General features: G+C 37.0%; 3 protein-coding genes across 6 annotated transcripts; 1 reads left to right on the top strand and 2 right to left on the bottom strand.

Annotated features, from left to right (window-relative positions):
- Positions 1-8,016: 8,016 nt before the first annotated feature.
- Positions 8,017-34,703, top strand: LOC121431668 (protein bicaudal C homolog 1-B-like). 2 transcript variants are annotated; one of them, XM_041629314.1, is made up of 17 exons: positions 8,020-8,793; positions 16,565-16,644; positions 17,374-17,586; positions 18,096-18,329; positions 19,603-19,809; positions 20,423-20,554; positions 23,201-23,363; positions 24,328-24,498; positions 24,891-25,838; positions 26,631-26,872; positions 27,850-27,980; positions 28,694-28,896; positions 29,899-30,065; positions 31,047-31,212; positions 32,404-32,585; positions 33,329-33,428; positions 33,857-34,703. In XM_041629314.1, the coding sequence occupies exons 1-17, from the start codon at positions 8,775-8,777 to the stop codon at positions 33,985-33,987; spliced, it is 3,489 nt and encodes a 1,162-aa protein (XP_041485248.1). In that variant the 5' UTR covers positions 8,020-8,774; the 3' UTR covers positions 33,988-34,703. The 2 variants fall into 2 exon arrangements, with proteins under 2 accessions (XP_041485249.1, XP_041485248.1); XM_041629315.1 differs by lacking the exon at positions 24,328-24,498 and having other exon boundaries at positions 8,017-8,793.
- A 7,381-nt stretch (positions 34,704-42,084) lies between these two features.
- Positions 42,085-52,419, bottom strand: LOC121431819 (peptide methionine sulfoxide reductase MsrA-like). The gene is made up of 5 exons (XM_041629566.1): positions 52,251-52,419; positions 48,004-48,163; positions 46,996-47,168; positions 44,065-44,319; positions 42,085-42,806 (listed from the first exon to the last, which is right to left on the bottom strand). Exons 2-5 carry the CDS (start codon positions 48,139-48,141, stop codon positions 42,572-42,574), a joined length of 801 nt encoding a protein of 266 aa, XP_041485500.1. The 5' UTR covers positions 48,142-48,163; positions 52,251-52,419; the 3' UTR covers positions 42,085-42,571.
- A 2,874-nt stretch (positions 52,420-55,293) lies between these two features.
- LOC121431576 (heterogeneous nuclear ribonucleoprotein H-like) lies at positions 55,294-71,714 on the bottom strand. Of its 3 annotated transcripts, XR_005972139.1 has the most exons (12): positions 71,604-71,714; positions 69,962-70,095; positions 69,247-69,402; positions 67,368-67,508; positions 65,988-66,126; positions 64,992-65,167; positions 64,250-64,414; positions 61,556-61,800; positions 59,635-59,875; positions 58,018-58,125; positions 56,889-57,071; positions 55,294-56,776 (listed from the first exon to the last, which is right to left on the bottom strand). XR_005972139.1 is itself a non-coding variant. In XM_041629119.1 (11 exons), exons 2-11 carry the CDS (start codon positions 70,044-70,046, stop codon positions 56,956-56,958), a joined length of 1,527 nt encoding a protein of 508 aa, XP_041485053.1. In that variant the 5' UTR covers positions 70,047-70,095; positions 71,604-71,714; the 3' UTR covers positions 56,795-56,955. The 3 variants fall into 3 exon arrangements, 2 of the variants coding, with proteins under 2 accessions (XP_041485053.1, XP_041485052.1); XM_041629119.1 differs by lacking the exon at positions 55,294-56,776 and having other exon boundaries at positions 56,795-57,071; positions 64,295-64,414; XM_041629118.1 differs by lacking the exon at positions 55,294-56,776 and having other exon boundaries at positions 56,799-57,071.
- Between the last annotated feature and the right edge of the window lie 375 nt (positions 71,715-72,089).

Here is a 72,089-nt window from a genome sequence, read left to right as displayed (position 1 = left end):
AATGTATCAGGGTTGAATCCATGTTTTATTGGGGGGGGGGGCACCATAAAAACGGCAAGCAAAAATTAAAATTTTGGTGGAGGGGTAGGGGCATCAGGTCTCCCCCCCTTAATACTTGCATGGTCTCTACTCGCAAATACCCCGAGAATTTTTCTTTATTTCTTTTAGTAAAAAAAAATCTTTAAATTTTAAAGGAAATGGTCAATAATTGTAGCAAGTGGACATTGACTTACAGTATGGAAAATGTTAAAGATATATTCAGTTATATTCAGTTAAAGATATATTCAGTTATATCATGCAAATAACTTGAAGCTTATTCCGTATATCCCTGCTTCTAACAACAGTTACAGATACATTCTTTGACGTTAGAGCTGCTAATGTCTTTGGGATCAAATACAATTATAAAGCAATAGGTTATAGTTTTTAGGGAATAATATGGCTTTTGGCTTCTTTTGATATGGGTTGAATAGTAGGATAGTAGTCAGTGATAAGTGGGCATCAAAATAAGAGTTGTCATGGTTACAAATATAAACAAACATCACCAAACATGAAAGACAAAGCATTTGAAGGCTATGATTGATAAAAAAATGAGTCATTACTTGGCGTAAATCCCCTTCCTTTTTCTCCTTTGTCCACCTACATTGGTCACTATGATCATGTGGTTTTTAATACCAAAGAATTCTTTTTTAGAGGTCTGTATCAATCGCTTCATTGGTGTTATATAGAAGATGGTTTGTGTTGACATCAGTGAGAATGGCTTGTGAACTATCATGACAGTTCAGTAACAGAGTTTTATTTGTTTTGTTTAGATATTAACTTGATATATATGTGAAACCTTACAAAAAAAAACCAAAATGTTTTGAATAGTACATTAAATAATTTGTAACAAATAAAATATTGTTTTAGTAAAGAACAATGGCGATAATAGTCAAATAAATACATTTGGAGACTTATGTGATTCTATCTGATATCAAAAGTCTGGAGTTGTTGTTCGAAGGGAGTGGGAATAGAAGAATAAAAGAAAGAAGGAAAGAAGGAAGGAAGGAAGGAAAAGAAGGAAGGAAGGGGAAAAAAGTTCAAAAGATCACAACTATCCTCAGAACTTTCATTGTATTTATGCCCATTGTAATTCCACACCACTTCAGTGGGTATGGCACGCTCATAGGGAAACAATTAAATATATATTTCACTTGAAAAAAATATGTTTCTCTTCCACTAAACCATTTCACTTTTAAAAATTGTATTCCACTTTTAATATTAAACAAAAATATATTTCACTTTTCAAAAAAAGTATATTTCGCTTTTCAAAAAAATATATTTCACTTTTCAAAAAATATATTTCACTTTTCCAAAAAAATATATTTCACTTTTCAAAAAAAATATATTTCACTTTTCAAAAAATATATTTCACTTTTCAAAAAAATATATTTCACTTTTCCAAAAAAATATGTTTCACTTTTCCAAAAAATTCATTTCACTTTTCAAAAAAAAAAATATTTTTTTCGACGAAGAATCATTCCAATTGTTACATTTTAATTTTGAGAGAAAACAAATCCTTTCACTTTTTATATACAAATCTATATATCTGTCTCTTTATCTATCTATCTCTATCTATCTATCTATATCTATCTACATCTAACTATCTATTATTCAGGGGCCGCGGAACGGTTTTCAGAGTGGGGGGGGGACCATGCAAAAAATCACAATCATATGGTCATTTTTACGTTTTTGTACACGGTTTCGGAAAAAAGTGGGGGGGGGGGAGGGCTGAAGCCCCCCTCCCCCAGTTTTCGCGCCCCCTGTTAATATATCTATCTATCTTCTATTAATCTATCCACCTATCATTTATCTCTCCAGCCATCTATCTATTTATCTATTTTTGTTATATGTATCTGTTTGAATATGTATGTCTGTTTGTCTATTTATCTTTCATACTTATATCCACTCATTTGTTTAAATAATTATGTATGTTTATCTCTGTATCTACGACAGACCATCTCATTCGTCCGCACGACGAATTAAAATCTAATTTCACTTGTCACATTTTAAATCTGAGATAAAACAAATCCTTTCACTTTTGTTGGATAACACTGACACATACGGCTGCAGTATTAGACCGTAAGTAAATTTCGTTCTTCACGTAAATATCCATTCCTCTCGTTACGAAAAACATTTCACTCATGTTGCAAATTCATTTCACTCAATTGCAAAAAAATACGTTCCTCTTTTTTCTCGGCCTGTAGGCGGCGCACACCATTGTTGGTGGGACGAGGACAATGCACCACGAGGTGGGCCAATAAACACAAATCGTGAAGTTTGAATTTATCGCTGATTATACACAATAGCCAGGGCAATCTAGTCTGCTATGCAGACTCTGAATGGCTCATGAGATGGGATCTGCTACTGGTTTGCGAAGCAAACCAGCCTGAAAGGAGGGCGAGCGTAGCGAGCCACTTCTGCAGCCTCTGTAGACCTAGTCTGCTATGCAGACTCGTTGAATCAGCTAAGGTACACATACTGCAGATGTGGGTCTACATTTGTAGACTAGGGCAATCAGCTGTTGCATTCGGCCCTACGATCAATCACTAACCTTAGCACGGTCTGGCTATACGTTTTGTAGGCATGAGGCGTGAATACTTTATACATACACTATCTACGGAGCTGAATGGTCAAGGTAGAAGTGTTGAAATTTCCCTTTTCTCCCTTCCGTCTGTCTTTTACTTCATTGACATACGATGGTCATAATGATTGATGAAATGAAGCTTACAAAAAGCTACATTTCACTGGTCAACTCGCTTGTACCTGCACTGCAAAACCAAATTCTCTCCATTTTGTATGAGACATGAATGGGGGTCACCATTCTTAGAACAGACATAAAAAGTGAGTATACGGGACTGAAGTAGGGTAATGACATCATGGACATTCTCGGCTAACACCACAGAGATGTATACTAATTACGCGTTATAAGTATCTCTATGGCCAACACCAACCTTTTCGGGCTGAGCGAGACGTCATTATCCAACTTCAGTCCCGAATACTCACTTTTTATGTCTGTTCTAAAGATGGTGACCCCCCCCCCCCTTATCATGTCTCGGACAAAATGGAGAGAATTTGGTGTCGCAGTGCAGGTACAAGTGAGTTATCCAGTGAAATGTAGCTTTTTGTAAGCTTCATTTCATCAATCATTATGACCATCGTATGTCAATGAAGTAAAAGACAGACGGAAGGGAGAAAAGGGAAATTTCAACACTTCTACCTTGACCATTCAGCTCCGTAGATAGTGTATGTATAAAGTATTCATGCCTCATGCCTACAAAACGCATTGCCAGACCGTGCTAATACCCCCATCTCACTAGATGGCGATTCCGCTGCGATCGTCAAAAATCGACAAAGCGTGGTATATCGTAGCTTGAACGTGGCTTGATCTTTTCAATCTTCTCCGTCGTACCTTGATCTTTTCTGAAGCGGCAATGATCGCCACCATCTTCCTGGTCGCCACAAAATTTTGAACATGTTCAAAACTTACGTAGCGAGATCGCGGAGGTGCTAAAGCGCATCACAATCGAGTCAAGAGCGTATTACAAACGACATATTCGTAGCTGTAACGGAGCTCCAACGCATAAAGCGTAGTAGAAGCGCTTAAAAAACGGCACCGATCGCCCGTGTTTTCAGGCCCGTTCCCAATGACGATTCTGCTACGCTGCTTCCGGTCACAAGGCGACTGCCTTGCGCTCGACACGCTTCACACCGTTTCCACCGTGACGCTTTCCCATTGGGTGGCATGTGGCACATGTTCTCAGCCCGCTGCAGGCATTCGCGTTGCGCTTTTGCTGCGCCGCTGATGACTGAGCAGCGACCGTCCGCGCTGCTATAAAACACCGTGCCGACGGTGGCGGATTATCATATTTTCCACAGATTACGAGGCGACACCACGACGTTTTCAAATATACCTCCCAGAAAAAGGACCAAAAAGGGGAAGCTGCCCAGGCTGTTATGATGGCGGTCCAAGAGAAGAACAAGAGGTTATGGTGGTGGTGGAGGAGGAAGAGGGGTTACAGGAGGAGGATGAAAATCTTACTGCTGAGCCTTGATGACGAAATAGGTTACCTCCGCAAAAATATATGAATTGACTATGTTTTAAAAATAGAATGAATTCTAACTACAGTGACAGACAATATTAAAATTTTGTTAATGATTCGATCACTGATGTATTGATTAGGAAAGCACACTTTATGGGGATTCTTGCATTGTGCCCCCCCCCCCTTCCTTTATGAGTGCTCTCACATCAGTGGACTACTTCTTGTAAGAACATTTGAAAGGAATTTACCTAACAATTTTGAGTGACAAACTTTTGTGGAAAAAATAAACAGAATATCAAAGATTTTTATGCTCTTTTATGAACCCTCATATTAACTATATTAGGCTCATCGACATCCTTCCGGAATGAAATTTACTAGATATTGTATATTATGACTTAAGTGAGAGCCAGGATCGGACCCAGTATCTTTTTGGCCTCCTCCTTCTCCTGTCCTCGTATCAGGTCCTTGTATTCCACTTCTAACTGATGTTGTTGTATAATGCTAAGATGTATAAGTCCAACCAAATTTTGGACATCCATATCTTGGCCGGAGGTTGGCAATCGACTGAAAAATGTGTCATGTGCCGCGATTGATATGCCGATTGCTCGAAATCGTTTCAAGAGCCCATCATGAACGTAACACAATCGCTCCATTCGTAGCACCATCGTACCGAGGTCCTAATTAGCGTATGAGCCTCGTTGTAAGGTCGCTTTGATCGCAGTAGCAGCGCATCATATCTGCCTCAAATCGTAGCAAGAGAGTGGCAGTGTCGTACTATCAGTGTATTACCATCCCCTTCAGCGCAGGTCCGTCGCAGTGAAGTTGCAGTGCAATCGCCTCGCGGGCTAAAAATAGAATTCGAGGACGATTCTGCTACGCTTTGCGGGATTTAGACAGATCGCCATGGTCGCCATGATCGCCATCCTAGTGAGATGGGGGCCTTAGGTTAGTGATTGATCGTAGGGCCGAATGCAACAGCTGATTGCCCTGGCAGCTGTGTATAATCAGCGATAAATTCAAACTTTACGATTTGTGTTTATGGGCCCACCTCGTGGTGCATTGTCCTCGTCCCACCAACAATGGTGTGCGCCGCCTACAGGCCGAGAAAAAAGAGGAACGTATTTTGAATTTGCAACATGAGTGAAATGTTTTTCGTAGCGAGAGGAATGGATATTTACGTGAAGAACGAAATTTACTTACGGTCTAAGTACTGCAGCCGTACGTGTTATCCAACAAAAGTGAAAGGATTTGTTTTATCTCAGATTTAATATGTAACAAGTGAAATTAGATTTTAATTCGTCGTGCGGACGAATGAGATGGTCTGTCGTAGATACAGAGATAAACATACATAATTATTTAAACAAATGAGTGGATATACTAGTATGAAAGATAAATAGACAAACAGACATACATATTCAAACAGATATAGATAGATGGCTGGAGAGATAAATGATATAGGTGGATAGATTAATAGAAGATAGATAGATATATTAACAGGGGGCGCGAAAACTGGCGGAGGGGGGCTTCAGCCCTCCCCCCCCCCACTTTTTTCCGAAACCGTGTACAAAAACGTAAAAATGACCATATGATTGTGATTTTTTGTATGGTCCCCCCCCCACTCTGAAAACCGTTCCGCGGCCCCTGAATAATAGATAGTTAGATGTAGATAGATATAGATAGATAGATAGAGATAGATAGATAAAGAGACAGATATATAGATTTGTATATAAAAAGTGAAAGGATTTGTTTTCTCTCAAAATTAAAATGTAACAATTGGAATGATTCTTCGTCGAAAAAAATATTTTTTTTTTTGAAAAGTGAAATGAATTTTTTGGAAAAGTGAAACATATTTTTTTGGAAAAGTGAAATATATTTTTTTGGAAAAGTGAAATATATTTTTTTGAAAAGTGAAATATATTTTTTGGAAAAGTGAAATATATTTTTTTGAAAAGTGAAATATATTTTTTGAAAAGTGAAATATATTTTTTTGAAAAGTGAAATATATTTTTTTTGAAAAGTGAAATATATTTTTTTTGATAAGTGAAATATATTTTTTTTGAAAAGTGAAATATATTTTTTGAAAAGTGAAATATATTTTTTTGAAAAGTGAAATATACTTTTTTTGAAAAGTGAAATATATATTTTTTTTAATATCAAAAGTGGAATACAATTTTTAAAAGTGAAATGGTTTAGTGGAAGAGAAACATATTTTTTTCAAGTGAAATATATATTTAATTGTTTCCCTATGAGCGTGCCATAAGTGGGGTAAAGCAAAAGAATTCCCTCAAGATCGACTGAAGTGGGTACGCCAAGAATGAATTCAAATTTGCTTCATTGCATCAATAGGTAGTTGTACTCATGAGTCATATACCTACTGGTTACCGCCCTCACTGAATAAAATAAAAACAAAACAAGTGCCCCCAAAGTACATCTTTTTTTTTATTTATGTTTTTATTGATAAATCATCAACATACAAATCATTTACATCAAATTCCACTATAAAAATTACATTAAAAAAATCAAAGATGAATCAAAATGTATTCAAAAGATTGGAGTGATCTGGAAAATATTAAAAAAAAAAGAGGAACAAAGAAAAAGCGGAGCCCCCAAAGTAAATTTTATAAAAGAGAGAAGAGAAATCAACATTATTCTGTTTTTGTGTTATTATTTGTTTGTACAATGTTTTTTTTCCAAGTTGTAGTCTGTATCTTGTGTTGGTATGATTATAATCAGTTGTCAGCTTATTCTGTATCATCATCATCACCATCATCGTTGTCGTCATCGTCTTCATCATCGTCATCTCCTTTACACACATCTGTTAGGGTGCTGTTTAGTATGAAAGATTACTCTCTTCCATGAAGATGGTGTGATGTTTACATTAGAATAAATAACGAAGATTTATTTCTTCTTCATGATGTTGACGTATCCATTCATGATATAATCGTAATCCGAATTGATGAGACCGTTAGACCTTGGAGCTTTTAGGATATACATACTACGTAATGTTCTAATCTGTATATCTTCCATTATGTGCGCCATACTAGGTTAGCACTGCAAATCTGTATTAATAATTACCAAAGATTTCCTCTTACATTTATCACTATTTTTTTCTTCCATCTGTATATATTCTTTTATTTGTTATTAATTCATTTGATCATTTATTTATTTATCTCTGCACACACACATACACACACACACACACATAAACACATTCATTCATTAATTATTTAGCTATTCAAATAATTTCTTGCACAAATAGAGGAATATAGAAAAATGCCACTTACCATTATTCCGATAGCCAAAGAAAACTTGTTTTAACTTATATTAACATAAGTTAACTTGAAACATTATTTAACAAGGAAGTTTCTGTAAAGAATTAAACCAATTTTAAGAAGCTTATTATAGTCACAGGTCATTTATGTTAGGTGTCATTAACTGCCTACACTTAAGTAAATGAAACGAAGGGTCACTACCTTTATTGGTGACTGTCATTTTAACTCTTCACCTCATAGGCAATGGGGGTTCATTACTTAATTTTGTAAGAATGGATGAGTTTGGGACTAGATGGGTTAAGTGACCAAATATCTTCAGTGTACAGCTTTTCACTGCGTGAAGTGGATTACCAATAAGGGGGAAGCATTTCCAATGTCTTTTTCACCATCACCTTTATCCACTGATGGACTTTCTGTGCAAATACAAGCCCTTACCAAGAAGAGGAGTGAGGGAGAGAGAAAGAGAGAAAGTGAAAGAGGGAGAGGGAGGAAGAGAAGGGTCTCTCTTCGTGATCACCGATGCATCCAATCGCTTTTCGTGGTGGAGCACCGGGGTATAGTGGCACGACAGAGGGGTATTGTGTGGGTTTTTGTTGGCAGAGACTTAAAGCAGAAGCTTAACATTTGGTATGAAAGGACAAGAAGTGTAAAGAAGAAAAGCTTGGTGAAGCAAGAGAGAGAGAGGAAGAGAAAGAGGTTGGGAAGGCAGTGATTGCAAAAAGTCGATCTTGTCAGTTCACATGCATACAAGGCATCGAGCCTGTGATGTTTGCGTTTCCTCTCAGCTAGCAGGAAGACACTGGAATAGCATTGAGAGTAGTTCAACTGTCTGACTCCCTTTCATAGTTTGTTCATTATAAGACTAGAACGAGATAGAACTTTCAGAGAAGACCAACCTCTGCATGAAGCAACTCTTCTTCGTTAGCCCTGCACGGAAGCCCTGCACGTATTATTGATATCATTTTGTTGGAAGGAGGTTGTATTTCCCTGAACTGTGCGGAGGTGGAGGGGGGTTCGTCAGAGGCACTTGTTGGCTTCACGTTCTGACAGCGTATCGTGTTTTCCTTCAGAGATATAAGGAGACGAGGGGAAAAATGTTTTGTGGTCACTTCACAGCTTGAGTCCTGAGCCAGGAAACTAGGTTGGAGGGGACAGCCCACCCTAGCCTTGCGAAGTGTCTCCCAAATAGTGTGTCTTCAGTGATGATCGCAGTGATGGCACCAACAGATACATAATATTTGTTTATGGTGGTATAGGATCTAAATAGGAATTCTACATTAGGTTTTAGAAGAGTTGCATAAACCATGGACTGTTAAACAAGTAGAAAAAGGAGATCACTTTGGATTATTGTCTGGTGTTATTATCTGGTGTTGACTAACTGGGAAAGTTTACTTTTGGAACTTAATCACTACCTCAAGTTTTGATGAACTCCTTTTGTTATGGTAAGTGTAACTGATACTGATTGCTATATTTACATCAGCTGTATTTCTTTTTCTATCCAAAATATTGCAGGTTTCATGAAAAATAATGTTTCCTATTTATTACTTGTGAACCACATAAGCTGTGTGTTTTCCCTGGAATATTTCAATGGAATTTATACTACTAAACCACAAATTGAATGTAGCCTACATCATTGAATTGCCATAAGATATAGTGTAGCAGTAATAGAAGATTAAGGATAATGCTGGATTCATTGAACTTTCAATTGTTAATGATTATGAACTTGTGTGATTATAAGCATTGCTGGAAAGAAAGGAAAGACATCAAAATATATAATACAGCATTTTCAGCCATGGCCCTGGCCCAGTTGATTTTTATAGGCCATTATATTGAAATAATTATAAACTGATGGAAAATGAATTAGTCTATGTAGTTCAAATAAGATATTTCTGAATTTTTGAAATATTTTTGAAGTAAATATATTAAACATGCTGCTTTAATAATAGAAATGAAAAGGAAATAAAAGGTCGCGGGACATTGTAAAAACTGTCTTTCTCGAAAGAACCAAGTAGGATTCCCTTTTTATTACCTACCTTGAATTGAATTTGAATCTTCAGAAATTGAATTTTCAGAGCATTATGCAAGGGATCTCCTTTTTTTCTTCTGACTCAGATACCCTTTTCATGACTTTTGCCTTTTTTTAGTTTTTTTTAATTCTAAGAGTGCGTGGTGCAGAAAAATTTACCCATTTTTTTGTCATGAAGATTTGACTATGTTGAGGAGTACAGCCCTCAATAACAGACCACTTTCAATTTCCCTATTATACATGCCTGCATTTAGCCTTTCCTTTTCTTTCCCTTCCGAATGTTATAAGAAAATTGTTAGCTTTCAAATAGAAAAGAAGTCTCACAAATACTTTTTAAATTATCCCATGTACCAGGGTGTCCCAAGTGGTGGACTGGTGGTAATGTTGGATATATGGAAAAACAACATTGTCACCACCAGTTATGTGGCTTTCCATAAATGGAAGAAAAAAATGGTGCCCGAGTCGCCGAATGTTGAATAGGGCCTTAGTTCTTTTACTGTATCCATTTTCATTCAGTTGTATTAAATGTCTGCTTGGACCTCAGTGTCTGCTTGTGCTTTTTGTGCAAGATCTGTAATGTTGGATTGATAAAGCACTCTTGTGGTTTCTTGGCCGAATGAATCCTGATAATATCTTGAGTCATTCCCATATCTAGGATTAGAGCGACATTGGTTCTTTGTCATGCAAAACGGCAAAGACATGGGTTCTATGATAGAATGAGGAGACTCTTTTTCCACGTGGCTATATATGCTGATTTTAATTTATTTTTATTTGTTGTGGAAGTCTTAAACCTATTCTGCAAACTTTCTTCTGTGTTTTTTAAATGTTTATTTAATCCATTGTGTACTGGAAGTGGGTGGTCCCTATACAAAGCCAAGATTGGAGTTAGGCCGTGTTTATGCTTCCATTTTTTCAGGCCAGAATCAGCGTTTCCAAACGTGATTAGTGCAAAACACGGTTGCGTCCATGCTTACTTTCATATAAACGCTGTTTCAAAACGCCGTTCGTAAACTCACAAAAAGGTGCGTTTGTGAACGTCGTTTGACCAGAATCAGGCTTTCTGGGGAAGCATAAACACAACCGCGATCGTAAACGTGTTTAAATGACGTCATTTGGTACCTGCTTCCGGTGAGATGAAAATCCGCGGGCAAATACAGTCGTATTGCTCCATGTTATCTCTACGTAATAACAACAATGGGAAAAAAACTTTCGAAAAAAGACGCGCCCAATTTGACCTCGCTTTACGATGCGAAGCCAGCTGGAGATCATGATTTGCTCTGAAAAGTTAAGCATAAACAGCACTCCCAGAACCACGTTTACGATCGGCGTTTTGAATCGACGTTTGAAATCGCTGATTCTGTCCTCGCAATGGAAGCATAAACACACCCTTAGAGACACTGTTCTCACTACCTTCTTAAAACTAGTTTAGTAGAAACTAGTAGAAACTTTCATGTGTAATGAGAACGGTCAAAACGATCTTGGAAGCGATCTTCCAAACCGGTTCATAAAGCCACCTCCCAATGTAGTTTTCAAGATCGCTTTGCCTCGTTAAACTGGTTTTAGCATAAGTGAGGACACAACTGTTTTGGGGAAGTGATCTTTGCACACCGTATGTAGAATGCCTACGATGCGGTTTTGAATTTCGCGCGAAGAGTGTCACCCCACTGAGAGTGTTCCCATAGCAACAAGATCACTTTACGTGAAGTGATTTTGAAAACTACTTTCGGGTGATCAAATGGGGAACGCTAGCAAAGCAATCTTCCAAACTGGTTAGTTTCCAGTAAACTAGTTTTAAAAAGCATAATGAGAACAGGTTCAGAGATTCTATTTTCAACACGTAAAGTATAACAAGGCTCCCGTATCTTCTGTAGATGAAAACATGTTCATGAACTTTAGGTAGAACATTGCTAGGCCCTGTATTAGCTGATTTTATTATAAAGCTTGTTTATCTCCAGGGTAGTAGAAAACTCACATCTAATCTTTCAAGTTCAAGTTAATCTATTCAAAATGCAATTTGAAATAATTCTGACTATATGATGTGAATGGGGGAAAAAACTTAGTAGTTGTTGCATCATGTTATTTTGGTGCTTGATCGTTTAATTTGAAATATATGTTTCATCTTTATTAATCAAAAGAAGTTATACATTCAACTTAGGTCCATGGCACAGGACTATAACAATATAATCATTGTGCCATTGGCAGGGTGTAATACATTCATAGATTCATTTTATCTTTAAGAAAGTGTTGTTTTTTTTTATTTAGTCATTTGTATTTGGTGATAGGCAATGATAAAAACCATAATGTTCATATGAAGATGAGAAAATGGCAACATTTTTGAAACAGTTTATGTGAGCCGGGATCTAAAGTATCCCCAATATTGTGTGTGATGAAACTATCATTTTATTGTCTTAAAAAAAGGGGGGAAATAACCATGGTTTTTATTTCCTTGCCGCTTCTTATTTAGGGGGTATATTTGAAAGAACTTATCTTAGGAAGAGGAAAAACTGACAGCAAGACATTCCATAGACAAAAGAGCATACAAGGAAGAGACTTCATTAGTTTGTTAATATGTCTGAAGATTCAATTTGTATTATCCTAAAGGACTTTACTTAAAGCGTAAGGCTGATTACTTCGACATCTTATTGGCAGGGTTGAGCCCATATTTAAAAAAAAAGGGAACCGGAAAAACAGGTGCAAAGAAACCTATTTTTCATCCCTTTATTTCCTGGTCATTATGATCATGAAGTGAAATGGAAAGGAAAGAAGATGTGGATTTGTGGGAGATTTGTTTTTACTTTAAAGGTCAAGTCCACCCAGGAAAATGCTGACTTGATTAAATAGAGAAAAAATCATACTAGCATACATGTAGTGATGAAAATTTCATCAAAATCGGATGTAAAATAAGAAAATTATGACATTTTAAATTTTCACGTAATTTCACAAAACCGTTATGTGCACATCTTAGTCGGTATGCAAATGAGGGGACTGACTCACTATTTCTTTTGTATTTCATTATATGAAAATATGAAATATTTCAATTTCTTCCTCATTGTCATATGAAGAAAAGATTTATTCCTCCCTGAACATGTGAATTACTATTTTCTTAACATTATGGTTTAGTAAATTTGGTCATTATTGCCAAATATGTAAAAAGTGAAATATTGTATAATTCAAATAATAAAAAACAAAAGAAATAGTGAGTGAGGGACATCATCGACTCTCTCATTTGCATATCACTTAGTTGTACATATAACTGTTTTGTGAAAAATAAGCGAAATTTAAAAATGTCTTAACTTTCTTACATATTTTATTCGATTTTGATGAAAATTTCAATATTGTGCTTGTTTGATTTTTCTCTATTTATTCAAATAAACATTTTTCTGGTGTTGACTTGACTGTTAAGAAAGTGTCTTTTTTGTTATTTAGTCATTTGTATTTGGTGATATGCAGTGATAAAAACCACGGTTTGTCTTTTATTCATTATCATTGTAATTCCTGGTAATCACAACTGGAAAGAATTACATTAGCCTTGTCCTTTATTTTCAACGTTAAAAAAGCAGTATAGTTTGTCTCATCCAATGAAACCAGGACCGGTTGCATAAAAGTTATTATATGACACCTAGATAGATCCTTGTGATTTGATTGGTTGTTTGATATCGTTCATTCAGCCCATTTTGCAATGACGTCATCAACCGTGCAATTTTGGATCCATATGATTTTGTCCATTGCACATGCACACCGAGACTGCAGCTGCAGGCGCAGCACCCGCATTTCATTTCATCTTTCACCTCATGAAGTATTCTGTCCATTGCACTTATAAACATTCATTATTAGTATATTATTAATGGTAGTTTCCATCCAATGGTAACAGAGCTAATCAGCCAATCAAAATCAAGGATTCCATGGAAGTTACCATAATAGTAACTTTTATGCAATGGGGCCCTTAAGTCATCCTTTGCTTAAAGGTAAATGCTAGTTTTGGTAACGATATCAAAATCCAATGAAATGACCACCAAAGTGTCTGTTTGTATAAATAAAACGCATGTGCCAAAGGATTCTGGAAGAAATCGTGTAATTGCTGAGTAATCAGCAAATAAGCATGGGATTCGGGTAGAGCGTCGGGCCCGACGCCCTAAGCAATAATTATACATTGTCCCACGTGCGCTTATCTGTGTTGGGGATCTTCGGTGTGAACATTTTTCAGCGTAGATTTCAAGATTTCACAAAGTCCAGTTAATGTAACTGTACCAGATCTAGATCCTTGATGAAATACTGACAATTAAGCCTTGTTTTACAGACTTTCTCATGACATCAGTGTTAACTGCAACTACTACTGGAATTTCTCTTTAATGAGTGTATTTCCAAACAAAAATTGATCTGAACCTGAAATGGCAAAGTCAAGCAAAACTGAAGTTTGATTTTACTGGATTCAGGCCTCTGTTTACTTTATAATGGGCAATTCCCACTTGTTAGTGCTCATTGTATGGATAAGATACTACACCAATCTTTCATTCGCACATATCCATTGTGACTCAGTAGATTAGAGTCACAAAATTATAGGGTAACAAAATGCAGAATATCACCTTGGTTATACGGGTAAAACTTCAATTCATTTCATGATGTTTACATTGATCAGACAAGAACAATCTCAGTATGTGGAATATAAACAAACATAAGTAATATTTCTTAATTTTTTTAATCAACAAATTGTACGAACAATGTAATTTACATCAATTTATATTTATATGTAGACCATTAGCAACAAAGGAAATACCTGACATTCCATGAGGGTAACTAAATTATCTGCAAACACACAAAAAACAAGCAGATTATGAGATGAAAGGCACACGCTTGTAGGATAGACCTTTATGGAATTAATAATCCTTGCCTTATATAGAGATGTTGAAGATCTAAGAAGCTTATCCAGTCTTGCTCATTCTGACCAAGTAAGCTAATTCCAAGATTAAATGAGAGGGAGAAGAAGTTATTAGAAATACAGATTGGAAACTATTTCCTTGTTTACAATAATGATACATGTGTTGATTTCCCGGGGGGGGGGGGGGCAGTCAAATATATTGCTATACTCATACGTGACCCAAAAATGTGTTTAAAGGGGTGTTTTTTTTCAGTTTTGGATGCAAACCACACTTTTCGGGTATCAAAAACACAGATTTACAAAAAAGAGGGTTGTTTTAAAAGACTGGTCAATTAGGGTATGTTTGTTTTTTAAGACTAGCCAAACGTGTTTAGGGTATGTTTTTTTCCCTTTAGAAGCTTTTTCCTCCTCGTTTCTGAAAAGTGTTCAGGTTTTTCCCAATTGTACAAAACTTGTTAAGGGGCCAAAATGTGTAAATGAAGCTCGCGAAAAACTTGTTTAGGGGTTATTTTGCACACAGAGAAAAACTTGTTTAGGGGGGTGTTTGGAAATAATTGGTCACACATTTGATTGCCTACCCCCCCCCCCCCGGGTTGATTTAGTTTTCAGACCAATCTCAAAGAGTTGATTGCGTTAAAAGGCAATAACTTTTTAAAATGTTGTGACAAGAGATACCCTTCAAATAAAAAGAGATCTTTTCTTACCTTAATTTAAGAGCGAATATACATTAAACCTTTGTATTTTTTCTCTATATTTTATTCATATCAACACTAAACCACTTACATCTATTAACTTAGGCATCTTGACTTTATTTTGGGGAATTCTTTATAAAATTAAAAATCTAAAAATCAATTTCGAAAAGAAATAGGAGGCGCTGCCGGGGGGGGGGGGCTTGGGTACTTGCCACTCCACTTTTCAACTTCTTGTGCTCAAAGCTCAAAGTTATTGTTTCAGGAAAGGTATTGGGATATAACTTTGAATTTGTGTAGATATTTTCATCCATTTAAATGACCCTTTTCTCAGTTAATACCTAGGGTATCAGTGGGTACTTTCAAATAAGTATAATAACCCCTGAAAATGACGATAAGGTCAGGTGATGTCAGTTGCATACCCCCCCCCCCCTATTTGATCCAAATCTGGGTATCCATATCCCCCCTTATGGTCAAACCACTGTAAGTCTTTACCAATGTTATGACAGTATAGGACATCCTTACAGCTAAATGGGGATGTTCGAAGAGGGGGGGGGTTATGGTCATGGGGATAGTTTGCTTTTGTAGGCCTTGCGGAAAACAAAACATTCACATCATGTTCAAACACACCCCCCCCCAGGGTCAGGCCCGTAGTCCCAAAACTCACTTCAACAGGGGAAGCAACCCACTTCGAGAAATCGAGGCAAACCAAAGTGTTTGATCAACTCTCTTCAAATCACTTTATTAGTTCACCGCTGGACAATACGTGATTGTACAAGACATGATCCTAGGAGCCAGGCTGGGTGTAATTATTGAGTATCTGTGAATGTCCTTGGTGGCAGATTTACTGAAGATGTCACAGAAAATGCATTGTGTGCTGTGACGGAGGTCTATTGTATGTTGAGATGAATTGAATGTTTAAAATCAGGCAGGCAAGATCACCGGAGCTGACATGCCAAGCTTGATAGCAGGAAATAGATTAATTGTCATGATAATTGGCCGTGATCTGTGTTAACTTTATCATTACTGCTGGAGGTTTATATTGATGGCAATCATGCCTTACTTATACCCCTGTATAGTGCCCAATAACAAGACACCTCCCTATAAGAAAATAAACATGGCGTGCATTACTTCTTGAATATGATAATAGGGAATTATAGTGTTAACATTGTTTTGAACTTCCACTTTAACTCCAATATCAATTATCATAATATTGAAACTTGAAAGATATTTTATTCTGATTAATTCATGTTTCCTTTAAAAATATATTTTATGGTTTTTATGATTGGAAAAAGGAATCAAACTTCTTTTATCATTCACCTGACTTAATGGTGAGAACACTATAAAAAATAATTTTTGTGTTTGATATTAAAAATGATAAAATGATATGTAGATACATTTTCAAGAAAATACTATACATGTAAACTGTATATATATTTATATTGCAGTGAGTTGAATGAAGCATGAATTTTGAAAGTTCTGACACATGCTGATGCTGAATGATCTGCTCAACTTGACACAAAGTATTAAATTTTCAATGTTCAAAAACCCGATTGTTTTATTCTGATTAATTATCACTCGACTTTAATCCAAGTGTATTTCTTTTTGTGTTTTATTTTCAGACCCTCACATAAAGGTGGCGGGGAAATTATTTCACGTAGCAGCTGCCAAAGAAAAAATCATGTCAGTCTTAGACACGAAGGTAAGAGGAAATAAATGTAAATCAGGAAGGGTGGGGGGGGGGACATACAGTTGTTCATGAAGTTATGTAGGGATTTATGAACGAATAATGTAATGCATATTGCAGACCTGCAAACTTTAGTATGTTTTTGCAACCAAAATACAGCAGTAGGTTTTTCTTTAGAAAATATGTTTTTGTAAAAAAGAAAAATATATATTTTATTTTCTAACAAAATCGTAATTTATTGAGAAAAATCATCTCTATATGTCTCTATTTCATAAAACTTACACAAATATGGTTATGTGATTTCAGGTAACTTGTTTTTTTTCCAATCATTTTGTTAAAACCAGGGTGAGATATACACATGTTTAAATGTTTTGTTTTTTCATCTGCAAGAGCAGTACACATTTTATTATGAAATACACTTTTTTGGGAAAAATACGCTTTTTTTATCACAGAATACACGTTTTCATTCCCAGAGGTTGGCAGGTCTGATAGTATTAGTCAGAATTTGAATTTGACATTTTAACAAAATATTCTATTTATAGTAATCTAATATTTGTGAATCATCAATATTCCCTATTAAGTATTAATCAATATATGCTGATTTGACCTGAATATTTCAAATTTAACTAATGATTTAAAAAAATTGGCATCATACTTTGAACTTTGTTGTGTCATGTATTACGTCTTTAAAGTATCTAAAAACTAGTTTCCTGTCTGTTATCTTCCCAACCATCCTTTTCACAGAGTAACCGTGTGACGCTGAAGATGGATGTGTCGTACACGGAGCACTCTCACGTCATCGGCAAAGGGGGCGCTATAATCAAGAAGGTGATGGACGACACCAAGTGCCACATCCATTTCCCGGACTCCAATAGAGGGAGTCAGCAAGAGAAGAGTAACCAGGTCTCGATAGCGGGACAGATTGCTGGTGTGGAACAGGCACGGGCTAAAATCAGGGTAGGTCTATAAAATAATGTACATAAGTTTGGGAAGTTTGTGAGTTTGGTGTTGAGAACTGGGCCCTGTCTTACAAAGAGTTGCGATTGAGCTAATCGATCGCAACTATGGAAAGCCAGAAAAGTCAACTTACAAAATGCATGTTTATCTTTAAAAAAATATATATTTTCTTGCCTGTACCTAAGTGTTTTAAAATGGTACCTATTGCCATTTCCATCCATATATTTGGCATTGAAAAAGCAGCAGGACGATTGCTAACATTGAAATATGTGTCATCTTCATAAGATATGAAATTGTTTCATAGAATATTTAAAGAGAACTGCATGACTTCAACTTACTAGGATTTACTTTCATTTATAGATAATTTTAGGAAAGGCATGTGCATCACCAACTCTGAAATGTCAAAGCCTTAAATTTCAAATAAGTAAAGAGTTACCTCAGCTATGACATTTGCAGCTTGCTTATGTAATATGTATTACATTACAATTTAAGATATCTCTTTTTTTTAGGAATTACTACCACTAGTGCTAATATTTGAGCTGCCAATTTCCATGGGGGTGGCCCCCTCCATGAACTCCCCCATCGTGCAAGAAATAGTACAGACCTACAAGGTGGCCGTCAACATGAAGCAGAGGGGCCGGGGCTATTCCACTACGGTGACGGTGAGGGGTGCCGTCAACAATGCCAGAGGGATGAAAGAAGGGATAAGCAGGTTGATGGAACATTTGACTGGAACAGCAGGGGTGAGTTTTAGTATTGGTGATGTGGCACTTCCGTATTAACTCTTTGCATGCTAAATTAATTTTTGGGGGATAATAATGACCATTGTTTCCATCTAGTTTTCTTTAATTCAACATTTCCATATTGCACCATTGATACTTATTATTATTTATTTACAATATTTATACTATGCGACTATTATTATTTTGTCATAATCATGTATTACCTTTGTAAATATTGTATATATGTATTTTGTAATTCTGATATTGATGTGAATGCAGAAATAAATAAAATCAAATGAAATTATTATGATATAGATATTATCTAAGAACTATTGCTTTTTATTAGCTTTAATATCTGATTTGAAGGTAGGGGAGAAAACTAATTATTACGATTGTTGACTTTACTTTTACGAATGTGCAAGATTGCAACATCAGCATGCAAAGGGTTAAAGATAATCAATTGTTCTGTAATGCACAATGCCCATTTTTCTCAATTTTCACTCCACTTCACCTACTTGTCAAGCTGTTATAATTACATGAACTAGAAAACCGAGACAGATCATTTCAGTAAGTTACCCACGTATATGGTGTAGGACATACACACTTTACTGAATTTCCCAGAAGCAAATAAAAAGTTTTATTCCCAGTCTTGTCACTGTAAGGAAAAGTGGCCCAATCTAATCTCACACCCATATCTATTAAAACATACATGCCTTTACAGAGTATTTTTTGTTCCACATTAGTATTTCACTGTAAGGAAAAGTGGCCCAATCTAATCTCACACTCATATCTAAGCATACACACCTTTACAAAGTATGTTTTGTTCCACATTTTTTATTTCAAAAAGGTTTTCTAACGCAAGGACTGACCTAGTGCAATTGTCATGTTCATAAACTTTGATTCATTTTAAATTTGATGACGGAAGCCAGTGTGCTGTGGGTAAAGGACTCTCCTATGCAGACTATGTTACAGCGGAGAACATTCCATCCCTCGGATGGGACGTTAAATGGAGGCCCCGTGTAGAGGAGAGTCACCACCTTTGCATGTTAAGAACCCACTGTACTATTCGTATAAGAGTAGGGGGAAACCCCGGTGTAGTGGTCCCCCCCATTCAGTTATACCGGGAGGAGAGACCTGCGGGTCAAAGTGATTCAGTTCGCTTTTTGTCTCCCAGGCACAGCTGACGCCAAACAGCTTATAATAATAATAATAATGATAATGATAATGATAATGATAATGATAATGATAATAATGACAATAATAATAGAAATTATGATAACATCTCTTTTGTCAGGGCACGTTACCGGTAAGCACGCAGATCGAGATATCCCCACAGCATCATCAATTCATGATGGGACGAGGAGGATTGAACATCAAGCAGATCACGCAGTGTACGGGGGCCAGCATCCATTTTCCTGATCCAAACAGCTCTCAGAAGAAAAGCTCAGTCTTTGTCTCCGGAAGCATTGACTCGGTGATCGTTGCGAGGCATCTGTTGATGGTGAGTGTGTCTGTTTCTCTTGAAAATCATCTTTAAAATCCAAAATATTCTAACAAGACATTGTCATTTAGTTGATGGTACTTGTAAAAACCACCGTTGTAAGCTACTGAAATTGTATTTGAGTGCGAGGAGGGAAGCGCAAGAGAGGGGATGGTATTGTGCTTTTCTTCATTTGTTTCTTCATCTCAAACAATTTTGATATTCTCACGATAATAATAAATGTAAAATTCAATTCTATTCATTTATTTATTGTCATGTTATTTGCTAGAAAAACTTTGAAAATGTTGTCATGACTCCTGGGGAGCGTTTCATGAAAGGATTTTATCCGACAAGTCTTGTTTTATCCGACAATTACCATAGTAACAGTACCTGTCAGCCAATCAGAATCAGGGAAAGTTGTCAGATCTGACAACTTGTCAGACAAAAATGTTGATGAAACGCCCCCCTGATACAGTGAACAGAAAAGTGCTTGCAAAATTAATAGAATTAAGTAAACTGATAATGTCATTTACTTAATGCTATTAATTTTGTATTCAAATAATATTAAGTATTCAGCTATTTATATTCATCATTCCTAAATAAAAAATGATACCATCTGTTGCCATGACTACAGGGATGTCTTCCTCTGGTGTTGATGTTTGACATGAGAGAAGAAGTGGATGTTCATACCACCAAACTGGCTCAACTAATGGAACAATTGGACATCTTCATCAGTATCAAACCTAAACCAAAACAACCAAACAAAGTAAGTCAACCTTCAAATTCACTGCTGGGCAATTCTATGAAATAAGCAACCTATTTGTAGAGCCGACCTCCATTTTCAGTCTGCTTCGTAGACTGCTCGAGCGATTATAATTTAAGAACATTACAACCGATCATATATGAAATTTAAGAACAGAGATGACGCATCTTACGAAGGTCCCTTACAGATGGGTCGGACGTAGATTGTATGGAATCGTCCCCAATATCCTGCTCCATGCAAATACAGCTGTTTCTCTGTTGCCCACTTTATGAAATTTAAGAACAGTGATAACGCATCTTACGAAGGTCCCATGCAGATGGGGTCACATGTAGATTTTATGGCATTGTCCCCAATGTCCTGCTTCAAGCAGATACAGCTGTTTCTCTCTAAGGGTTTTCCAGCCCATCAGGAAAATCAGGGAAAATTATTTTACTTTTTTCCAGACATGGAAAAATCTGAAAATTTGATACAAAATACCTCAAGTCAGGGAAAAATGCCTCAAATGAGTAAGAAAATCAGGGAATTTTTATCAGCCCAAAAGTCGAAAGCACGGTAGTCAGTTAGACTCTGTTATATTTTGTTGCATATCCAAACAACATCCATTGAATGTCTGGTTATGGTGGTACTAGTTAGTTTTACATTATTGTTTTTATACCGAAAATACATGTAATTCGTCGCAACAACTTAGAAAACGTGTGAAACTGGGAATGGGTTTAAATATTGATCAGGGAATTCTTTAAACTTCATCAGGGAGTTTTGTTTTCTTGAAAAGCTGGGAACCCTGACTTTAAGTATTGAATTATTAGTTAGCATTTCATGAAGCAGTTTTCAGTGACAACTGTGAAAAGCTACTGAAATCTTCGCATCCAATTGGCTTAGAGCAAATATGTCGGTGGAGATCGCTGGCATGATATTTCAATAAATGCACCCAGGATATAGGCATCTAAAACTATCATTCACTAGGAAAAGTCTTATTTCATAAATTTATCTGTGTGCCTTAGAAATGCTTGATACATATTTCAAATAAATCCACGATTGAATGTAAAGTGAATATTATTGACATTGGAACTTAGTTAATAATAAATAACTACATTATTCTTTTTTGTGAAAGCTGCATTGTTCTTACTCAAATACTTGAGTTTTTCTACACTTTTCCCTTCAAGAATATGAAAATTATGAAAACATTCAATTTTTTAAGGTTTTCATATAAATTTTACATAAAAAGATGCAGTCCCTCCATCGTATATATTAGGCCCTTTGACATCCATGCTTAATGTGAGTAAAAATCCCATCCTTGGATTTTCTGTACGAAAATTGTTTTGTCAAGAATCAACAATCGGTGGACAAACCCTATGGTGTTTTAGCTTGAAATCCGGACATAATACATTCCTTTCACCAAGTGTAAACATGCCTGACCAGTGTATGGAATGTTGAGACTGTTTGAATAGACGTCTTGCCTTGTGTAAACACACTCCTTTGAACAACATTCTTAGTAACCGATACAGCAGAGGGCCTACCCCATGTGACCATTGTCATTCAAATTTTATATCTGTAGGCCGTTTCATAAAGCTGTTCTTAAGAGCGACTTTAAGAACGACTGGTGATCCTTTCTTACGCGCTAAACCATCGCAAATTCATTATACCACTTACCGCAAGAAGGGATCACCAGTCGTTCTTAAAGTCGCTCTTAACTTACGAACAGCTTTATGAAACACCCACCTGGTCGAGAAACTCTTCCTGTTTATAGTTGTATTCCGTTTTATGCCCAAAAAGATGAAAATATGTGACTGAATCTGCTTGATAATTTTTTTTAGTAAAGCATCCATCTTGTTTCAAGACAGTTTTCCAAAAGAGTCTTTGGCCCTCAGCCTAAGATTAACATTGTTTTTTAATTGAATTAAAAAGGCAATTCCTTTAATTGTTATGTGGTGGGGCCTACATACAGAAATATTAACCAATCCATATTTGCAATATTTGTTATTGCTTTTCATAAATTATAAGTACTGAAGATTATATTTTAATGATTTTGATTTCATATCATGTTATTATACCACACACAAGAAAATGCAATATTCGTGATCAGTCTTTCAGAGTCCTTTCATTATAATGCATTCAATGACTTGTAACAAAGCACATTAAATCAATCTTATGATTGAAATCAGTTGTAGGTCTGTGGTAAAATACTTAAGTTGCAAGTGATCCAACAGATTTACAGCCTTTTTCAACTCTTGTTATATACTCTTTATGTCAAAGCTATAAAGCACTGAAATCTTTTTTGATAAAACTAATGTTGTTTTCAATGGGCAAATGTATTACTATTGTGGCTTGTTAAATTGCTTTTCCTTTTCACTTATAATTTATTTGTTGATACATGGGTCTAACTTTTAGTTAGGAAGTTACAAGTTCCAGGAAAATTGTGCAAGACTGCTTCTCTTGCCCTATTTTATAACGTGATCCTGACAAACCCGCTCTATGTGCATTCAAGTATTCCCGATGTCTCTCAAACGTGAGCATGCAGGGCGCCCTCTATCCCATACCTCATAGAACCTCATTAGAAATTCTGTATATTCATTATAAAATCAGAACAAATACCATTTTCTTTACAACCTATTTAATGACTTGTTTTTTTTCTGAACTTTTTTTTTGCAGTCTGTCATTGTGAAAAGCATTGAAAGAAATGCTCCCAACATGTACAGAGCAAGGCAGATGCTCCTTGGTCAGGAGTGTGAAAGTTGTGCCGTCAATGCCAATCCTTCCCTCGGCATGAATGGAACATGCCTGCCTGTGCATGGCTATAATGTGGGCACAGTTGGTAAGGACACTTCCACTTTTATCATGGGGGTGTATGTTATAATCTGATTATTTGCACCTTTTATTTATTTTTTTTTACTACGATTTGCATATAGCAGCATTGGAGGATTCCTACCACCATTTGGATTTTAAAAAAATCTGTATGCATCTTTAAAAATATATCTCTACCTCATTATCTTATCGTGTACAACATCTTTTAATAAAATCATTTATGCAAGCCTGTAATTATGCATAAGAAATTGCTTGTGGTGTTACTTTTTGCACATTTTTTCGTTCTGCCCTGTTCTTTAAGTCCCTACTGACTCAAATAACTTTATTGTCTGTGTGCTAGTGTAGAATTTGTAGTGTGAATTTTCATGTGGCCATTGAGAAATACTGAGAAAAGAGCCTTAATATCGTATCTTGCTACTCTTGACAAGGCTGAAGTGAAACATAATTGATGGTATTCTCATATTTTCAAAACTTCCTTTGAAGTTCAGACTAAACAAGAGTTGTATTCCATACTTGAATAGAAATTATAGGCATTATTTTCACCATTCAGTAATCAATAGTCATTCTTTGCACATTTATCAAAGAATTCATAATCATACTCTCTTCTCATTTCACTTCAAATTATATTTTTAAACACTTTTCACTGATGCAGTATTCTGCATTTGGTGAATTGTTTGGCACCAGCCAGGCACTTTCATAAAAGAATGGTTCAAATGAGATAACACCAGCTCATGTGTTCTCTGTACACTTTTGTGCGGTAGATCATCCAGGAATTCGAAGGACTTTGCATTAAGACAAAACAAGTTTGTCATTACTCATGACGACATTTTCAAGTGAATTTGTTTGACAAGCAACGGGTCCACAAAAGGGAGGGGCACTTATTCCCCCCTCTTGGATCTGTGCCTGCCACTATGGTTCCAATGTATACATGTTTGCTGTGATTGATGTGTTGCACCCCTCCTACACCCCTCCAGGTCTCCTTGGGCACCATCAAGGATCCATACCGGGTCTCACTACCACCGTCCTTCCCACCCTTAACGGATTAGCTAACCTTAATAACCGCAATGCACTGCATCTCACCAATACTTCCACCACACCACAGACACAGTGGACGCTGCAGAATATACCCACTAGTCTCGCATCAGGTTTGAAGCCAGCTCTTTATTTTGGCATGCCACTAGTGAAGGGATCCAATGCGAATTTTTTGCAGTTGTGATAGACAGGTTTACTAACATTTGTAGTAACATTTTCTGAGGGTTTTTAGATTATTCTTTACAAATGAAAAAGTTTGCTGAAAGTGTGCTTGATGTCACTTTTTTCCAAAATAGTGTGCAAACTGGATTGCAATTCATTACTGAATATCTTTTTTTAGCAACTTCAGTGATGCTTCAGTGATTTGAGAATTTGTCATGTACCTTTGATATATGACTGTGTATTCATAGAGATCAGGATAGACGTCAGTATGTCTTAAAATTATCATGGAACTTGAATCCCTATTTCTGTGCAAAATATTCATGGATTGTGTCCTTTCTTCCAGGTTTGACGAATGCAACGATGACTCCTGTTCTTGTACAACAGCCGGTTAATCCTCTCTTGCTGACGTCACCTAGAGGATCCATCAGCTTCACTGCCAATGCTGCATCCAATCCTGTAGTCACCAACCCATCAATGTCACCTTCAAATCCCACCGCTGTCACCATTCCAACTGCTGTGCACACCATCCCTAATGTCACCCCCATGCAAGCGACATTGCCTGTTGCCTCTGGTGTTCAAGCCGTAGCACCGTCCAACCCAACGATGGGTATGCCAACATTACAGACTGCCCTGCCTACTAGCCCCACAGGGGTTCAAGTCCCCCAAGGCTTAGGCTCTGCCAATCAGACAGTTCTGCAGCCTGGTCTGCCTCAAGGGAATCCAAGTGCAGCTTCTGTACAGCCAAGCATAGTAGGAAATCCCACCGCTGCCACCAATATTCAACAATCATTACCAATGAGTTCTGCTGCAGTGATGCAGCCACCATCAACAAGCCAGCAGACACCAGTGTTCCCTACACCTGGATTACTACCTCAACAGACTCTTCAGGCCACTATGCAACAGATGCAAGGTGCCCTCAACCAAGCGGCGCGTGACCAGCAGCAACCTCCTCTCCAGATGACTATCAACACCAGCATTCCACCACCACCTCTCCCCCAGGACTTCTTCAACAACCTGAACATGGCCAGTAGCGCCGCTGCTGCTGCTTCATCTGCAGACCAGCCCCTATTCTCAGAAGCGCCTGCATACACGACAACGCCTCACACGCCGCCGCCGCCTCCTGGGTTCGCCAAGCGGGATCCAATGACTGTGACATCACAGCTAGCTCAGCTGGAACTGAATGATATCACTGCTAGAAACCAATTTACTAGTATGTGCAATAATAACAACCACATGAAGGACTTGATGATGCAGCTGAAAAGCATGCAAATGACACCATTGCCAAATTCAGGTATAATATTGATGTTTTAAGTCCAGGTTGTTCCATTTATTTAAGTTATGTGCATAAATTATTGACTTTATGGACCCCTCAGAAGAACAGCCGTTATAGGCTGAAGAGGGCTATCCAGCCCATGTGTTGGAAAATGAATAAATAAAAAAAATAAAAAATTAACTTTTGTATGTAGTGCCTACATCATTGATGATCACAGAAGATGCATTACAGAAATGGATATGACTCTCCTGCAAAGAATGTATGCACATTCTCCACTCCCTCTGACGATCTAGAAAATGATTTCCTGTAATGCTTGTTCATTTTCACTGGCTAGAATCTTCAAAGATGGCATAATGTGATTCTGGGCAGATTTCTATTGCAAATACTTATTTCCTATTTGGTTATTATGTCCTCCTTCTCCCTGGAGGATGTTCGAAAAGAGTAACAATATTCTGATGCAAACAGATACTAAATCTTCCCTTCTGTTTCTTCCTCTGGATCTCCAAGGCTGTTAAACCATTGGAGATTGAGCCCGCAGACATTTTGGCTGGAGTCAATGCAAAACATTTGATATAGCAAAACCATCCCATATCCAATGAGTATTACCATGTTAATTCAGTTTTCAACAATGAAATTGTAATTGCCCTGTGATTGGAGGTTAACATTACAAGTAATCATGCTGCGTGTTATGCCTTTTGATGCTCCTGAAAGTGCCATATCACCCAGTGACTAATATTTCAGCAGGCCAAACTGATAATATTGTAGAACATCTCAGACTTCCATGGCTTTTACTTTCAAATCTCCGTCCAGATACAAAGTGCCCATCTAACCAAAGTAGCAGCCAGCCACCGACCCCAAGAGACCCTGGCTCCATAGACCTCATCACCACGGTAACGCCCCCACTGGGTCAGCTGGGTCAGTCCTCGGACAGGACCCTTGACCACAGCGGAAGCAGCAGCGGTCAGAGCATGCCTAGGAGTCCGACAAGCTTTGTAGACTTAGTGCTGTCACAGAACAACAACTGCTCACCGAGTAGCAGTATGAAACTACAGGTTAGTAAGTCCAGGGTGGCGTTTTACAAAGAGTTTCGATTGATCCGATCAACCTCAACTATGTAGAAATCCATCACTGACGTAATTTTTTTCTACAGGAAATATTCTCAATGTCCTTTGTAAACGAAGAGGAGTACACTGACTTGTCAAGAAAACAATGAATGTGTAAATAAACATCATATCTAAGAAACATTTTGAACAAACACGCATGTTTAGATCTTGACGTTGCTGGCCGTCCATAGTTGTGGTTGATTGGAGCAACTTGCAAGACAGGGTCCAGAGATACAGTGCTGAGGCAAATCTCTTATCATATATTTATCACCTGACTTCACAATTAAATATCTAAAAGATGGTAGAACTTGAACACTTTTAAAGGGGAAGTTCACCATGACAAAAAGTTTATTGTAAAAATAGCAGAAAAAATAATAAAAAATATTGCCGAAGGTTTGAGAAAAATTCATCAAATAATTAAAAAGTTATTAGAATTTCAATTATTTGATTTGTGACGTCATATGCGAGCAGCATTCCTACATAGCGAATGGTAAAAAATCAATGAAATGTCATTTTCTCAGAAAATTGAAAATGGTTTTCACTGTAACTTTTGTATATCAATAGACAAATCATTTCACACCAGATCATAAAAAGAAAACAAAATTAAGTCATCAGGAACCATACAAAATTTGAAATTCATACATTTCATATTACATAACACATGGGGCAGCTGCTCGTTTATGACGTCACAAATCCAAAATTTTGAACTCTAATAACTTTCTTACTCTTTAACGGATTTTCCTCAAACCTTCACCAATATTTTTTATTATTTTTTCTGCTATTTTTACAACAAAGTTTTCTTCAGGGTGAACTTTCCCTTTAAATATGTTCATTTTCTGGGTGGGGTTCACTAACTTTTTTAGCACCACTGTATAGAGTGCATTACCAATTTTTTTTTTATTTTGTCTTTGCTCACCACCATACAGAACACAAGTTTTTCACCAAACAATAGCAGCCATGACCTTTCAGGCATGTTGGGTGGCCATCGAAGGTCACTCACTCCAGACGAATCATCAGTCTCTCTCTTCTCTAACAGCAATGGTAGTGTCACCCTCAAGTGAGTATTTCAGCAGCAGGCAATTGGTGTCCAATCTTACATTTATTCTATTTATGTGGATGATCAAGAGTCTCTTAACCCTTAACATGCCGTGAACACATATCTTTGCATCCACTGAAGTGCCACGAACATAATTTCGTGCAATGGTCATACAGCTATTGTTATGCCTATTGTATTTTGAGGAGTGCATTGCATGCATGTGTGATTCCAGTTCCGCTTATGATCAAGAGGTTCAACATTATTGTTTCAGGAGTATAGACTCTTTGAAAAATGCATGGCATTCGCTGATTAAAGTGAATGGCACATTAAGAGTTAACAAGTTGATATATTTAAGTTGCTTTTTTAGTATTGGCCTCTTCAATCAATAAGTATCTGATACCATCTGATTTGTTTAGGTTTAATCTACTTCAGGCCACCATAAAAATAGATTTGTAGCCTTAGTGGGCATCAGAAATAAGAGATAGAACGGAACCCTGATGTGATGACAGTTCATATATCTGCAATAGTGGCCTATGACGTTCGATTGACTCTCTATGGTCAGTGCTTGCCCAGTCATAACCATGTTATATGATTATTAAATGAGACATTTTCAAACAAGTTGTAATATAATTATTCACCCAACTCTCAAGTGGTCTTTGACTTTTGTGATCGATCCAGTTAATTCAATTAAAGAATATCTTCTATTCAACTACTGTGAAATTTTACACTTCTAGTGGATATGGCACGAGATCCTCTGAATCAGGATGCGATTCTGATAGCTCCGATAAGCGTGCTCCAGGCTGTGAGAGGAGGGAGAGGAGACGGGAGAGAAAGCTTGAGCAGGAGCAGCAGGAGAACCAAGAGGGAGCCGACTCAAAGGATCAATCTACTCCATATGGAGAGGACTATGACAAGAAGAAGTTCCTGGCAACTAAAGGTATGAACCTTTCTTCATGCATAAAGAACCACCCATTGGAGACCAGAAAGTGGTCTTTATGAACAGGTTCCTGTCAAATTTGGGAAATCAAACGAAATCAATCTAATGGTCTTTGTTTGGAGTTGGTCACAAGAACAGGTTTGACTGTATTTAACTTGGGGTCATCTTGTTCCATTATTCACCAATTTCAGGTCCTATGTTTTTCATCATCCTACAAGTAATCCTAGTGTCTTTAAATTTTTCTTCCTCAATGTTGATGAAGGGACAAACTAACCTGTACCAAATTAATGCTTTTATGTCTACCAAATCAAGAAGATTATCTTGCTTGAATAAACATAAAAGCAAGAGAAATAGAGCCTGTTCAAAGCATTAAAGCATCAATGATGATGTATCATATTTACAAACATTCCTTTTGTTTATCCATAGTGTTGGCCTATGGATATACGAGGTGGGGGCACCTTTTTTTTAAAGAAAGAAATTGACAAACTAAAAAAAAAGGTGAATATGTCACCACCACTTCCAAGGTGCAGTTTCCCATAATTTTGTATGTTTTGGTGAGTGCCCCCTTCCCCCTCCCTTGGATCTCCGTCACTGATTAAAGTCAGAATACTCTGCCTAAGTCGCTTCTCTTGAAACCACAAAAATCTGTTAGACTTTGATAGGTGAAATTGACTTAGAAGATGTTATTAACACATATTCTGGTCTGAAATTATGTTTTGAATTGGGCAATTATTCAACATATACCAGTTGACTTGCACAGAATCTATGCCAGTATGTTGTTTGTGTAGTATAATGACGATTCAATGTTGCAAGCGCAAATTGTAAGCGTACCATCTAGTCTTGGTCTCTTGGCCATGGTTATTAAAGACAGTTACATGTAACCTCAAAGTTGCTTAGTTTATTTACTTCTTTTACATTAAGTTGTGCCTTATTAACCCATGGCATGGTGGCAGCGGTGGGATGAACTTCTCATTGTTCTTTTATTCCTTGATGCTGTAACAGCAATGAAGAAGAAACCAATGGCTCCTGAGGTTCGTGTCCCTACTGATCTTTGGAGTGGTCTGGGATTCTCCAAGTCCATGCCAGAGTCGGCCATCAGGGAGGCACGGAAGACCAACGGTTTCTCGCTCTTCCAGATGGATTCTAATCCACTACCGACAACCTACGAGGTAAGAATCCCAATAGGCTCTTTTGCAAGTCATTAATTTGCATTTGCTGCACTAGACCCAGGTCTTCCACGTAGATTCCAACCCACTACCTGAAACTTATGAGGTCAGAATTCCGACATGGCTTCTGGCAGGACATTTATCTGTATTTGCCACGCTCGACCCAGGTGATGTGAACGGTTACCAGGCAGGATTGATTTGACTGCAATGGGAGAAGGGGTACTAGTTGTGGAGTCGTATCTTTGCAATTCCATAAAGTTTATTAATCTTTTTCATATGTCTGACCCCATAGCATTTCATGAACTACACAAGTTCTGATAATTTGAGAATGTTATTATTTCCATATGAACTAGAAAAAATAGACATATAATTTCTTGTATCTGCTTTATATAGAGAGTCAGAAATAGACATTTGAGGGAATTCCCGATCTGACATGTGTGAGCCTTCTTTTATAGTGCAATATAATCATAATTGCTACTACATAATTCCATTCCAGTAATAACTTTTATTCTTCACATTTAGGGATATATTTCTTTCGTTGAAGGAAATAAGTACCACTAGAACTATTGCTCTGAAATATGATTTCATGCAATTGCTCTGTTATTTTATAATTTGGTGTAAGCCTGTGTATAATGTTGAGCGTTGTGGCCCAGTGGATTAGTCTCCAGACTTTGAAACAGAGGGTCGTGGGTTCAAATCCCAGCCATGGCGTAGTTTCCTTCAGCAAGAAATTAATCCACATTGTGCTGCACTCAACCCAGGTGAGGTGAATGGGTACCTGGCAGGAATTTATTCCTTGAAATGCCAAGCACGTAAAAGCTGCTTGAGCTACAGCCAGGGTAATAATATCCAAGTCCTTTGGAAGCACATAGAGACGTTATTCATAATGTGTTATGTGCTATACAAGAACTGACTATTATAATAATTGATATTGTATGGAAAAAAGTTATAACAATTCAATGTAATTTCTTTATTTTGGAACAGACACCCAACCAGGAGCAGGGTGAACAGGGAGAGGATCCCTCCTCATCGACCACCTCGTCGACCACCAGCTCATGGCCTCCTGGTAGGTTGAACGATGACCCTCCTCCCAGCGAGGTTTCTAACGGTGGCTTTGATACCACACCTGGCTATGTCAAGAAGAAGAAAAGTAAGAATCGGGAGACTAAACGATTTTCTGGTGTAAATGCTATAGCTCGTACCCCTCATATTTTACCTGTTAAGAATGTGATGAGATGCATGTGCACTGAGTGACTGATAGATGATGTGGTCCCACTCAGACCATAAAAATAACACTGCGCCTCAGATTAAATTATGTCTAGATAGATGGTGCTGTATCAATGCCTATTATTATTACTTCTAATGGAAAACTGTAACTGATGTAAACAAACCCCTAACATACCAAAGTATTCATGACTAATATGTTCATTTACTTCTCATAGACTGCTTAACGTACGCAATATTCTGTTCATGTATCTGCCAACAACTGTCTGGCATTTCCATGAAGTATGTGCATCCAACCCCAATGTGTGGGACCTCCTGAAAAGATTTGTCTCTGCCATGGACTTCACGTGATAAGGTGTGAGCTATTAAATAATCATGAGTATTTCATAAAGTGAAGGAAAATTGTGAAAAACTGGGATAAGGGCATGAAAATGGTGGTTACGGAGCTGCCCACTCTCTGATATTTAGAATCAGACATTGTATCCTTATTTTAAAGGACAAGTCCACCCCAACAAAAAGTAGATTTGCATAAAAAGAGAAAAATCCAACAAGCATAACACTGAACATTTCTTCAAAATCGGATGTAAAGTAAGAAAGTTATGACATTTTAAAGTTTTGCTTAATTTCACAAAACAGTCATATGCACATCCTGGTGGGTATGCAAATGAGCTAGTAGACTGATGACGTCACCCACTCACTATTTATTTTGTATAATTTTATCATATAAAGTAGGGAATATCCTATTTTTCTCTTCATTGTCAAGTGAAACAATGATTAATTCCTCCCTGAACATGTGGAATGAGCATTGTTTAATACTATATGATTCAGTCAAGTTATATTGTAATTTAAAAAAAAAAAATATTGAGTGAGGGACATCATCGACTGTCTCACTTGCATGTCACTGAGTTTTGAATGTCACTGTTTTGTGAAAAATAAGCAAAACTTTAAAATGTCCTAACTTTCTTATTTTACATCCGATTTTGATGAAATTTTCAGCATTTTGCTCGTTTGATTTTTCTCGATTTATCCAAATCAACATTTTTGTGGGGTCGACTTGACCTTCAAGTACCCAATTCACCGAAATCCATTTTGGAGAATTTCTCTTTTTTTTCTGCAGCTACTACTTTCAGCGACATAAGTTGCAGTAACTACATTGAGAGCACAACATTGCCCAAGTCAAGCAAGGGGTTGTGGACGGCGAAGGACCTCAATGCATCCCTCTCATACAGACCCGACCTTGGGGATATCTTCATGAATCTTGGTCTGGGGAAATATACAGACGTCTTTCAGCAACAAGAGGTAAACAAGCACTAGCGTACCTACAGGGGGGGGGCTTAGTCTGCCCCCCCCCCCGACGAGCCACAACCAATGCTAAGGACGTATCCCTGCCCCCCCCCCCCCCCGACGAGCTTGAAATACCTTTTTTGCCCACCCTGACGAGCTTGAAGACCTTTATCGCCCTCTAAGGAGACCTTTTTTTTTGGCTTGTCAAATTTTTGGGCGCATGGTTTTGCCCCCCCCCCTCCCCTGCGGAAAATCCTAGGTACGCCACTGGAAACAAGTCATCTTCATATCATTGTGATCATCATGATAGTATTGTCTTTATCACTATGTTATCACCGTTATAATCATCATCAGCTAAATCATTTTCATGATCATCATCATCAACAATGCCATAATCACCATCATCATCAGTAGCAGAAGCAGCAGCATCATCATCAGTAAATACCTATTGTCATCATTATCATCATCACCATTACCATCACCATCATCATCACCACCATTAATTACCACCACCACCATCATCATTTTTACTACTACTACTTCCACCTCTGATTGAAGAAGACATTTTCCCTTTCCCCAGGGTTTCTGAAGCCCGCTTTTACGCACCACAAGAACGCTACTTTCACCTCTATCACACAAATCTTTAGCGCAGTCTTACTCCATTCTCTATCACACCCCTCTAGGATCTCACCTTATCCGCATTTCTGTTTAAATAATTAATGATAGATTCATAAATTGCTATGTCTGTCTCCATGTAGATTGATCTATCAACGTTCCTAACATTGACTGACAGAGACCTCAAGGAATTGGGTATCACCACTTTCGGAGCCAGGAGGAAAATGTTACTAGCTATCTCAGGTAACAGATCTGAATTCATGTGATTTCGTTTCATTTGATTATCTATTTCAAAATGTTCATATATGTATCAACATTTGAGGAAGGGAGCGTGAACTATAGGACATTGCTCACTGATGTCAGTTCCATAAATCAAACTTGTATGTGACATCCCATATACATGGGCAGTACATGTATATAAATGTGAAAATATAAAACAATTTTGGACGATGTGTTATAATCATATTTGTTTTGTCTGTCTGTTTGAATAATGATGATAATAAAAATAATATTCTGCTTTTATAAAGCACTTAATACATTGGGATGACATTGGAATGATGATTTGGAGGGATTATGACTAATGCTATTTTTTTTTATTAGAAAAAAAAACAATTGAAGGCTGAAGTGATTAGACGAACCCAAAGAAGATATGCCTTTTCTCTTTGAAACAGATCTCAACAAAACCACCAAGGATTCCCTTGCCCCTCAGACGTCCAATGCCAATCAGGGTTACCATGGAAACACACCTAGCAACGGTTTCATCACGGGACAGTCCAACCAGCATACAACGTCATGTTGGTAGTGTGTGTACGGAGGAAGGTTACGGATGCCATGGCCTTGAAGACAATCAGATAATATCTTCAGCAGCATCAAACATGGGCTGTTCCGGTTAGTCTTAGCTTGATATTGGGGGGATGCCTAGCTTAATTTTTATAGTTAGAAGACGCCCCTGCTTTTTTGGCAATACAGATAATTTTTATGGTCTAGGGTGTAATATAACGAGATAAAGTCACTATTTATACTTGATTGTAACACAAAAATTGCAAGCGTATGTACAGATTTATCAGGGTAATACAAGATATAGCAGTCAGATCTGACAACTATGTCATTGGCTGGCATCTTGTCCTTGGTTTGATTGGCCAATAAGCACTGGCCTCTGACTGTTACTATGGTAACTGGCAGACATTGACAACTTCCATCCACAACATTAACGACCTCAGCGTTGACAAGCTTCGTGAAAAAAATACATAGGACTTGGTGCATGTGCAAATGTGACGATGTAAAACATGAGAACAATAGCGCTATGACATTTAACTATTATATGGATGGTTGACCATTGAGGTTACAGAACTCATGAGCACTAAGTGCTGAAAGAAGAAGAAAATAAAGATGTACAAGAAAGAATTTTCACATAGATATCAAGGTTTCCTTTGTTGGAACATGCTCTTGAGTCATTACTTGTATTTCTTTTGTTAATTGCGCACAAGCATCTAGATCTTGCTTGTGCAATATATTAATGACGTTACAAAAGGATTTTACTTTGATGGGGAAAAAAATGAATAATGAAATTAAAAAAAAAATATGCAATGTACTTTTATTCAGTTGAACTCAAAATATTTATTGATAATGTATTATGACTCTAGGGGCTGAAGTGATCAGCATAACACAATATCTCCATCACTGTAGATGATTAATAGGGAAGCAACAATCTTTTACATTATCAACTTTGTCCAATCCAAAATGAGATTCTTAGTATGTGGAATATAAAAATAACCGGAAATGTACTTCTTTTTTAAACTTCACAATGTGTCTCAGGGTATGTTATTCATATTCAAGCTGAATTGTTACTGATGTAGGCTGAATATTATACAAAGATTGAACTAAATGGCCTGAGTTCACAAAGGTAGTTTTGAAAACCCACGGTTGAGTACATGGTTTATGCAGATTTCCTGTATAAATTACGCTTAATTTAGCGCGAATCGGGCGCGTGTATAAAACATGTCCAATGCTGATGAGCGCTTTTGTCACAGTGCACCAAATTGACGCCTGTTACCATGGTTAGATACGCTATTTTATTGATGAGTCCACCGTTTTGAATAATGAGATCACTCTTCAAACAGTGGACTCATGAATAAAATAGCGTATCTAACCATGGTAACAGGCATCAATTTGGCGCACTGTGACAAAAGCGCGCATCAGCATTGGACAATGTTTTATACACGCGCCTGATACGCGCTAAATTAAGCGTAATTTATACAGGAAATCTGCATAAACTATGGACTCAACCATGGGATTTCGAAACCACCTTTGTGAATTTGGGCCAAAGAGTGCCTTAAGATGAGTAAAATCTTGGAGTAAATTCATTGTGCTTCCAATGAATTGCAAGAGTTTTTGACCTTGATGCTAGTGCTTGTTAGAGAAATTATGAATTTAAATATTTATTTTTTAAATCACAAGATATTTTTCAAGCACTTAAATATGAATATTCCATCACTATCACCTTGGTTTTGTATGTAGTCTTCTGGAGTTTGAAAATTAAGATATTTTTTAATTTCATGTCTTTATACCAATATTTATTCATTGATTTTTCTTTGTACATTTATATTAGCAGGAATGTAATAGTTGATCAGAATGCTACAAGAAGAGCTTGATTAAACCACAATGTGAACAAACGGCTCTAATATACTATGGCCCGAATTCACAAAGGTGGTTTTGAAAACCATCAGTTGAACCCCTGTTAATGCAGATTTCATGTTAAAATTACGCTTAATTTACCATGTATGTTGAAAAATGTCCAATCCTGATGCATGCTTTTGTCATACATGTATTGCACCAAAATACGCTATTTTATTAATGAGTCCACTAATTTGAAGAGTTGGCTCATTAATTCAAAAGAATGGATTTTTGAATAAGATAGCAGACCTAAACCATGGCAACAGGCATTAATTAAGCGCACTGTGACAAAAGCGTGCATCAGGATTGGAGATTTTTTAGTACACGCGTTAAATTAAGCATTATTTATGCACGAACTCTGCATAATCCGTGGGTTGAACCGACAGTTTCAAAACCACCGTTGTGAATTCCGACCTTTATGTTTGGCTCAATTGGTTTGATATGCCCGAGCTGGAAGCAGGCATTTCTATCTTTGCTGGAAAAATTGTATTCCTACATATGGAGGTTCACATTTCACATTTGATTATGTTATATACACTATTTGGTGTCCTCATTTTGACATTAGTGAACTTGTTCGGAACTTTGATTTTTGACCATTTTATTCTTAAAATGCTACCTTTCTTTGACAATCAGTATTTTTGGTTTGATAGAATTTTATGAAAATAACCCGGTAAAGACAAAAATACGAGGCATAAGTCAAAATGTATGTAGCTTTGACTTTGTTTCCTTGAATTTAAAAAGGAATTATCATATCGTATAGGAAATACTGTTTACTTCATCCAAAACTCAAGGTATTCATGTTTAATTTTTGAAATCTAAGGATTTCTGACACCCTCATTTTGGACACTTATAATATAATTACATTGTACTCCAGCTTTTAATTTATTCACCTCAGCTAGTTTAGATATCTACTGAAAAAGGTCAAACTTTTTCAATGATCAAAGAAGCTTTGCCTGTTATAGATGAGATCATGAAATTAAATAAGTGTTTGTTTGTAGTTTATGGAGCTCAGGCTATGAGAATTAGATTAAAATGACTGCAACTTTTTTATATTCTCGTTCTTGTTATCAAATATGTGCTGTTTTTTATTACCATTTTTCATTGGTAAGATGCATGCTGGCATGCATTATCACATTGTCTATCAAACATTTTAGACTAAGAACATATTTAACGATGTCTACTAACTGATCACTTTATAGTTCTTAATGATATAAGATGTGCTTATTTGAATTATTTATACCACAAAGTGCTTTTCTTTTTCTGCACATATTTGAAATAAAAATTTCTACTGTAACATTATTCATTTTAATTATAATGATTAGCTGTAGATATATATTGAACATACCAATAGAAAATGATTGTTTGATTATTCACTGATTAAAAGGTGGTATTTATTTTAAATTGGATATTAAGTTATTGATTGACAAAGTTATGTTAAGAACTTACAATTGAACGGAAAATTTTGCATTTCTAAAAAATTTGTTGATACTTCATCAGAACTGGATATAAAAAATCCGATATTTGAGTAGGTTTCAGCAATCTGTAGAGTTATAAAAGCAAATCATATAATTATTTATGTGTGCTATCTAGTTTGATTTGAGAGGAAAAAATGTGTAAAGACAAGTTATTTTTTTCTAAAGCCTGTTATGAGGCACCTAAACTATAATATAAACTCAATTTTTTTTTTTATAATATGATGTAGAAACGATTGTTGTCGAAAACAAGATATTGGGATAGGGCACCAAGGTCAAATTATTGACTTCTGTAATTGATTGCTTTCAATGAGCATAGTTTTGGGGTTTATATTTGACATTATTTCAATCATGATATTAAATTGAACTTAAAAGAGTAATCATATATGCCAAAGATGGTGTAAGCACTGATCAAAATATTGCCGATGTTCAGTTATTTTAGGAATGTGTTATACAAGGACAAGGTTACTGACTGTATATAATTTAGTAAAAATTTATTTATCAATTTTTTGCAAAGGTTCATCTAAATCTTCTAGTGTTTCAGTGAGAAAGGTGCATAATTACTAATTACTACTTGTCTGTATGTCTATTATGGAAGGTGCATAATTACTTCACTGAATAAATATATCTGTCTTAAAGTATGAAGTAATATGAGAGGTGCATAATTACTTCACAGAATAATTACACTTGGCTTAAAGTATTATGTATTATGAGAGGTGCAGAATTACTTCACAGAATAACTTCACTGAATAATTACACTTGTCTTAAAGTATTATGTATCATGAGAGGTGCATAATTACTTCACAGAATAATTACACTTGGCTTAAAGTATGATGTATTATGAGAGGTGCAGAATTACTTCACAGAATAACTTCACTGAATAAATACTCTTGTCTTAAAGTATTATGTATGATGAGAGGTGCATAATTACTTCACAGAATAATTACACTTGGCTTAAAGTATTATGTATTATGAGAGGTGCAGAATTACTTCTTGGAATAATTACACTTGTCTTAAAGTATTGTGTATTATGAGAGGTGCATAATTACTTCTGAATAATTACACTTGTCTTAAAGTATTATGTATTATGAGAGGTGCATAATTACTTCACTGTACAAATACATCCGTATTTTAGTGTATTTGTACACAAATATATTTTGTATACATTCATTGTGTCGACAATATGCAACTTATTTTCTAGGAAAATATTGGGGTTTTCATATACTAATAATGCAAAAATTAAAAGACATGCACAATATTCATTTTCAAATGAGAGATTCTGTGCTCAAAACCAGGTTAACCTGCACAGCTGTAACTCTCTTGGCAATTGCGTAAACAGGGCTAGGGAATAGGCTTAATTTGATTAGCTTTGATTATATTGATTTACATAAATATGAGAAAAACCTACATTTCTAAACCAAGCAGGTTATGAGGTAATTATAAATTGGACTCTGCTATGGCATCATTACTCAATTAAGTCATTGGTTATGAAGTAATTTTATCTTTTAAAAATTTAAGGTTAAAGTCAACAAGTCATTGGAGACCGACCCCTCACCCCCAATGATTACTCAAACCAATAATAACATATTTAAATTTCCTCTTTTCTGTTTGTATTGCAGTTTGCTCTGCTTGTAAATTACTTCATGAACAAAATTCACATGAATTGCCTTTAAACTCTTTCATAAGATCTGTTTGCACATTCCTGTTTTGACATAAGATGGAAAAATCTATAATATAACTGCAAAAAAAATCATTTATGTAATGAACTAAAAATGTACCTCCATTGAAAAAGGCAGTAATGTATTTATCATTGTCTTCCCAGTGTATATAAAATGTTTGTTTTTTTCTCCTGTACTTTATATAAATATATTGAATTCAAAGAGAATAGCGAGGGGTGTAATCTTTTTTGATTTGTACTCGCGGATAGAATTTAAGATATCGGGAAATAACATTTAAGTGCGACTGGTTAAAGTGAAAATTGACAATTTTATTATCAATGCTTTTGAAAAACAATTAACTTGTAGAACAAAGTATGAAAAGGTACGATGAAATATTGAAAATGACATAAGTTTCATATAACATGACAGGGATCACATTTCTTTTATTTTAAGGCATTGTAACCTCATTGTGAGTTTTTCTATTTTGACTAGTTAAAAGAATTTCACTAAAGACAGGACAAAACTAAGCCTTTTAAATAATTGTTAGATTTCTCATCATTATTTCGATTGGAATTTAAATAAACGAATGGGAAAGAAGATGACAATGAAAGCAGAATACAAATAGATATAAATGTTTTTGAAAAATATAAACTTTTGTGTTTTATTTAAAACCAAATAACTATTTCCATGTGGTATTGTGTGTGATGACATGTTATGTAAAAAGAGTTGTAGCTGCACAAATGTTCAAGAACAACTTGACATAAGGCTAGCGTGCCAAGACAATACAACAACAGTATTTGTACTGTTTTAATACTATTTCGTGTACAATTATTATCACATGTACATTTGAAAAATATTTTTAATCAATTCAAGATTATATCAAATGTAAAAGTACTGTTTTTATATTCACCATATGTTTTGATAATAATATTGGATTTATTATCAATCTTTTGTATATGTTATGTCACTTATTGTCCAGTCAAAAACAATCATGTATTTTATTTTCTATTGTACACTTATTTTCACAAAATGTGCTCAACATTTAGTTGAGCAAATAAAATTCACAAATGCAAATATTGTACTTCTAGTCATTTGTTTTCTTGAATAATCTTTTAGACATAAATACTTATGAAGTTTGAAGGTCATGTCCACCCAAGAGAAATATTGATTTGAATGAATATAGAAAAATAAAACTAGTATAATGTTGAAAATTTCATCCAAATCAGATATAAAATAAAGTTATGACATTTCAAAATTTCGCTTATTTATACAAAACAGTGATATGCCCATCTCAGTAACATGCAAACGAGACAGTCGATGATGTCCTTCACTATTTCTTTTGTTTTTTATTTTTTACATATTTGACAATAAGGACCAACTTGACCGTACCATATACATGTAGTATTAAACAATGCTAATTCTACATTAATCACTGTTTCACTTGACAATGAGAAAATTCGAATATTTCATATTTCTATGATAAAGTATGAAAGAAATAGTGAGTGGATGTCATCACTCTCCTCATTTGCATACCGACCAGAATGTACATATATCTGTTTTGTGAAATTCAGCAAATTTAAATGTCTGAAGTTCCTTATTTTCCATCCGATTTTGATGAAATTTTCAGTGAAATGCTTGTTGGATTTTTCTCTTTTAATTCAAAACAATGTTTTGCTGGAGTGGACTTGTCCTTTAAACAAAGAAAATATGGAAAAAGAAGGAAAAATAATGAATGATGTGTAAGAAGGATGTGCGTAATAAAAAAATATTACAAAATGGTGAAACGTATCCTCATCATATGATTGACTATATACTATCACAACACAGTCATTTACCAAACAGGAAAATTTGCAAATTAATGTGTTTTTTTTTATAATAATAAGAATACATGTAATAGCTGGGGCCCATCATACAAAGACGTACGATTGATCCAATCAATCGTAACTATGGAAATCCGTAAGTGTCATAAATTTTTCGACAGGAAATTTGCACAATATCCTTTGGAAACAAGGAAAAGCACAGTGAATTTTCAAGAAAACAATGAATGCATGAATATACATCATAGCTAAAAAATATTTTGAACAAACATGAATAAAACATGTTGAGGTTGCCATAGTTGCGATTAATCGGATCAATCGCAACTCTTTGTAAGACGGGACCCTGGAGTTGCATAGTGCTTTTTGTCTGACGATACACAGTGCTGCTATTACTACCTTGGCTTTAGCTGTACTGCCTATATAGGCACTTAAGCATTCAAGGTATTTCTTCACATCGGGTACCCACTGACCTCACGTGGGTTGAGTGCAGCACAATGTGGGTAAATATCTTGCTGAAGGAAAACATGCCATGGCTGGGAATCGAACCCACGTCCCTCAGAATGAAAGACGCGAGTCATAGTCACTAGACCGGTCATGGTTTGGAGATGAGGATGGTTTATGAAATAACAAGGATCCACATCAAACCTGGGCAATAGAATAATTACACACACTTGTTAGATTTTACTATTAGTAAAAACAAGGGTACCTTGTGCTGTGTGTATAGTTTTTACTATTGCCTTTAATGATGTGTATTATTTTATACTATCAGATTAAGGCACAGATTGTTTTCTTAGAATGGCATGAGGCAAGATACAGATTGAAATTAATAATGCCAATTGTACAACGCCTACTTAGCTTGTTGTACGCAAGCGAATGGAAGGCTGAATGTCACACATTCGTACCGTTGCACACAAGATGTACCATCCAAAATGTACCATTGCACGGCTTTGGGAGGTGACGTCACAATACGATTCAATTCATTGCGCTCAGTAAAGGAAGGTTAAATACGCGCATAGCTTGCTGGCTAGGCTAGCTACATGCGCAAACTAGCTGCCTGAGGTCATGTGCGCTTGTGGGATTTGCTTTTTGCTTTCATTTTTTTGCTCCCTTTTCATAGATAATGCAAGAAAAAACTCCCTTTTCCCTGATATTTTCGCTAAAGACCGAGGCGTTGTACAACACAAATAGCGAATATTCTTATTCGTGCAATGGTGCGAGATTTCGCATTCAGTGAAAGAAACACTCTATTCAACTCGGCTTACGCCTTGTTGATTAGAGCATCTTTCTTTCACCTCATGCAAAATCTCGCACCGTTGCACTCATGCCTATTCGCTATTTGTATACTATTCATCAGTTTCAACATGTGTATCAAAGTCTGCACATGCAGGCATTAATATAAACACATCACAATATGTAATCTACAGACATTTTGCATTCTCTTGTTTTATCAGTGGGCTGCCGATTAGAGGTAATAATGATAACAATAATAATAATAATGATAATAATAATAATAATAACAATAATCAACACAAAATATATATCCATTATATGCATCATGAATTCAAATTTCATCTTCAAACACACATTATCAACCTTCGATTCAATTAAAAACTAAATATAAAGCACATATTGCCTTTGTTGAAGAGTAATGATGAAGACTATAACAATGATAACGATGATGAACAGCATTTTTGTTGTGCTATATATCTGTGAAAATATGAAAATGTGCAGGCTCCCCAAAAGCATCACATATCATTCACACAGTATCATCGATGACATGTTCCGCCATCTTTATTCTCGATGAGCACACGCATAAAATCAGCCTGAGACGAACTTAGTGCTAGACTCTCTACTTCGGCATTAAAAGCTTCCAATGTGCCTGGTCCACTCATGTATCCTAGCAACCGGGAGGTCCGGGAAGAGGACAAGAAATCTGCATCTTTGAGATCGAGGCTCGCAACAAGTGCATGCTGCTGGCGAAGAAAGTACTTTTGATGGTAGCTGTGAAAGAATAGAATATGAGAAAGAAAATGAATGATGCAGTCAGTTAACCAAACTCGAGTCAAAAGAGAAAATTGCAGGTCTGGAATTGGACCATTCAACCACAAAAAATTGCCTCTTCAGAAATAAAATTATTGGCTTAATATATTGCAAAGTAAGTATTTTTACATTTGTCAAACTGGAAAATGGAAATCATTATACACCACAATTAAATTTAATTTTCACTAAAAAGCTAAACTCCAATAAAATCCAATAAACATGAGGGAATTTTGTGAATAACACTGACAAACATGGGCGGAAATCCCCCCTACTCAAAATAGTTGGGGGACACAATATCAAATGTCCCCCCTACTATTTTGGGTCTTTGGTGATGCTAAGAAATATATAACTCAAAATGGGAATAAAACATGCGTTTTGGGACGAGATGACCTTTTTTTTGTTTTTTTTTGCTTGTCAAATATATTTTCGTCGAAATGACCTCAAATTTTAGGTAATAGCCTTTTTTTTTTTGCTTGTCAAATTTTCCAGACCCTTGTCCCCCCCTACCTTTTGTGAGAGATTTCCGCCCCTGCTGACAAATAAAGATATCAAATTCTTTAGAGCCTATGTATGATTGATAATAATGGCTCAATATATAGCATTTGTTTTATTTAAATGTCACAAGTCAATCTGACAACTTAATAGCTATAACTGCATTTGGTAATACATTTGTACTGTTGCTGAATCAAAACATTTCGTTGGGCAAAATATTTGTATATTTCACCTCTTTTAACATACTGCCTTTGAACCCACTAGGAAGGCTCATTAATGAAAATATCTACAATTTTGGGGATTTAAACTGAAGGCAATACAGCTTCATTTTTCATACATAATTCATCCTGTACTGGAATAGAAATTTCAAGCATGATTAATAAAATCAAGAAAAATGGAGCTTTGTGGCCCAGTGGATAAGTCTCCGGACTTTGAAACACAGGGACGTGGGTTCGAATCCCAGCCATGGTGTAATTTCCTTTGGCAGGAAATTTATCCACATTGTGCTGCACTCAACCCAGGTGAGGTGAATGGGTACCTGGCAGGAATTTATTCCTTGAAATGCGTGTGCACTGTAATATTAGTAATTACGGCTGCCAAGCTACAGCTGGAGTAATAATATCCAAGTCCTTTGGAAGCGCATAGAGACATTATTCATTATTGTGATATGCGCTATACAAGAACTGTGTATTATTATTAAAGGAATCAAATACAAAATTGATCTTACTCTTCTGCAGGGTAAAATTTTCCCGCCGGTAAAATCTTTGTCACAACCTCCAGCGTTTCTCTCCTTTTCTGTTCAGCCTGTAATGACGCCTCGGCTTGGTGGTGCTGTACGTCATCATGATAGAAAATAGCAGACATGTATTGGGTCTTGTAAAGCTCGGTCGCATCGTGATCTTGGTAAAATACTCTCAAGAGTTCCCTGTAACTTGTTTTTGTCGGATCAAACTCAATTTCAACAGCCTCTGTGTGGTCTCCCCTACAAAAAAGGGAAATGAGATTTAGAATCATTGGACCATATTCTGAACTCGGGTCTATCTTAAACTCACGTTTAAAGTTGTGGTTTAAGTATAGCCAATTACATAAATCACTAACAGAAGAGATATCATACTTAAGCTCATTTGGCTCTCAAATCACCCATAACTGTCTCATAAGTATAAATAGATGATTGTCTTCAACATCGCTGAATCAGGAAAGAGCACAGTAAATATAAGAAACATACAACTTAATAAGAATTTCAACACTTTTGGCTTTCCATAACTTTAGCACAGAGTTAAACCATGGTCTATGGGCCATTGTACATCCAATTTCTGGCGTACACCAAGTAAATTGCATAATCGATCTGATAAAAAAATAAGATTTATACATATTTTCCATTGATATCAAGAAGCACATTTTTTTTTATAGTGGGTTGTTTGTTTTAATATTGTTGTCCAATCTGCAAGCCTTGTAATCTATTCTAAGTTTATTGTGCATTGGGTAGACTAACGGTGAGTCAGTCAACACATTAATATCTCAAAGTCTAAAGGTAAAAAACCCTTTGAATGTCAAATGAATTAACAGCAATTATTATAATGTACCTGTTAGTTTCTTCTTGACTGCACAGGTAAATTGGCAATCATTGATAAAGTTCTTATAGATTTAACACCACAAACAATCACCAAGACAAAGTTTGGAGGTCACAGTATAGGGTCAAATGACAAAGCAAAATGCAGGAATGTGAGACACATCATGCCTTTTGATTTTATACACTCAGAATCTTAAAATAATCTCTCTCTAAGTGCCATATCCCCAGACATAGGCGATCATGGCATGCCACAAATCTCCGTTCCTGGCTATCTGAATCAGCTCCACCTCCTGCAAGACCCACACCTCCCTCTATAATCCATGCATTAATGTATGTGCCGCGGAGGGGACCCCCATTTTTACACACAAATTTCCGTTCCACAGCATAGCATTTTTGTCTTATTGAGAAAAAGAACAAAGAAAGCCGCTCCAAAACATAGCATTTTCTTCTTATTGAGAAAAAAAGAAGAAATTAATCTGCTCAAAAGCTTCGCATATTTTCTGTTACGCCGTTCCGGCCGCATTGATCTGCTACAATGAGCCACAATTTTAGTGAAAAGTGACCGCAGCGCTGTCCAACCATTGCCTCTGCGCTAGCGCACCCGCGCCTGTGCTGCCGGCCTAGCTGCATGCACGTTTCATAGGGATGCATACGCACTCACACGCAAGCGACCCGTTCCAAGGACCCGTTTTCACAAACATTTGTAGTTACAATAAGCCAGCTCCCAGGCGCCCGCTTTTTGTCTCGCCCATGGCATATACTTACCTCTAATGATATATTTAATCTCATCTGCTGTCATTTCATTAAATCTTAAACTCTCTTGAGTATTTAATCAAAATGAAAACATACCACTACAGTGCGTATCAAAAAAAAGTATACACTTTGAAAAAATCCTGTAAAATTATACGCTTGTTATATCCTGAAGATTTTTCGACATTTTAACATTGGTACAGATCCATTTAAGCAAATGACGATATAACTATCGAAAAATATTTCCGCATGAGTGAGCACCACTTAATTTTGAAAAGTTAGTGAAAAATGATTTGCGCAGAACTTTGAAATAGCTATGCGAATAAAAGTAAACCTTTATCATGAAGAACACGAAGAATTTAGCAAGTAAACTTGATTAGAAGATATCTCTGACCTCTTTTAACTTGTTTCCTTGCCCAATACACTTTGAAGAGTGCATTGCGCCCCACCCCACTCCCTCACACACCAAGGCCATCAAGACGATATTTGATTTACATTGAGCTGTGATTTACATAAAATGAATTAGACTTGATTTTCATTTTGTTAATCATTGTTGAGCTTGGAAAAGTGTGGAGAAACCAGTATTAAATGAAGAAATAAATGTCAACCCACTTTAAATAATAAAAACTTAGTGAAAAAGTGCTGGAGATGTCTGATGTAAACTTTTTCTCAGATTCAGTTATGTCATCAGATCCAGCTGGCACAAAAAGGGTAAAAGTTGTGCTTACTAAGTATTGACATTTCAATTTGGGTGGCAAATTTGTTTAAAAATGCTTCAATGTATCTGTTTTATCTTAATTGACTAACAGTGCAAGGGAAATGTTGGAAAAATGTATCGCAGGGTAAGTTTGATTTCACTCTTTCCCCTTGACACTGCATGAAAACAAGCATTTCTACACAAACAGATTTCTGTGAGCTTTACAAAAATGGACAGTGCTCACTCAAGTGTAACATTCTGCCAAAAATTTGACGTTCATTGCATAGATGAGACCCAAACCCAAGATTATATGTGAAAAAAATACCCACATGTTGTACATTTTTTAATTCCCAGAGCTTTTTCAAAGTGTAAACTTTTTTTGATATGCACTGTATAACAATCCTATCATTATAATAACAGAGGATTGGCGCTATGGGGGAAGGTGCCCCCCCCCCCCAGCAGTAAAAAGAGAATGAAATAATATTAAAAAAAAAGAAAGGGAAAGAAAAGAGAGGCCTTAATTGGATTGTGTAACTCTCTATATACCCCTACTGTTCAATAGAAAAAGAAAATGACATCAGTTTTACTTGTGCTGCCAATGACCGAACATTCAAATGATGAAATATAGGCATGTAACTTACAATCTTCTGTAATTGGGGTCCTCCAGCTTTCCACCGGTGTAACCAGCCTTGACCCTGACCACACCCGGCAACGCTCCGAAGGATGCCTCCACTCCCCAGAAACATCCCATTCCAAATGTGGCTTTGACAGTAGAGATAAGAGGTTCAGTGTAAGGAGTGGTGGAAGGCTCTATCTGTTAAGTGATCAAGAACAAAAAAAATTGCAGTTATGATTATATTTATAACATGTGAAAAATATGGACAAATAAAGCAAAACAATACAGAATACAAAGAATGATCTAATATTTTTTCCCTTTAATCCCTCCAGCCCTCTGCGCCTCGGAATCATTTACTAGATAGATGCAGAGCTACCAAGTCTCATGCATTATGCGTGAGACTCAAGCATTTTGGACTCTTGTTCATCCCCTCAAATCTCTGTCTCACGCAACTATCACAGCCTATATCCATATGCATTGTACACAATGTCTGTGATCTCACTCAGATTCACAGAAAATCTCACGCATAGCTGGTCTTTGAACTTGGCATTTCTGTAGATGGTGCATAATAAATGCTGTATTTATTATTATTATCAATGATGATGGTGATGATCATGATGATGGTGGTGATGATGATGAAGAAAATGATGATGAAGGTGATGTCGATGATGATGATGATGCTGTTGATAGTAATGGAAATGATGGCGATGATGATGAGAATGATGGATGATGATGATGATGTTGATGATGGTGATGATCAATAGATGTTGATGATGATGGTGATGATAGATGGTGATGATGATGATAAAGAAAATGATGATGAAGGTGATGGCAATGATGATGACGATGATGTTGGTGACAATGGTGATGATGATGATGGTGATGATGATGACAATGATGATGGAGATGATGATGGAGATAATGATGATGGACATGATGATGATGGAGATGGTGATGACGATGATGACGATGGAGATGATGATGATGACGGTGGTCACGTTTTTTTCACTGTTTAAGCATGGCCGTTTATTACCTTTCTGTACTTCAAAAAACTTTCAGCATCTCTACAACCAGCACTATCAGTTGCCATGGTAACAATCCATGTTGAACTCAGCAGTCCAAATATGTACATCACAGCTGCAGCCAATTTTCCATCAATATTGTAATCCATTGTTCAAATGAATTTTCTTTAGCTAGATCAAGAGAGAGAGACAACTTAATGGGTAACTGGAAATGAATTCTAATTGGAACCAGTTGGGTAACTGGAAATCCTAACTGGATCCAGTTGGGTAACTGGAAATGATTTCCAATTGGAAATTTTCCAGTTACCCAACTGGATCCAATTGAAACCAGTTAATTTGCATATTTTCTGCCAGTGTGCACAGATTAATGTTTTATGAGATTTATCATAATTTACAATGTATCTATTTAATTTTTATCAATTTGAAGTACCACACTTTTTTCAGATAAGTGTTTAGAATAATTAGCAGTGAAAGCCATGTTCATAAATGTTATAGATTATAATTAATACATATTCAAAGATAATTAGTACACCACTAACTGTTACCAAATTACATCAAATAAAAATATATATATTTGAAGATCTCCCATATAATTATACACATATGAAAGTCTGCATTTTATCAATGCCCTTTACATTGGTATTAACAGACAAATAATGTCACTGCTTCTGTGTTGGCATGAGCAATAGTTAGTGCAAATGCTAATTAATTTGTAACTAATTAAGTTCATTCCACATATCAATTTGTTTGCGCTCCTTTTTTGCAGTGCGTAGCATGTTAAATTATTTCCCTATGGAGAATAATAGAAAATACAGTTTTTGAGGGATTTGCTAAGATATCTCCCAAACGCGTCAACAAGGTGATCCATCAAAACAGAATAGAGCAGATTCTCACCTTGAACATGATATGATTTTCATTTAATTTTAGTCAAATTAAGTTCTGTCACTTTTGAGGTTTTTGGAACCTTTCTTGATGATTTTGGAAATCCATTTGTACATGAGCCAATGGGCAAGTGCGGGAAACGAAACGTTTGGTGCGACTTCACATTGTTGTAAAAAAATATATACGTCACAATAGACCCTATCAAAAAAGACATTTTGCAGAAAATGCTGTAGATTGCGAATACCTAAGAATGATTTTGATTGGATAAAAAAAAACCTCTGTCACTTTTCACATTTGCAAAAGCTTTTGCAATTGGTCACTATAGTTTGGCGGGTTCAGCCGATGGCATTGTGTGTACACAGTATAGTACACAGTACACACGCATAGCTAGGCAACGCAGCGCGTGAAGAATTTCACTATTCGTACAGCGACGACTTGAGTGTATGTTGGATAGGACCGTACCATTTTTGACCGGGGGGTGTGCCAATGAATGCAAGTGATCAAGAAGAGTTACAAAACTGAAGGGAGTGAGAAAACAAGGAAAGTGAGAGGGAAATTTATGAAAACAAGTAATGCGAGGAAAAATGACAAGAAATTAAAGGAGAGAAAGGAGAAGTGAAAACACGCAGCTGAGTGCGCTCACGATATGTAAGTTGAACACCCCTGCACCGCAATGTAGCAGCCCGCCATATACACGTAGACTGCCTGCACGATGCGAAGACAGCGGCGCGTATTAGTGACTGTGCGTTAAACGTCCCATTTCTATGCCTTATAAGAGGAGCGTTTTTTGTACACAACAAATTGATATGACTGGAAGTTCCAATTGGATCCAGTTGGAAACCAATTGGTTTCAACTGGTTCCAGTTGAAACCAGTTGCCTCCAATTGGTTTCAACTGGAACCAATTGAAACCAGTTGCCTTCAATTGGTTTCAATAGGGAAATTGGAACAACTGGAACCAATTGAAACCAATTGCCAACTGGTTCCAGTTGCCCAATTGGTTTTAACTGGAACCAATTGGCAACTGGTTTTCAATTGGAACCAGTTGTTTCAATTTCCCTATTGAAACCGGTTGGCCAACTGGTTTCAATTGGTTTTGCTCTAATTGGTTTTAACTGGATTTTGGTCCTGGGTCGGGATTACCTTTATTGGAATCAGTTCTGACTCATCGGTCCATCAGGTAGTACAATCTAAAAACATTTAAAAGCGCTGAATCACAAGTTTAACTTAAAAAAAGAAAATCTTTTCAAGTCAAATTTTGTAGATATATTATCCTAGTAATATAATGAATAAGGAAAAAAGGAAGGCATGCATCCCAGGACCAAAATCCAGTTGAAACCAATTAGAGCAAAACCAATTGAAACCAGTTGGCCAACTGGTTTCAATAGGGAAATTGGAACAACTGGTTCCAATTGAAAACCAGTTGCCAACTGGTTCCAGTTAAAACCAATTGGGCAACTGGAACCAGTTGGCAATTGGTTTCAATTGGTTTTCAATTGGTTCCAGTTGTTCCAATTTCCATATTAAAACCAGTTGAATCCAATTGGAGGCAACTGGTTTCAATTGGTTCCAGTTGAAACCAATTGGAGGCAACTGGTTTTCAACTGGAACCAGTTGAAACCAATTGGTTTCCAACTGGATCCAATTGGAACTTCCAGTTGGAATGAACTTAATTAGTTACAAATTAATTAGCATTTGCACTAATTATTGCTCATGCCAACACAGAAGCAGTTTTATTTGTCTATTAATACCAAAGTAAAGGGCATTGATAAAATACAGACTTTCATATGTATATATTCATATTGGAGTTCTTCAAATATATGTATTTTCATTTGATGTAATTTGGTAACAGTTAGTGGTGTACTAATTATCTTTAAATCTGTTTTAATTTTAATCTATAACATTTATGAACATGGTTTTCACTCCTAAGTATTGGAAACACTTATCTGAAAAAAGTGTGGAACTTCAAATTGAAAAAAATAAATAGATACATTGTAAATTATGATGAATCTCATAAAACATTAATCTGTGCACACTGGCAGAAAATATGCAAATTAACTGGTTTCAATTGGATCCAGTTGGGTAACTGGAAAATTTCCAATTGGAAACCAATTGGAAATCATTTCCAGTTACCCAACTGGATCCAGTTAGGATTGCCAGTTACCCATGCAACTGGTTCCGGTTTTATTTCCAGTTACAACTGGTTCCAATTAGAATTCAGTTACCCATCTTTCCAGTTAGAAGTCATCTCCAGTTACCCAATTGGTTCCATTTAGGATTTCCAGTTACCCAACTGGTTCCAGTTAGAAATCATTTCCAGTTGGAAGTCATTTCCAGTTACCCAACTGTTGCAGTTAGGATTTCCAGTTGCCCAAATGGTTCCAGTTAGGATTTCCAGTTACCCAACTGGTTCCAGTTAGAAATCATTTCCAGTTGGAAGTCATCATTCCAATTACCCAACTGGTTCCAGTTAGGATTTCCAGTTGCCCAACTGGTTCCAGTTAGGATTTCCAGTTACCCAATTGGTTCCAGTTAGAAATCATTTCCAGTTGGAAGTCATATCCATTTACCCAACTGGTTCCAGTTAGGATTTCCAGTTGCCCAACTGGTTTCAGTTAGGATTTCCAGTTGCCCAACTGGTTTCAATTGGTTTCAACTGGAAATTGTTAAATTCCAGTTAAAACCAATTGAAACCAGTTGGAAATCCAACTGGTTTCAATTGGATTTTGGTCCTGGGATATTTCATGATCATAACAAAGTAATGTATGCTAGATCTAGAAATATACCCACCAATATTTTATGTTTTTTTTTTACATAATCCTGTTACTGGTTATAGGATCTCATTATGTGCATAAAATGTACCAACAAACATTGGTCAAATAAGGCTGCATGACATTGAATCATTTATTTCATTCATTCATCTGAAACTGAAATAACTGTCTAACAGATGAATTGAAGAATTCATAGATCATGGAATGTCAGAATCTAGCCACATATAAAAACTTGCATGGCAAACAAGCATGTCAACATGATATTGATTACTGTAGGCATATATGTTTAATACAGTATGATGTTGCGAGAAGAGGACACGTATACAAATTAATACCAGACACCAGCACCTATACTAGCGCCCCGACCAGACAGCGGCATTGGCTCGGCGCTCCCGGTGTCGGGAAGCCGACTACCAGGGGGGTCTACGTACTACCACTGGCACTAACCCCAACTGTACTGGTAAGAGGTAGCTAAGGCAAAAAACCCGTAAATTTTCCCTATATTTTGATGCAAATTTCAGACAATATAACCCAATTTATCTTAACGAAGTAATGGTCTAAAATGTACTGAACATGCTACAGAAGAAGAGAATTATCAGCTATTACCTAATTGGTCGTCTGCTAGAGTTGACCCACTCGCTCGATCCTAGATTGTCGGTGGACTGTGCAGTACACGCCGGGAGTACACGTAAGCTGATCCAGTATTCATATTGAAGTCGGATTGGGGTCAATGTCCCTTTACCCACCCAAGGAGGTGGGATTCGTGAAAACTGAGAAATGTATATAGATAGACAGACAGACAGATAGATAGATAGATAGGGAGATTAATACCTTGGTCACATTTGCTCTACGGCGGCACTGCGGCGAGTCGAAAACAGCTGTTTTATCATTTTTTATTCAAACCACCTATATGTAGTTGGACAAAAACTATTAAAACGGCTGTTTTCGACTCGCCGTACGGCCGCCGTAGAAGAAATGTGACCAAGGTATTAAGGATAGATAGGTAGGTAGTTCGGGGTAGTATCAGGCAAGTAGATAGATTAAAATATTGGTAGATTATGTAAATATGCAAAGAGAGACTCTCTAGAGAAGCATGAGAGAGAGACACACAGATATAATCATGTCTCTCAATGTCTGTTCCCGTCTCTCTCCAGAGAGACAGACTGTCCTCTGCTCATTCTTTGCTTTAGTCCGACTCTGTGAATGACAAGTTAATCATTTTTCCAACCATCAAGGTCCAAACCTTCCTCCTGGCTCATCTGTTCCATCCTTTCTATTTGTATACACTTCTCCCTTTTTCCTTTTATCGTTTCTTCACTTTCTCCTCCACAGCCACCCCCCCCCATTTTTATCTCACCCCTTCCTTCTTAATCCTTCCCTTTCCCTGCCCATCTTTGTATCCCTTTTGTTCAGTAATTATGTTTCCGTCAATATGTTTTTTTTTCTTCTTTTTCGTTCCTGTAATACATGCATGTACGCATATAGTAAGTCGACTATAATTTCTTCTTTTCCATGGGGATCCACAATTTTACAAGCTTTGCTTTTTAGTGGATCCCCCTCATTTCCATTTACGCTCTATATTATACTGTTTTTTTTTTACGAAGTAAGAATGCCCTTCTGTAAAATTGTATTTGATTTGTATTGTTTTATTTTACTTTTATTTTGTTTTGAATGGAAATGAAATTGAATTGAATTGAATCCGTCTTTCTCTCCCTTGATGCACCCTTTTCTCACTCTCACTCCTCAATACCAATTCTCTCTCCCTAAACCAGAGATGCCAACCTGAACACAAACATTTCAGTATTTTAAATGCTGCGTGAAAATCAGTATTTTGGTGGAGAAATCAGTATTTTCAAAGAAATGCCACAGCACAACACGTAAGACTGAAACTTCAGAAATCAGTCATTTGCACGAAACCATCAGTATTTTTCTCATTTTTCAGTACTAAATACTGAAAATCAGTACTGGTTGGCAGCTCTGCTAAACCCACTGATCTCTTTAAAGCAACCCTCCAAACTCTCTCTCTCATACACCTTCCCTTCTTTCTGTGTGGAATTGCCCATATTCATATTTTCCCTACATACAATGGCCTGCATTCAGAAGTCAAGTTTACCTTAGACCATGGTCTAACTCTGTGCTAAAATTATGGGAAGCCAAAGTGTCAAAATTTTTAATAAGTTGTACATTTCTTAGGTTTACTGTGCTCTCTCCTGATTCATCAATGGTGAAGACAATCATCTATTTATACTTCCAAGACAATTATGAATGATTTGAGAGCCAAATGAGCTGAAATATGATATCTCTACTGTTGGTGATTTATGTAACAATTGGCTATCCATACTTAAACCACAACTTTAAACCCGAGTTCAAGTTAAACCCGACTTCAGAATACAGGCCAATGAGTTGCATGAAAAAAAAAAGATATCCTGACCTTGGGGATCGATCTTCAACATCACATCAAACATTTATCAAAAGGTAGAAAAAATAATGGTTTAAAGGTAAATGCCAGTTTTGGTAATGATATCAAAATGAGTTCGTACAGAATCCAATGAAATGACACCAGTGTCTGTTTGTATAAATAAAGAATATGTGCCAAAGGATTCTGGAAGAAATTGTGTAATTGCTGAGAAATTAGCAAATAAGCACAGGATTCGGGTCGTGTCAGGCACGACATTCAAAGCAATAATAATACACTGTCCCACGTGCGCTTATCTGTGTTGTTGATCTCGAGTGTGAATATTTTTCAGCGTAGATTTCAAGATTTCAAAAAGTTCAGTTTATGTGACTGTACCAGATCTAGATCCTCGATGATATACTGACAACTAAGCCTGGTTTTACAGACTTTGTCATGAAATCAGTGTTTACTGCAACTACTGGCATTTCTCTTTAATCATGATCAAATAGCAAACAGGCACATACACCAATTGACACTTCATTGACAAAAGGGATTTGAGACAAGCCACAAGCAGCAATTATTCACTTGTTCATCAATTCAGGTTCCTGAGTTGAAGAAGCTACGGTAATACCCTTTTTACACAGGCTAAAATTTCCTTAACCCTGTACTACAGGTGGGGCTAAATTGCCATTTAGCCCCACCTATAGTACGGGGTTAAGCTTAGCCCACTTTCTTTTTACACAGCATTTTTCAAAGTGGGCTAACCCCACCTTTAGTACTGGATTATTTGGCCCTGCAAAAAAGCAGGGTTATCCCAGCAATTGTGGTGCTAAGAGCGATAGTACAGGGTTAAGATCGCTAGCGTAAAACGAAAGTGGGCTAAGCTTAACCCCGTACTATAGGTGGGGCTAAATGCCCCACCTATAGTACGGGGTTACTTGTACTACGAATGATCGACAAAAACCACTAGTTAGCGAGTTTCGTGTGTGAAAAGCAAGCATTGCTTATCCGGGGTTAGCAATAACAATTTGGCATGTGTGAAAAGGAAAAAAAATAGTATGGGGTTAGCGTTAGTCCGGGGCTAAGAAAATCCTGTGTAAAAGGGTATTTGTGTATTTCTTAACAGTTAAAGTAGTCTGCAAATACTCACTACTATAGCATGCTTCAACAAACCAATGCCTGTGCCTGCCAATATATGACCATGTAGGTGAACCTCACAAACTAAAATGCAATAACATACAATAGAATGATGTATACATGTGTAAATCACTTTAATCTATTCTTCTCATAATAAACACTTCACATTGACTCGACTTGCTTCCAAATGGTGTATCATTTGAAGTAAAACCATTAATACTTTTTGACAAGTGATTGAACTTTTAACTCACTGATCACACCATGAAAAAGAACAGAAATCCTAAAATCCATGATCAAAATGCAATATATACATCATATGGGGCATGACAATTTCTTTGAAATACCAAACACTGGGGGAGAACAACCTTTTGCAAGACACCTCCATTTTTTGTACATGTCCATGAATATGCATTGGCACAAAACTAATTATGCAGATGAGACCTTTCTTGCATCTGGTGACAAATAATTGTGAACTAATCAAATACCTAGGAGATTTTAATTTAGTACTAAATATCACATCATTAGTAGTTCATGTGATTATTAATGGAAAGGGAAAGAGAGTTGGCTCATATCCACCACACATTATAAATATAAATATGAAGGTCTGTCACATCATGAGCATTTTATAGTCGTGACAGATATGGGGAGAAATTTATGAACAAGCCCTAATGTATGAAAGCTAAGCTGGGACAGGGAAAATAATCATAACTTCCCAAGGATCGTAACATACAGTACTAACAATTAGAAAATAACGAAACTGGACTTTTAAAGTTTTTCCCCCCGAAATGGAAGTAAGCATTAAAAGTATAAAACAGGCTTAAAATGGGCAGGTCTGCAAATGGCTTTTGTGCAAATGCAGTTAGCAGTAAAATCACAAAGACAAAATTATCACTTGGTCCATGGGAAAACAAACATTTACAAAAATTCTACATAAAAATATTTAAAAGTGAAATCCAGATTTACAGTCCAAAACAACGTGTATTGTTACATAGCCGGGTTTCTTCACAAACAATAATGACAAACACATCCCTTTATTCATACTAATACATTTATTTTGGAATTATTATCTGTCAACAAGGGTCAGCTATTATTCCATACTAGTAAAGATTTTCTAATGCTGTACCACATCAACAGATGAATATATCCAGAAGAATTCATGTGTTCAGAAATTAGTTAAAATTAAAATTTATCAAAAAAATAAATGTATTGATTGAGATTACGTGTATAAACATCAGGGATGTAGTCCAGGCCGGCCTCATGCCAAATATTGACGGCCTTGGCCTCAGCCCAAGTGACATGCATGAAATCTATGGAAAAACGTTTTCCCCGGTGGCCTTGACACTCTGAACTACCAGCCTGGACTACACCCCTAAAGAACATTCATACAAAATGCACATCATAATGCGACCCAGTTGACCAATGCACAATACCTCGTAACATAGTTCAGCAGAAAAGACAGACACACAAGGGAGTTTAAAAAGACAATACAATCGAAAGAGTCAAGGACGTCAAAACAAGAAACCCAAGACGAAATGGCACAGAACGTCTTCATCCTTGGTAGAGGGGTGATTGAGAAAGTCTAGCGGAACAAATGGGTGGCCTTCGGTGATCCTTGGTAAAGATGTGATTGAGAAAGTCTAGCAGAACAAATGGGTCGACTTCATCCTTGGTAAAGATGTGATTGAGAAAGTCTAGCAGAACAAATGGGTGGCCTTTGGTGACCTTTGGCGTACATGATAGTGTCACTGAAGCTGATCAACTTGGAGAACACAAATAGATTTAATAGAAGCTATTTCCTCCCCTGTTCATTCCAAGGCCCATTCCAGTACCGCTGCTAGATCCTGATCCATAGAATCCACTGTTTCCTGTGCTTCCACCACTCATCCCTGTGTTGCCTACGGAAAAAAATTAATAGAAAATAATATGAATATAGAAAGTGATGAATACATTTACCACACCTGTGCTGTGTAGAGAGTGGCAAATGTAGGTTTAAACAACTTCTGACACAGGGTCCTGGTTAGATATTGCTATCAATGAGGAAAGTGCAGAATTAATCTACACTCTAATTCCAGGTACAGTAGCATATGCATTAGTTAAAAGGGACTATAGAAATTATGTGCAACTCTGGCGAAATTCAACTCAGGTTAAAATAAAACATTCTGGACTTACTTAGGCAATTATTAAATGTAGAAATGGTTGACTTACAATGTAAATTCTCCTGTCTCAAACAGGAAAAGGTGAGCAATTTTTATGGATACAGATAGCTAAGCCTAAAATCCAGTTTATCTTAGTTTTTGTCACTGCCCACACCCTTTCCCGACATCCACCCCCCCAAAAAAAAATTTACAATTACTATATCCAAATTTACAATTACTATATCCACTCCTGGGCCCCGTGTTACAAAGCGTTACGATTGATCCGATCAACTCTATAACTCCATGGGAATCCATCAGTGTCATAATTTTTTTCTCTGACAAACTTGCATAATGTCCTTTGTATGCAGAGAGGCGCAGTGAATTTTCAAGAAAGCAAAGAATGCATTGAATATACATCATAGCTAGAAAATATTTTGAAAAAACATGAATAGATGTTGACCTTGCTGGCCATCCATAGTTGTGATTGATCGGATCAATAGTAATTCTTTGTAAGACGAAGCCCTGGTTGTTGCAGTTTCCATTGCTGCCCCACCATTCTTTCCCCTTTCCCAAAAACTCATATCCTAAAAATGATAAAAAACAGTTACACTCACTTTATCCACTGCTACTTGTCATAGTTTTCATCACTGCCCCACCCTTTCCCCTTTCCCCTTTCCTACCCCCCCCCAAAATTAAAGTTACTCACTATATCCACTGCTGTTGCCATTCCCAAAACTGCTGTAACCGCCACCCAAACCAGATCCTCCTAGAGAGCTGCTACTGTAGCCCCCACCGACACCGCCTCCGTAGCCACCTGTAATGACAAAATAATATGAAACAGATGATCGCTTGCAATATATGACTCATTACTGTGCTAATGTGATAATTTTGATACAGACCAGAGAATGAATTTCTTAACTTTGCTCAATTTTAGTCATCACAGACACAGAATTTATCAGTATCTATTTATTTCATTGGTCCAGTAGCCACAAAAAAGATTTTGATGCCAGCTTAAAGGAGAATGAAACTTTGGAACCCTTAGGCTTACGTCGAAACAGAAAAATCAAAGAATAAGAACAAAGAAAGTTTGAGAACAAGGCAAAAGCGATTTTGTGTCTCACCCACTTATGAAAATAACCAGAAATATTGTGATTTGTGAGGGCACGCAACAAAGTTGTATCGGAACTTCATTGCGAAATTACTGGGATGGAATAACACTTAAGAGCCTTGCACATAAACTTTTATGTTGACCTGAAAATGACCTTTGACCTAATCATATGCCCTCCGACTGGAGCATAACATGCAGGTCCCCCAAGTCCATCTACCATCCAAGTTTGGTTGAAAAGCAACTTAAGGTTGTGGAGTTGTGTCATTAGAGAGTCTTGCATGTAAACTTTAATGTTGACCTGAAAATGACCTTTGACCTTACCAAGTGACCTCCAACTGCAGCATAACATGCAGGTCCTTCAAGTCCATCTACCATCCAAGTTTGGTTGAAAAGCGACTTACAGTTGTGGAGTTATGTGTCATTAGATTTGTGACAGACGGACAACATTTGGATCCCCAAGTCTCGCCTTCACCTCTGGTGGGCGAGACAAAAATCGGACAAATAACGAGAAAGTTATGAGCATTTAAATATTGCAATTACTAATGCCATGGAGATCCTCTCATTTGCAATGCGACAAGGATGTGTGATGTCACATGTGAACAACTTTCCCTTTTGATGGACTATAAAATACCCCCCAAATGTTTCTTTTTGCTTTTTCTTATGGTGATACAAACTCTTTATCTCTGATGTATTCTTTAAAAATGTGTATTACATGCCCTAATATAGAAAAGAACACATGATCTATTGATAGATGTGATAAAAGAGGCAGTTTTAAGTGACATATATACTAAAGTAATGGGGAGAGTTGTTCACAAGTGACATCACACATCTTTGTCGCATTGCCAATGGGAGGAGCTCCATAGCATTAGTGATCGCAATATTCAATTGCTCATAACTTTATCATTATTTGTCCGCCTTTTCTCAAACATTGGTTGATCCGTTTCTTTGATTTTTCTGTTTTCACACAAGCTATCTTGTTCCAAAGGTTTCATTCTCCTTTAACTATAAACACTGTGCTGCATTTGAACCAGATCAGGTGAATGGGTGGTACCTGGCAGGATTAATTCCTTGAATACACTGAGCACCGTTGAAAAACTGGTAGCTCAATCTATGGCCGGGGAAATACCAGCAGTGCTTTGTATCCTCAGGCAAAATTCACTATATAGATCCAGCCACTATCATTTATCATCCAGGCTATTTCAGCAATACACCTACCTCCTGAGTAACCTCCAGAGTTTCCCTGGCCACTGCCATATCCTCCAGCTCCGCCACCGCCGGCGCTCTCATCGTTGTTGAGGAACAGCTCGATGTAACGAGGTCCAATCTCCTGTTTGTCCTTGGACATGGCGGCCTTGGCGGCTTCAAGGGTCTGGAATTCCACATCGGCTTCACCTGTGGAACGGTTGTTGACCTTATGGATGACAACATTGCAGGGGGTAGCAACTTGTCCAAAGAACTGGGTGGGGTGAGGATATACAAGAGAAATTGTTACATCCAGTGCTCCATGAACATTTTCTCACGATAGGTAAGAGCACCCGTGGAACGGTTGTTGATCTTATGGATAACAACATTGCAGGGGGTAGCAACTTGTCCAAAGAACTGGGTGAGGGGAGGATATACAGGAGAAATTGTTACATCCAGTGCTCCATGAACATTTTCTCACGATAGGTAAGAGCACCCGTGGAACGGTTGTTGATCTTATGGATAACAACATTGCAGGGGGTAGCAACTTGTCCAAAGAACTGGGTGGGGGGAGGATATACAGGAGAAATTGTTACATCAAGTGCTCCATGAACATTTTCTCACGATAGGTAAGAGCACCAGTGGAACGGTTGTTGATCTTATGGATAACAACATTGCAGGGGGTAGCAACTTGTCCAAAGAACTGGGTGGGGTGAGGATATACAGGAGAAATTGTTACATCCAGTGCTCCATGAACATCTTCTCGCGATAGGTAAGAGCGCATAACATAGAGAAAAATTATAAGTTTATATTGTACAACGCCTACTTAGCTTGTTGTACGCGATCAAATGGGAGGCTGAATGTCACACATTCGTACCGTTGCACACAAGACGTACCATCCAAAATGTACCGTCCAAAATGTACCATTGCACGGCTTTAGGAGGTGACGTCACAATGCGATTTCATTGAATAAGGTAACAATGCGCGTACAACCCGCTGGCTAAATGCGCAATGTTGTCCAAGATCATGTGCGCTTGTGGGATTTTGCTTTTTGCTTTCAATATTTTTGCTCCCTTTTCATAGATTACTGGAGGGAAAAACTCTTGTGTTTTTCATATTTTCGCTAGATTCCGAGGCGTTGTACAACACAAATAGCGAATATTCTTATTCGTGCAATGGTGCGAGATTTCGCATGCGGTGAAAGAAAGAAACGCTCTATTCAACTCGGCTAACGCCTCGTTGAATAGAGCATCTTTCTTTCACCTCATGCGAAATCTCGCACCATCGCACTCATGCCTATTCGCTATTTGTATACTGTTTCTCTGCAATGGTCCATCACTTTAGCCCGCCAAGGGTCTGGGGTCCATTTCATAAACATTATAGTAATAAAACAATTAAAAGCTAATTAAACCCTTCATTCTGATTGGCCGACAGTAAGTTTGTTACAGAAACTGTGCATTTGTTATAACAATTTTTCACAAAAAGGAACCCTAGATCCTGCTGCATAAAAGTTCCCTTTGTGGCAACTTTATCATTTAATGTTAACTCTCATGAAATCCTTGATTTTATTAGCTGTTAAGCATTGTTATTGTAGAGTTACCCAGTGGATAACTGGAGGGGGCCTCGTTCCTGTCAAGTCTGGATGACATCATATAGCACCTATTCAATTGTATTTTCCAATGCACACATTAATTTCTTTCCTGGATAGTTCTTGATGTCATTTTTTCGACTATATCAACATTCATTTTTTTTAAATATCCTTCAGAATCCGGTTTCATTTAACAGGACATAATTTCAAACAAAGATCACATTCAATAACTAGAAACCTTAGGGCATTCTTTTCCAATTCATACAACTTCACAAAATTGGTGAAAGTAAACTGGGTGAGGTATTTCATTCAACTCTGGATGATTTTCAACCCCCGTTACGCCGTCAACAATGCACGCAACCTCACCTGGATGATGTCGTCCTCTGTTGCTTTGTATGGGAGTCCTCTCATGTGGACGGAGTAACCAGACTTCGATACATAGTCACCACCAGCACCGGCTCCACCGCCACCACCATAGTCCATGCCGCCGCCCATACCGCCGCCCATGCCACCGCCCATGCCGCCGCCCATGCCACTGCCCATGCCGCCGCCCATGCTACCTCCCATGCCACCGCCCATGCCTCCGTAACCACGCTTGGAGAAGTCTCCTCCTGTAGTGACAAAGAAAACGAGTGACCTCTGGATTAATGCTGGATTAATACAAGGTATTATATTATCACCAACTGCATCATCACAATCAGTTGATAAATCATTTCCCATATAAGTGAACTAGGCCAAAAGTGGCAGTGCACATTGGAGAGGGATAAAAGTTGATTAGGATGGACATAATGGCCTGAATTCACAAAGGTGGTTTTGAAAACCCACGGTTGAAATCCATGGTTTATGCAAATTTCCTGTATAAATTACGTTTATTTTAGCACGCAACGGTCGCGTGTATAAAAAATTCCAAAGCTGATGTGCGCTTTTGTCACAGTGCGGCAAATTGACGCCCGTTACCATGGTTAGATACGCTATTTTATTCATGAGTCCACTGTTTTTAATGAGTCCACTCTTCAAACAGTGGACTCATGAATAAAATAGCGTATCTAACCATGGTAACAGGTGTCAATTTGGCACACTGTGACAAAAGCGGGCATCAGTATTGGGCATTGTCAATACCCGCGCCCGATACGCGGTAAATTAAGCGTAATTTATACAGGAAATCTGCATAAAGCATGGGTTTTCAAAACCACCTTTGTGAATTCTAGCCAATATGTCAATAATCAGGGACAAAAATGTGGGATATACATCATTAAAGGACAAGTCCACCCCAACAAAAACTTAATTTGAATAAGAAGAGAAAAATTCAACAAGCATAACACTGAAAATTTCATCAAAATCGGATGTAAAATAAGAAAGTTATGACATTTCAAAGTTTCCCTTCATTTCACAAAAACAGTTATATGAACGAGCCAGCTACATCCAAATGAGAGAGTCGATGATGTCATTCACTCACTATTTCTTTTGTTTTTTATTGTTTGAAATATGAAATATTTTGATTTTCTCGTCATTGTCATGTGAAATGAAGTTTCATTCCTCCCTGAACACGTGGAATTCCATTATTTTAACATTTTGTGCTTCAGGCAAGGAGGTCCTAATCGTCAAATTCGTAAAAATTGAAATATTGTATAATTCAAACAATAAAAAACAAAAGAAATAGTGAGTGAGTGACATCATCAACTCTCTCATTTGGATGTAACTGGCTCGTTCATATAACTATTTTGTTAAAAATAAGCGAAACTTTGAAATGTCATAACTTTCTTATCTTACATCCGATTTTGATGAAATCTTCAGCATTGTGCTTGTCTGATTTTTCTCTATTGATTCAAATCAACATTTTTCTGAGGTGGACTTGACCTTTAACAGTGACCATGTGACCATGTATGTGTCAAGTAGTTAACTTTATGAACTACCATTATATTGATAAAGACAGAGGTTTATGAGGTTAATGAGGAGACTGATGACGTCATCTACTCACTATTTCTTTTGTATTTTATTATATGAAATAAGAAATATTGTAATTTTCTCCTCATTGTCAAGTGAAACAATGATTAATTCCTCCCTGAACATGAGGAATTCGCATTGTTTAATACGATGTGGTTCAGTCAAGATATTGTATAATTCAAACAATAAAAAATGAAAGAAATAGTGAGGGACATCATCGACTATCTCATTTACATGTCACTCAGTTGTGAATATCACTGTTTTGTGAAAAATAATCGAAACTTTAATATGTCATAACTTTCTTATTTTAGGTCCGATTTTGATGAAATTTTCAGTGTTGTGCTAGTTTGATTTTTCTCTATTTATTCAAATCAACATTTTTCTGGGGTGGACTTGACCTTTAATCAATTCTTTATATTTCAAAGTTTACATAAAATCATTCACAATGTACAAGTACTTCATCATTTCATCTATGAAATAAATCCTAAACCACTTTAAGCTTTCCTGGCAAGTCAGAAGAAGAAGAAACTTGGGAGTTGAAAATCGCTTCACATCATTACGAGGAAGTCAGATCTTTATCTCACAAGAGTTAAGCTTTACGCTAATCAATTAAAGCACCTATACTTTCTTATATGAATAAAAAAAGAATTTGGGACAAAATGTGTGCAAGGTGAATGAGTTTACACAACAAATTTACCTTTTTGTCACAAAAACAATGTTTTTTCACTGTACACCAACTAGATGACATAATGCTCTGGCAATGTTTGCTCCTTAAATTCTGACACTTGCTATAATCCATATCGGGAACAGGAAGTGCTCCAATGATCTTAGTGTAAAAAGGAATGCTTCCATGCTAACACTAGAGTGAATCCCCATCATGTTTTCAAAGGTCTACAAAAATTATTTTTGAACCAAGTGCGCGAGTGTCTACCCATAAAGATGATTTTATCATGTGAAAGACCAAACTATTTATATAACGAGATACATAATGCACCCAGCCTGATTTGAATTAGGGCCAACCATCTCCAGAGCTTGTGTCAGCTAATCGATGCATCATTTGAACAGAAAAAAAATTGAGCAGATTGCGCAATTAAATACTTCATGCCACTGACGCACCTCTTGGCAGAAGCGGCTGAGGTCCACCTCCCCATCCCCCTCTACCTGGTCCGGAGATGCCACGCCCACTATATCCACTACCACCACCACCACCTCCTCCTCCTCCTCTTCCTCCTCCGTATCCGTACCCACTGCCAAAGCTGTAGTCTTCGTCATAGCCATATCCTGCAACAAGAGAGAAGGTTAATGCAACACTCAATGTAACTTCTAGTTATGGCAGAGCTGCCAACCTGAACAAGAACATTTCAGTATTTTTAAAGCTGAAAATCAGTATTTTGGTGAGGAAATCAGTATTTTTAAAGAAATACCGTAGGACAACACATAAAACTGAAACTTTAGACTTCCGTATTTTGCATGAAACCTTAAGTTTTCTTCTCATTTTTCAGTACTAAATACGGAAAATCCATACTACTTGGCAGCTCTGTTTTGGTGACAATCATAGAGTTCAAACAGAATCCATTCAACTTAGTATCCACAAGTGTTGATTCATAAATCATTTTCTTCCATATGTGTTAGCGGAAAATCGGTAGACTAGCTTAGCCGGGGTAATATAGGAGCACCTTGAGCACCTAGCAAGGTGGATACGTGCGCTATACAAATCCTATATCATTTTATTATTATTAAAAGGTAACATTACCTAAGTCAAAATAATTCCCTATTGATGTCCTTACTATGAAGAACATATCCTTGTAATCCAGGAATAAGTTTAAAAGTGGCAGAAATCTATTAAATTCGCACTCACCGCCATATCCACCAGACCTTCTGTCAAATCCTGAATTCCTCATTCCCCTTCGGCCTGACCCCATGGGGCCAACACGATCGTATGGTCCGGGACGGTTCATTCCTCCGCGAGCTCTGCCCGGGTTATTACTTGCGTGTTTCGCTTCCGACGCGTTGCACTGAAATACCTCAATGTACCTAGGGACAAGAGTTACAGCATAAGGAATTACAATGTTTCATTTTCTGTTTTTTTTACCCCCACTTAATTCATTGATTTCTTTTACAGGCCATAATAAGTAACAAACCAATTATTCTCATGATACAAATTCTACATAACATTTTTCATTCTCTTTCAAATTTTTGCACACTACTAATTTAAAAATGACTGTATTTCATAATAAACAAAGCACAAAAAATAACATTCAGGACGTATTATGTAGAATGACAAATATTCACTGTCCAAAGAAATTAAATCAAGTATATACAGGACTGTCAGAGAGAACTAACTTATTGAAAGGACTACAATATTCCTAAAACATCCATTACAAATTGCAAATTGAGTTGCAGTAGTAATACAAAACTCTTATCACTGGCTTGGGCAATTAAACCCAGGTGAAACTGCTAAATGCTGATATTGTAAACTTCGGTGACTCTTCTATTTTATCTTCCATAGTGGGGAGTATGTGATTAGAGAAGTGGATTAAACAAATAATCATCATCGACCATTACACAAATGAATTTGTATATTTTCAATTTTCTGTCCCAAGTCATTGGTATTTTGGGATGTTCTTCTTTAATTCATGTCCAATGCCTACACAAGTTATGTGTCCATATATGCAACATCATTATACATGTACCTACAAATTTAGATCAAAGAATGAGTTTGGGTGGTTTTTATCAATTATATAATCAGCATTATTGAAAATAATTCATAAGATTTCTTGTTCAAGACGACATTGTAAACACCAAAACTGATCTACTCTCATAAAAGATGTACTACCAAAAAATCTCTTCCCACCTGTGTCCCATATCACACTTGTGCTTAGACAATGCCCCCGTAGCAACTTCCTTTGAGACGAACTGTACATACGCTTCCCCCGTGCTCCTCCCATCGAAATCCGTTGGTAATGTAATCCCATCTTCCGAAATCTGGTATCCTTCGCATTCACAATGGTTTTTGCAAGTCCAGTGTCATTTCCATCCCACCCAGACAAGGGTAAAGCAGGGGCAAACCGGTTTTAACCGGTTCCAGCCAGAGGATGCCCACCAGGCCCACCCAGTCCGCGTTGTTTGTTGCAAGATGGTACCGCCCACCAAGCCCAGCCAAACCAACCATTCAAGGGAATGGGGAAGATGCCGTCAGTTGTTCCACCACGCCCACCAAGCCCGACCAACCAACCAATGAGGACACACCCCCGGGGTTGGTTGTAGAGTAGCAAGGCACCGCCCACCAGCCCGTCCAAACCAACCAATCAGGATACAGGATGACAGATGAGTTGTGAAGCCATGCCCACCAGCCCAGCCAACCACCCAATGAGGGGTAAGGTAGAATTCATATATGAAGGGAAGGGATACAAATACACATCTAATGAGTTCACAGTCATGCACATACCATATTAATCAATATAATTTCAAGAACTTAGCGAACAGAATACCATTACTGACAAATCCAAAGAGCAATTTAGCATTGTATTTCAATTCCTAACAAAAACAGAAAATTTAGAGGAACTAGCCTGCCAAGGTTTGCATCAAATTAGGCAGATAAAAAAAACTATGAATGTTGAAAATAAAAATATAGGTTATAGGTGCTTCAAATTACTTTCAAAATGTGATACACAAAATTATATCAAATGATTTTTTTTTATTCATAAATACATAATTCAATACTTTCAATAATTTTTTTCTGACATAGTTAAAAGATTAAAATGTAGTTTAGGCAATTTTTTCAAAGTTTATTCATTATCAAACAACTGATCTACTCTGTACATGTAAGTAAGCTATACAAGTCATTGTTCAATTCATTTCATAATGTATTTCTTCAAAAAGTATTCTCCTTCCATTATTCAGATATTGGAATAAAAAGAATTTTGTTCCAATGCAGATACAAGTAATAATCTTTGTGAAAATGAGTTAAGCTGCAAACATTTGATGTAAGTACCTCAGTGGAAAGAGGAGAAGGGTCTACAACTGTTGCCATAGCCGAGGAATATAAACAGAAACAAAATCAAAGCTTTTGTAAATTTTTATTTGTGGGAGTTTTGTAAAGATTTGCAGAAGTCATGCACGACTTCATGAAATTAAAGCAAATCCAGATACTGGATCACTCCACAACAGTATTTGACACCATGCCCCCTTTCCCCTACTTCATTCAGAGGCAGAGTGAGTTTGAATGACTAACCTTTGAAGAATTCCACAATGTCATTGGGTCTGCAATCAAAAGGGAGACCACGAAGTCGGACACAGCCGTCATTCTCCTCCTGTGCCTTTTCTCCGCCTCTTGACGTTACCCATTCCATTTCGCTGACTTTGGATCTGTACACTGGAAAAACATGTAAACACAAAAGACGATTACTGGAATATCTAGGATGTATTTTCAATGTAATGGGGATACATAAAAATATTTGGAGGGCATTAATTTTAGCAAATTTCACTCAAGGTATGCATGATATCCAAATCGCGAAAATATTTTACCAGCATGTTTTTATAACTTTTTTCCTTTCAACTGTCACGCAATTTGTGAGACCAGATTTGCAATGCCAAGATATGCAACACATGTTACATGTTCTTTCATACCTGTGTGTAAAAAATAATAGCTCAAAAATTTCATTTTGATTAGAAATTAAATATTAACAAGTGGAATGCCTCTGGCCGTCTCACCTGCATCACGCGGTTCAATATAGCAGCAGTGCTGACTTTGAATACTACTCTAACTCGCACAAGATGTTCAGTGATACATGGTTACTCTTATGTCCACTTTTTATGAACTAGACCAATAAACTTACAGAGATATGATGGTTATTCAACAAAAAACCCCAACATGGCCAAAGTTCATTGACCTTTGACCTTGATCATGTGAACTGAAACTCGAACAGGATGTTCAGTGATACTTGATTACTCTTATGTACAAGTTTCATGAATCAGATCCATAAACTTTCAAAGTTATGATGGTAATTCAACAGATACACCCAATTCGGCCAAGGTTCATTGACCTTTGACCTTGGTCATGTGACCTGAAACGCACACAGGATGTTCAGTGATACTTGATTACTCTAATGTCCAAGTTTAATGAACTAGACCAATAAACTTTCAAAGTTATGATGGTAATTCAACAGATACCCCCGATTCGGCCAAAGTTCATTGACCCTAAATGACCTTTGACCTTAATCATGAGACCTGAAACTTGCACAAAATGTTCAGTGATGCTTGATTACTTTATGTCCAAGTTTCATGAATCAGATCCATAAACTTTCAAAGTTATGATGGGAATTCAACAGATATCCCCAATTCGGCCAAAGTTCATTGACCCTAAATGACCTTTGACCTTGGTCATGTGACGTGAAACTCATGTAGGATGTTCAGTGATACTTGATTAACCTTATGTCCAAGTTTCATGAACTAGGTCCATATATTTTGTAAGTTATGACATTTCAAAAACTTAACCTCAGGTTAAGATTTCGATGTTGATTCCTCCAACATGGTATTAGTTCATTGACCCTAAATGACCTTTGACCTTGGTCATGTGACATGAAACTCTAATAGGATGTTCAGTAATACTTGATTAACCTTATGGCCAAGTTTTATTGACTAGGTCCATATACTTTCTAAGTTATGACGTCATTTCAAAAACTTAACCTCAGGTTAAGATTTGATGTTGACGCCGCCGCCGCCGTCGGAAAAGCGGCGCCTATAGTCTCACTCTGCTTCGCAGGTGAGACAAAAACTATGCTTTAAAAAGATGACTTATCAAAATTAATTATAAGTAAAACTTAATGAAAGCAAGATTGTCGGCTATAGATATATTTCTATTGAAAAAATAGAGATTAAAGACACCCCCCAAAAAAAGAAGATTTATAAACAATACAATAAACTAGTTAATTTGATATATATTTGTTCATACATGTAGTAGTATGTTTACCAAGTAGGCCATAAAAACACATCTTGACCAAAAATATGCTCATTTTTATCTCCAGGTGACAACATCACATTGCCGATGGCACAGACCCTGAGAGAGGTCTCCCGTTCAGTTAGTGCGAATGCCTAAGTATTCGGAATCTTACCTTCGATGTATCTACGACCGATGTGATTGTTGTTCTTCTTCAGGGCCTTGAGAACATCCTCGGCAGTCTTGAAAATGACAAAGCATTCTCCTGAAGGGCGCCCTCCGGGGAGATGGACAAACTTGATACCATCAGCACCTCCCTCAATCTCGGAGTCTGATTTAGAAAGATAATACAGGGAAAATCATAAACATGTTAACTTTCAACATTCAGGAAGTGGTTAAAATTGTCCATGTCAGTTTAACGCTAAGCATAGAACTGACAGATTAACGTGTTTCCAACTTGCACTACTGTATGACTACAAAGTCACTGTACCTCACAAACATATTTCAGTTATTTCTTGGAGCAACACTGTAGTTAAGTTCTACATGTAGTCTATATAGCTTAAAAAGGTATATTTTCAGGCACATCTGCAAACTATTTTTTTTTCTTCATTAGTTTGCCAGGAGATGAAACTTTTTCAAACAAGTAACAAGAGTCACAAGACTAACATGAAGAGAGACCTACAATACAAGAGGCCCAGTCATGAATATCCAAACAACTTTCCTTGAGTGAAAGGGTTTCCAAAGCAAACTAGTTTTTTATTTGGGTGCTTGCAAAGTAAAGGTATGGGTCTATTTCTACACATTTAATCCCCAGCCCAGCGAAAAAATAATCTTTGAAAAAATTCAACAGACATGTATAAGACCATCTCAATTATGTGGATCTCACTCACCACTGAAGAATGTGATGATATCATCAGCAGTAGCTGCCCAGGGGAGTCCCCTGGCTCTGACGATGAATCCGTCTTCTGCTGACATTTTGTTGGGTTTGAGTTATGTGATGCAGTCAATGGGGCTCTTCTGAGGGCTGTCAAAAATAAAACATTCAATTGCAATTAACATACATAGTTTTTCTTCTATCACAATCATTTACAATTTCCTTATTTTCTTTGTCTTGCAAGTACTCTTGCCCAACAGAAAACAAAATACATTTTGAAACCAAGACATTCACACTCAAAAGTTTTTAAAGCCAATAGTGTTCAATTATATTAATTCTTCATGCATATGAATTAGGATCTCCATCAATTTCAGCGTGCATATGCACTTTTTAAAAATCCAAAGAGGCAATTACTTTTAGGACCTTAACTGCTTGATAAATTGAGATTGTCCTTGTTAACATTTTTTTCTTCACCTGCTGGACATACATGTAGATGGCAATTACTGGGATATAGCTTTCTGAAAATAGATGAGTGACCTCAATTCCCCCTGTTCACCGTCTATTTTTCACGACTTTCCTGTTCACGACTTGCCGTCTTCCAATAATCTTTATTAGGCCCGTTTCGGGTACACGTGTTCACGCACGGTCAAGTCAGTGCACGTGTACTAAATTCATCAATATTGTCGCGCGACAACTATCAGCGCTGACAGTTGTCGCGTGACAATATTGATGAAACACCCCCCTGGTTCAGTGGTTGAAGCGGGACATTTTAGCACTTGATTTTGCCGCCCTCTATAAGCGTCACGTAACTAGGTTGCATTAACAATGGATCCAAGATGGCGAAGACAACAAATGTGAGTAAACTCTCTTCTACTTTTATTTCTTCATCCCATTTCTGCGATTTTTGTTCCCTTTCATTTAATTCTATCGTACCAAACTTTCCTAACCGATATTCATACCCATGTACAGAAGTGTTAACGTCAGATTCAAATTATAAGGCGCTGTTTGGTGCATTTGTATAGTTGCATTTTCCTTTCCGACGTACGGCCCTATAGGGCCAAGTGCCAGGCGTTAGGGGGTAAAGGTACGAATAGTACTATGATTTTTACCCCAGAACGCCTCCAGGCTAAGGTGTTAGAGACCACAAAAATTTTTTGACAAGCAAAAAATAAATTAAAATAAAATAAAAGGTTATCAACCAACGACCAAAAATTTGAGGGAGGATGCAGGAAACAAAATTGACAAGCAAAAAAAAAGGTAACAAAAATTAAGGGGTGACACGTCCCCCGTCCCCCCTTTTACTCGCCGGTCTCCGCTGGCGAACCGCGCAGCGCGGTGCCGGTGATGCAAAATCTTCATCCATAGTCCATACGCCATAGGCATAGCCAGGCATATGCCATGCCCATGCCAGCCAGCGCCAGTTTTGCGTGCGTGATGGGCCTGGGAGTGGGACTGGTACGACTCCGATTACGACTTGGCCGAGAAGCCCCGCAGAAAGTATTCTAATTAAATTGTTATTTTCAATGAACTAGAGCATGAATAGTATCTACAGTATTTCTACAGGATATCCATACAGTGATAGCAATGTTAAAGTGCATATGCATTTGCCTCATATATTAGAAAATGGAATAAAATACTTCGAATTGAAAGTCACTTACTCGGATGAAGCGTAGTGTCGCTGGAAGAGGATTGTCTAGGATCCGATTCGTCGGTGATTAACTCGCAACTTAATCGTACCGAATCGGCCCTTGCTTCACGCCACTTGCACGGTCTTATCGGTGAATTCGGATGGTCTAATCCAACTTGATCTACTTCGGGATCTACTTATCAGTTCGTACAACTTCATAAAGTCTAAACCCATTTCGTCTACAGTCACTTCCTCTAATATCCAATTCGTCTAATTCCCACTTGGTCTAATATCCTATTCGTCTAATTCAGCAGTTGGGCTATAACCATCCAGTTGGTCTAACAAAACATCACTTGGTCTAATTTGGTCTAATTTTCATTTCGTCTAATTGCCATATGGTCTAATGACCGTTTGGTCTAATTTACACTTAGTACTTTCCATTTAGTGACCAGCCCTACCCCGGCTGAGCTCTCATTCCAACCCCTATCTTAGGACAAATACCTCCCCCCCCCGGAGT

Source organism: Lytechinus variegatus, chromosome 18 (genome assembly GCF_018143015.1).
Source record: "Lytechinus variegatus isolate NC3 chromosome 18, Lvar_3.0, whole genome shotgun sequence".
Classification (NCBI taxonomy): domain Eukaryota; kingdom Metazoa; phylum Echinodermata; class Echinoidea; order Temnopleuroida; family Toxopneustidae; genus Lytechinus; species Lytechinus variegatus.
Note: the sequence above shows the minus strand (reverse complement) of the source record. Positions and strands in the feature narration are given on the sequence as shown.

Excerpts from the sequence above, each read along its gene's own strand:
- LOC121431819 (XM_041629566.1), bottom strand. The coding sequence starts at position 48,141 with ATGGATTACAATATTGATGGAAAATTGGCTGCAGCTGTGATGTACATA. Across the intron at positions 44,320-46,995 it reads GACCCCAATTACAGAAGATT|GGGAGACCACACAGAGGCTG; the intron begins GTAAGTTACATG and ends CCTTTTTTGTAG. Across the intron at positions 42,807-44,064 it reads AAATTTTACCCTGCAGAAGA|CTACCATCAAAAGTACTTTC; the intron begins GTAAGATCAATT and ends ATTCTTTCACAG.
- LOC121431576 (XM_041629118.1), bottom strand. The coding sequence starts at position 70,046 with ATGTCAGCAGAAGACGGATTCATCGTCAGAGCCAGGGGACTCCCCTGG. Across the intron at positions 67,509-69,246 it reads CGGTCGTAGATACATCGAAG|TGTACAGATCCAAAGTCAGC; the intron begins GTAAGATTCCGA and ends ATGTTTTTCCAG. Across the intron at positions 65,168-65,987 it reads AAGTGTGATATGGGACACAG|GTACATTGAGGTATTTCAGT; the intron begins GTGGGAAGAGAT and ends TCTTGTCCCTAG.
- LOC121431668 (XM_041629314.1), top strand. Across the intron at positions 25,839-26,630 it reads GACACCATTGCCAAATTCAG|ATACAAAGTGCCCATCTAAC; the intron begins GTATAATATTGA and ends ATCTCCGTCCAG. Across the intron at positions 27,981-28,693 it reads AATGGTAGTGTCACCCTCAA|TGGATATGGCACGAGATCCT; the intron begins GTGAGTATTTCA and ends TTACACTTCTAG.